The sequence below is a fragment of the Amphiprion ocellaris genome, chromosome 11 (genome assembly GCF_022539595.1).
Source record: "Amphiprion ocellaris isolate individual 3 ecotype Okinawa chromosome 11, ASM2253959v1, whole genome shotgun sequence".
NCBI lineage: Eukaryota > Metazoa > Chordata > Actinopteri > Pomacentridae > Amphiprion > Amphiprion ocellaris.
In genome coordinates, this window is record NC_072776.1 from 17,921,602 (window position 1) to 17,983,631 (window position 62,030).

Genomic DNA, 62,030 nt, shown 5'->3' on the forward strand with positions numbered 1-62,030 from the left:
TTGATTTAGATAGATTTGTGTCAAATAATATTGTAGAGTCTCACTTAAATATATCCAAATGAGTTCAGTGTATTTACATTTTATAGAATATTTGATTTCTTAGTCTCAATACTGTAGGGTCTGACCCTAAATATTATAATAATGATGTCAATTTAAATAATATTTTAGTGCAGAGTCATAAACTTTAATCAGCTAAACTTACATAATAAATATCACTGCACAATCTTAACCTGAACATTCATATTATTGAGGTAAATTTACATAAATCATGATATTCTAGAGTCTTAACTGGAATATTTCTAACATTAATCTTTTTGTATTGTGCTGATAAACAACAATAACCCGACTTTCAGATAATATTTGTTGTCTGTGACTGTGAGACTAAATTCCTCCACATTCTGGAACTGGACTGCATTTCCCAAAATGGAAACATGGACAGAATTTAACACTCATGTATCCATGGCAACGCTAACGTTTCTGCTTCTTACCAAAGTTCACAACACAAGTAAAGATTTTAATGTAAAACTTCAGGGATGACTGCTAACCATAAGTATTCTGATCAATACTTCATGATCAATATCAGGACAGATGTTACAACTCCAGCTGTTGCATTAGACTGCAGTTATTCACAGAGAAATTAAAACATCACATTCCTCATAAAAACTAGATGGGACTTTCATTAAATAAAGTGTTGGTGAATAAACAGTGTAAAAAGTGCGAAGCAGCTCCATTAAATCAGGAGATGTGAGACTTCCACAGCATGGATCACCATCTGCTGTGTTGATTCATAGCTGAATGTCAGAATGAACTGAGCTAGAAAAGCTGCTTTGAGCTGCAACATTACGGTCTGACAATCCAACACCATCACAGTTTTCATCTGGAAGGATTTACTTCTAAGTTCTAATTCAAGTTTCAGTTGGAGCACATTGCATTCACAAAGAAAAACAGTGAAACCTTCATAGCAACATTTAATAAACCTAAAGCTTCCCTGTTGGCACATTGGTGGAGTTTGTTCCTGAGCATCTGAACCTTAAATCCAGTGAGACGACCATCTTCAGTCAAGGCCAGTCAGAGAACTTCAAGACCTTCCATCAGCTGGACCAGATGTGGCATCATCTCCCTCTGAACATCTGGATGACAGGAGAAAAGACAGAAATACAATTTACTCACTTTCATCATTTTATAAAAGTAGCATGAACTCTATTAAAACTTGACAATATCAGTAATGGAAGTAAATGTTTTTATCTCGTGTTGAAGCTAAATTTAAAGTCAATTTTAATGACAGTTTATCCTGAGAGGAGTGAGAATGGAGCTTTTCTTTCCTTTTTAGAATATTCCCTCAAAATATTCTGTTTATTATTGGCTTTAGAAGCATTTTTCTTTATTTATTTTTAGATACCTCAGACTGATACACTTTGCTGGTTTGCAGATAATTTCATGTACAATGGCAATAAAGATCTTCTATTATAACATATTTTGCTAAAACAAGAACTGCAAACCTTCTCAACCATCTCTCAGGCTGCAAAATTCCAACTGTGACCAAGAATTATCTGATGTACTTCTTATAATCTTTACTGAACCATCCCTGGAATTAATAAAAATCTGTATATGGATATGATTTTCTCTGATGGGACCACTATGGAAGCCGTAGTAACAATTAACTATCCTTTGAAGGGAAAGATTGGGTCTTCTTCAGGGGGATAAAAAAAAAAGCTCTCCCTTAAAAAAAACTGCATACAATAAAGTAAATCTCTTCTGCACTGCACACATACTACACTTTTGTATAACTCTGGATGTCAGAGTAAAGGCAGACAGATCCATCGATCAGCCACAACATTCTGACCACTGACAGCTGAAGAGAACAACATCCATCATCTTGTTCTAATGCAACGTTCTGCTGGGAAACCTTGACATTCATGTGGACGTTTGACATGTACCACCACCTAAACACTGTAGGACAAACAACCCCCTAGTCTCCATGGCAACAGCAGTCCTTGATGCCAGCTGCCACCCTCAGCAGAACAAATTAAAACTGCTCAGGAGTGGTCCGAGGAACACGACAGAGCTAAGCTGTTCACCTGGGTTCCACACTCCCCACATCCAGATCTGATTGAGCATCTGTGGGATGGTCCAGGATCAGCCTGGTCTAGTAGGACCCACCCTGCAACCCACAGGATCCACAGAATCCACAGGACATCCCCAGAGGTCCTGATGAACCACTGGGTCAGAGGAGTTTTAGCAGCATAAAAGGACCAACACAGTATTAGTCAGGTGGTCAGAATGTTATACTGTTATATTGTCATGCTGATTATATGATCAGTAAATGTTACCATCAATTATAACGTCCACATTGATCAGGAAAAAAACAAAAACTATCAGTTCATTCAGAAACTGTGGGGTTAAACCTAAAAACACAGACCTCAACAGCAGTTTGTTTCAAAGCAGAACACCAGCCGGTTTTCACTAAAGAAGCTTTCAAAACAACAAAAAATGACAGTTTTGTTCTCATTAAGTTCAGAGTGAGCCAAAATAATGTACACACATCAGGAAAAGAAAAACTTTTATAAATATTTCATTTGTATAAGTACTTCTACACATATAGATACCTCTTTCTAAGTTTGATCAAATCACGATAACTCTGTGTCCTGTTCTACGATGTTTTCCCAACAGATGGCGCTACCCTCATGAATGGAGCATCAACAAGTGATGTCTACAACACAACAGAAATGTCTGGAAGCCAGTGGCCTCCACTTTGAGCACCTCTTGTAATTGTAGAGGCCAAAGATAACTTTTATTAATCTCGTGATGTCTGAATAAATTTGGTATTGAAATATTTATGCAAGTTTTTCTTTTCCTGATGTGTGTAAACATTATTTTGGCTGACTCTGTATAATGGGTTTCTGACAGGTCACCAGGCAACAACTTTTTATAATAATGACAAACATACCTGCATTCTACAGGAGTGATTTTCCTCATGTGCAGGTAAAGATGTGTGAGGAGCTTAGAGATGACAGGAGCAGGAGTCATCCTCACTAATTCAGCTTCCACCTAGAAACAGAAAGACCACAAACAAACACACTGATATGCTCTCAAACATTCAACCTCACAGCCTCAAAATATCTGTTTAGGAAGTGTTGTGTTTCTAAATTCTACTGAAAGCATTGACAGACATTCTCTTACAAGGTTGTGTAAAAAGCAGCCTGTCCTCTGAGCTACTGAGAAATTTTCCTGAACAAAGTTTCTACATGTAAATCAGCTCAACAGAAACTAAAGCCTCAGTCAGAGATAACAGATATAGCAAATTATAAACAACTTTCTTTGTTAACGCAGACTTTCTGCTTCAACCTCCCATAAAAAGGGGAGTTTAACTCGTCAGGTGACTGAAAATGAACGGCTTGTGCAGTTCTCGATCCAAAAGTAGGATGTTTCAACTCATGTTTTACTACAAATACAATTAATAAATACAATGGCTGGTTGTTAGTTTAGTCACTATTAATGTCATTTTATATACTGGATTGAACTTGAGAAGTGGAAGTGAGAAGGAATTTAATGAAATTATGGAGATTCAGAGAGGTAATGTTGCGCAATATTAAGCGTGGTTTAATTCAAAGCAGCTGAATGTTAAACTTCAGTGCAGCTGAACAGGTTTCAGTTAACCTTAAAGTAAAATAACTTTTTTAAAAGCTAAAAAACACAGCAGAGAAATACAGGTTGAGAAGGTCTTTCTAATAATGACGGACAACTGTGGCAGCAACTAACACAGGTGTTCAGCGGTAAGTTAGCCACCTGTGTTAATTAGCCCGCTAGCTAACTTAGCCGCTTAGCTAGCTAACGCGTCCGGACCAACTGCTCAAACACGACAAAACACAACTCTTCACAAGTCGCTGACTTAACGTACAACAAAACAACGCTACTGGTTAGAAGTATTTATCTTCTTACCGTGTTTTACTCCAAAAACAAGGTCAACAGCAGCCAGAGATGCTACCAGACGTGCCGACCATACATATACATAGACTAGATACGCTAGCGCGCTGTCTTCTATAGATCTATGGTCTGACCAATCACTGCTCTCTGGCTCCGAATGTTGTTGTCGTTTGGCTCCACACTTGCTGATGACCACTTCCGGTCTCAGAAAATGAAAAAACGGACTCTTTTTCGTTTCTGTCTCTTACTGATTTTACTTTCTTGTTATTCTAAATATGAAACGAAAATCAAAGCATTAAAAAAATCGTATATCCCTTTTTGATCATGAAAAGGAAAAACGCCTTATATTTCAATTTTAATTTTTGTATTTTAAAACGAAAATCAAATAACCACTCGTTTTTTGTTTTTCAGTTCCCGTTTCAGTACAGAAAATCCAATTACCAGATCCGTACGGACCCATCACACACACCTTTGACACACTTCCACACATTAGTTGAGGAGCCGCGAAAACCTGGTCGCGCCAAACTATTTTACATCTGGCGAAGCTCTCCAGCAAACTACAGCGTCGGATGAAGAGTCCAGGCACTCGTCTGGCCCGGATTCTGCCACCAGCGCGGATGAAGCCGATCTTATCGAAGGAATTGATCATTCCAGTGACATGTAAGTCTGTATTCATGAGAAGTTGTTTGTTTTGAGTTGGAGAAAAGTAAAGAAAGTATAATATACATGGAACGCCGCCGAAAGCATTCCGCGCAAAATACGCATCATTTTTACAAGTCATGTGCTGCGCACAGCTAACGTGCCACGTAACTTTTTCTGTGTGCAGCGTTTACAATGTTGGGAAGGAGGAGGAGGAGGAAGAGGAGAGAATGGAGGTCTCCTGCTGTCCTGGTACCCCAGCGAGAGGTAGAGGGACAGACCGTCCTCCAGCCAGGAGACGCTGCAGCAGCCGCTCCACCAGCGAGCGCTCCGGGCCAGAGGCGCTCCCTACAGCTGGCTGGAAAACTGAGAAGGAACCTGACAGCTTACCTTCTCTGCCATATTTCCTGCCGAAAAGGAGGCCAGGTGTCCAGCCACCTCTCAAAATTCCCCAGATCTCAATCCAGTTGCGCATCTGTGGGATGTGCTGAACAAACAAGTCCAATCCATGGAGGCCCCACCTCACAACTTGCAGGACCCAAAGGATCTGCTGCAAACATCTTGGTGCCAGATCTCACAGCACACCTTCAGGGGTCTAGTGGAGTCCATGCCTCTATGGGTCAGGGCAGCAAAAGGAGGACCAGTACAGTGTTAGGCAGGTGGTCATAATGTTATTCCTGATCGGTGTGTATGCCTCCATTGTATTTCATTGACTTGTCTTATCCCATCCATAATTTGTGCTTTTTTCTGCTTGTCATTTTTCCTATCATTATCACTCTGTTTGACAGAGCTCATTTACAATTTAGTATCCTGCTACTGGAGTCTCTACATCTTTTCTCTCTCTCAGAAAAATTGCCTACTGCGAGTTCTGCTGGAGTTTTCCCTTCCCAAGTTCTCTCTCAACGGGCAACTGTTGTGTCTCTCTATATAATACTGCAACATCTTGACTTTCCCATGTGTTCTAAACCGTGTTGAGATGATGGAAAGATGTTGTGCTCTGTAAATAACACTGAAGGTCGAATTGAATTGCTTGTGTACTCTGAGAACAAGAGCCTGAAAATTGTCCTGTGATGTGACCAGATTAGCACAGTGTGATTTTCAGGATATTGCTGGGATTTCGTGGTGATAAAAATCATTTAGCGGATTAATAAAGCTCAAGATGTCAACAACTAGCCCTGTTCATGTCGTAACTTTAATTTTCAAAATTTCCAACAGATTGATTCCATGTGTGTTTCTCTTTTGTTTGTCGTTCCAAAACGTCAGAAACTTTCATTACCTCTGCACTGTTCCCATGCCAACTGTTACACATTACCTCAGTGCAGATGCTATCCACTGAGCATCTAACATTCATGCAAGCACAGATGAAAAGATTGTGGTCCTGTAAAATATTCAAGCACAAGACACATAACCGAATTGTAATCAGGGCTTTAACTGGCTCAAAGTGCAACATGTGGAACACAACAGGACATGTGCCTTTAACTCATCACCTCTGTGTAGTTAAGGATTATCAAACACTCATGGAATCGAAAGAAAAGTTTCTGGTGAACATATATAGCACTTACAATGGCAAATCTTATTAATTGTTCATTAACGTGCATTATATGAGACAGGATTGTGTGAGAAACATGCAGCCACACAGAATAAAGCCTGTCTGCTTGCTCTCCTGTCTGTCCTGCTACATGTTGTGTGATTTTCCTTCGTAAGACATTTGCCATCATATGTTTTGCATTGAAAGAAAGTGTTCATGGGCATAGTTTGGAGGAATAAGAGGGAGAAAAGATGTCAAACGTGGACAAAGTGACAAAATAATCACCAGGAGTATTGTAAGCAGACAGCCTGTCCTCCTACAGTGTAGTATTGAACAGATGGTGTCCACTTAGTGCGCTGACAGCCTCATGCAGTCAATGTAAATTCTGGAGCTTTCATGTCATCAGAGCACTTTCACTGGCTGTCACGGTTTTTCCTCTCTGCTGAGCCACCACAATACATTCGAAAATGCCACAACAAGTCTCACAAATGTGACCTTTTATTTCTGTTAATCCTTTGGAAAATAGTTTAAAATTGCAGTGACTGCAGTCGCAACTAACCATTACATGCAGTTGACAGCTTCCGGCACGCCTCTCCTAGAACATGTGAGAAAAACATGAGAATCGGATTCTTCATAACTCCAGAAGTACGCGGGTGCCTGTTTTAATTTGTGAGGTTGGCTGCATACGATTATAAAATCACGCTTAACTTGACAGTGCTACCTGTGAGTGTTGCTGTGAGGTGAAGGTTTGCCTGAGAGCAGCAGACCACGGCAGCACCCAGAGTGCTGAAGTATGCATCATTAGCGCTATTCAGAAAAGGTTTGTTGGCAGCAGTGGGAACGTTATGCCTGTGCACTTTCACAACAATAACAATTTTTTCATATTGTTTGGATAGGAACAGAAATCTCCCAATAATATTATTTACCTCTTTGTATTCTACAGCATACACGTCTATTAGTGCTTCCAACACAAGTACCAGTTTGAGGAAAGCTATTTCCTGTTGCAGCATGATGGTGCCCTGGCAGAGAGCCATTAAAAATTAGTAGACTTGACCGGACAGCCCCAGGGTCCTGACCACAACCTCATCCAACATGTCTGGGATGAAGATAAAAGCTTATTTCCTGTGTCTGAGTGGAAGCAAACACCTGCAGCCAGGTTGTTCAAGCTTGTGGAAAGTGTTACCAGCAGAGACTCTTATAGCTGCAGATTAATATTCTTGATTCTGGAATGACACGTCTGTCTTCTCCCGATGAAGGCTGCATCTCTTTTCCTGTAATGATCAGCTGGGGAACAGTCTAAAAGTACAGTGTTGCACATTAAACATATGAGCTGTATCAAAAAAAGAGTTTTCTCAGTAAACTTCAGCTGCATTCACAGTATATTGTATATCTTAGACATATCAAAGTTGTGTCTATTTTGGGGATCTTACACGAACAAGAGTAGTTTTCAATAACATAAATACTGTATCTCTATACAGTCTCTATACAGTATAACGGTCGGTCTTGGTGATGACAGAGTCTGACATTCCTCTGCTGGATGGGTTACTGGTTTCACAGGAAAACAATGTCTTTGTCCAAAATCATCCTGTGTTCACAATGCAGTGCATTACAGTAACCGTCATGTTGTTTGTATGAATTCTCATTAATATTATCCATTATATAGTGCACCTAGGCAACAAGGTGAGGCTGCTCTAGCTTCTGCCCACAGTCCAGTGTCTAGAAAATGGATAGATAATGTGCCCAAAAAGTCAACAATGGCATGAAAACAGTAGCATCAAAAGACATCAAAAAGATGCCAACGAAGTACATCTCAACATTCTGCTTGCTACGGAGTGTGTTGAGTAAACAATGTGGTGATTTCCAAGGCAACCAATGTCTTATCTTGATACCAGTAGAGCACGTTGACCACAAGTTGCAAGGTTGGTGTTTCAACCCCCAGCCCCTCCATTTGCTCAAGTGTTCTTGAGCTAGCGTCTTGTATGGCAGCTGTACCACCACTGATGTGAGTGTATGAATGGACACATGAGAAACACATTGTAGAGTGCTTTGGAACCTAAAGTTTAAAAAGTGTTATGTAAATATGGATCTTTTGCTATTTACATAGATCATCCTCTTACCATAGCTCCATTTTTAGGTGTGAAGTGGGGAAACATAGCAGGCTATTATTTTTGTAAAGGAGCCATAAAAATCATAGTGTTTGTCCCAGTCATTTGTGCTGATAGCAGGTGTTTATCAAAAAATTCTATGTCATTTCAATTTTGGCACCGCTTCATGAATGGATCTTTTGTAATTTTTGCAGAGCTGTAATGAAGCAGGAACAATGACAGTAAGCTGTTAGATGAATGGCTGCAGGCAACAGGCAGCAAGCCAGAGATACTTAAAAAACAATCAAACTGGGTTCAAATCTACTAGTCAGATGGGGTCTTTCAGGGTGGAGTTAGTATGTTTGCTCTGTTTGGGTTTTGTCTGGGTGCTCTGGCTTCCTCCCACAGTCCATTTAAACCCTCTTCTTTTATATTACCTCTGGTGGTGTCGCACACCATTGGCCTTTAGGTCATGTGGGTTGTGGGGTTGGGAGGCCCTTAATTTGGACTTCTTCAGGTGTTTTCTAATGTGGCTTGATCAGATTGGGATCTGGAGGGTTTGGAGCCTTGTTCAGTGCTTTGGGCTTGTTCTCCAAGCCGCTCTTTAGCAGTTTTTGCGGTGTGCCAGGGGACATCGTTCTGCTGGAGGAGGCTGCTGGGGTTGAACACAGCTGCCGAGGAGGTATACTCGGTCGGTATACACTGTGTAGGTGTAAGTAACATCCACATTGCATTATAAAAAAAATATTGAATGTTGTACTCTTTAACTGAGTGGTTTTAATGTTGTGGCAGATCAGTGGATACATACAGTCAGCGCGTTTGGTCATAATGGAGAAGAAAGCAGATGATAATAATGCATCCAAACAAATCTGCAGGTATGTTTTTTAATGCTTTTATTTTACAAGAAAAATATGCTTTAAATTCATACAGCATTTGCTGCATCGGCTTTTACGTATAGCAAATAACGATTAATTATAGTGATTTAACTGAGTTTTGTACTGTGTTTAATGAGAATTTAAGTTAATTGTGTTCATTCATTAAAAAAGCTCCTTAATTTTTCTAGGTGGTTTCATGAGTTTATATTTACTCTAAATTATTTACATGTTGACTACTTAATTAATTAGCAATCATATCTTTGTTAACTGATGCAGCATCTATACTGGAGTGTGCAACAGAAGTGTGGACCAAAATATTGGATTTGCAATTAAACTAATGTCTAAATGAATATCCTCCAACAAACAACAGAGTAATCCTGTAGGTGACAATTATCTATCACAACATATTCACAGTGCAGCACAGCATGCTCTGATCTCCAAGCAGCAAACAATTAGAGAAAAATTAAAGAAGCATGAACAAATGAGCGTGGATAATATTGCTTGCAAAAACAATCACATTTGATGCGATGAAGCAGAACTAAATTAAACTGTGTCCCTCTGGATTTACTTTGTTGTCAGATGTCTGAAAAATGTTGACGTCAACTGAGGGAGTGTTGTGAATATTCCTGCTGTTGTTCAGGGTCGACCCACTGCTGCCATTCACATCAGGCCCCGGCGAGTCGTTCGTGTCTTCATATCTGATCCCAAAAAGACTGCAGATTTTCTTCAGCAACAGGTCGACACTCTCCTCCTCTTCCGAGGGCTGAGAAGGAAAGATAAGACTCAGAATCAATAAATTAAAAATAAATATTGGAGAGATGCTCTTGACACTACTCATTACTGAGGACAAATCATGTACGGACTGCTTTTGACTGCTGATCCTACTTAGTAAAAAAACAAATTCTTTTAGGCAGCGGGACATACAGACATCTCAAAATACTGAAGTGTATTCCAGGTATTGCAGTAACTGAGAAACACAACGCCCACACCAAGAATAACTACAAAGTAATTGTCTTTTCTCTGTGGCACTTGCTTTTGTGCTATGGCTCCTCAATAATAATGAGGGGAAATAGAGCCGGGTTGCTAAAATCCTGACACCTCTTTGTTTATGGATAACATTCAGAGCTTTCTAAAACCACTAAGCAAAATTTGGGATAAAAGCCACATTGTTTGAATGCAGATGATATTAATTAACACTGACAAATACGACTCGGGATGAAACCAAATTAACTGGAATTCCCTGCTGCTCTAGAGGCATTCCTTTGTTTTAACATTTTTCCAAATGGTTTTGCTCCGGGGTTTGATTCTGCTGATTGGTATTCTGCTGTGTTATTGAAGGCGATGTATTTCAGAGGAATCAGCACAATGTGTGTCAAACTTGTGATCGTCAGTGCAAGGCAAGAACTTTTTTAAAGCTGTCAAATGGTGGAGTCTGATTTGAGATTGCTGATGTGCTAACTGTTATGCTAACTGTTATGCTAACACATTTAGGTAATTAGCATGTGGCAGATTGATTGTCCATCTCACTCCCACAACTCACTTTTACTCCACTATGCTGGAATAGTGTTGCATGTGTGGATCAGTCTGAGCCACTTTGTTTTCCATTTTCATGGCTGGATATAAAAACTCTTTTAAAATTTTTTTTTACAGCACAAACACACAACAGAAATTCATCCATCCATTATCTATACACCGCTCAATCCTCATTAGGGTCGTGGGACACTGGAGTCTATCCTTGCTGACTTGGGGTGAAGGCAGAGATCTGGGGAATTTGGAGGTCAAGTTAACACCTTATAATCTTTGTGACATTTTTCCAACCACTCGTGAACTCTTTTTCGCAGTGTCGAAGGGCACACCATCCTGCCGAAAGACGCCATTGTTACTAGGGAATTTCAACAAAGGGGGGTTCTTTTTTTTTTTTTGCAACAATGTCTCTTTAAGACCTACCATTGTGCAAGTCCTCCAGGACATATTTCTACATTTTTACATATTATAGTTAAATTTTTTGGAATATTTTTATTTTCTTTAGATCAATATAACCCTCAGATCCTAAATTTTAATCATATGTATTGACTTGTGTCTTAACTGCTAGAATAAATTGCCTAAAAGTGCAATAAACCTAAAACAATGAAAATCGTTCTCATATATTTCAAAATACAGAAATTGTATAGCTGTATCTCTCAAATATGTAAATAAGTTGGACAATATCCTGTGGGCTCGTTTATGAGGATTTTTGTTATGTGCGCTTTATTGTGTATTTTTGTAAACCCTTCACTGCAATGAAAAAACGCTCTCAGACATGGTGAATGTGTGAAATGATAGTGTAACTCTCCAGATTTTATATGCAAAAAAAAGGATGTTCGATCTATCTTATCTGGTCTCAAATCTACCGCCATTCAAACATGAATTGCAATCGTAGCACGGGCACTACGCTGGGCTCTATTGGGGTAAGTATGTGGTATGTGTATAATGTGCATAAATGCCAGGACTCAAGGTTTTCCAGCGGAACATTTGCTAAATCGTCACACTGCTTCTGGTTTGCAATCTTCCCATAGTGCATCCGGCTGCCTTTCCCCCCCAGGTAGAGAACACACGTTTCCCGCCCATCCAACATGATTATAGATGTGGCCACTTTCTGCCATTGTTTCATGGATTATGTCTGATGCTCCTATGCATGACTCATAGACACTCTGAATGGTTTATGGCTACACAGCCTCACATGCAGAAAACTAAAAAAACACTGTATGTTCTGAAACGTTTCTATCACAGCAGCAATAAGGTTTTCAGCAATTTCTTCACAATTTCTTGCCTCTCTGCGTAGTCAGACCACACAGGGCGGCCTTCATGCCCCAAACTCTCATTAGTGAGCTTTGGTTGTTCGTGACCTTGTTGCTGGCTCACTGGTGGTGCTTCTGTGGATCACTTTGGAAAGTATTAACCACTGCACACTGGGAACGCCCAACGAGAAATGAGACCGACATTCTGCATGTTCAGAAAGATGAAAGAGCTAAAATGCTACATACATTCAGAGGTTCATATTCAGCAAAACAAAGGTATGACACCACTTTCTCTGTCTAAAGTAAGAAGAATTTCAGATTTAATCTGACAGCGGGCCTCCACCAAACAAAACTGCAGCTGTGCCTCCCACACAATAGAGAGAAAAATGTGAGAAAGACATACTGATGTCAACATCCAGTAGCTTTTGTGTTGGTCCTGTTACCTTCAGCAGCAAACCGCTACAGTAATCATGTTCAAAGCTGTGTTTTTGTCCAACTTCTATTTACTTTCCTCTTAAAAAGCATTCTAGAAGTGTAAACTGCAAGAACTGATTAAAGAAATACAAAGTGACTGAGCAATTGTTTTGGGGGAAAAAAGATCAGTGCAGGATCTTAAAACACACACAAAATCAAGAAATCTGGTCAACTGTGCTGTGAAACTAATTTTTTTTTTCTGAAACAATACCAGCCTTGGATTTTGGAGGTCATTATAAGGCAGCTTGATATTCAATTGGGGACACATTTGTGAAATTATTTGTTTGTAGTCAAGCACCCATACAGCTGTGTGTGATTTACAGTCATTCTGCAGATGAACTGGTGATTAGAATTTGTAGATGTTGACTTTTCTTGACAGCTGCACTCAGTAATGCCAGTTAATTCTCAAACAGTGCTCGCAATAGCAAATGCGTCAGCAAGCAGCTGTTTTAGTTACAAACACAGCAGATGCAGATAATCATTCACATTTATGTGAAGACCTAATGTAGATTCAGTATTATTTCTCATGTTTGCTTTGATTGGTGTCCACATGCACCTGATGGAAATATATCTCTTTGGCTGCTAATTTATCTTCTATTGTACAAAAAAGAACCTAAAGCTGAGTGGTGCTGCAGAAGTGTATGTATTTTCATATGTCAACCATTAGTCTGTTTTTGCATTTACTTCACACACAATGAAAACTTTATGGTTCCTTATATTCCATATTGCTTTTGCTTGTGCATGAGAGCAGATAACAAATAAATAAAAAATATATGCATTTCTACAGTGTATAAGTCTGGAACAGGCAGCTACTGATTATTTTCATTGTATTGTATTGTATTTAAAGCACATAAAAAGTCTGAGAAGACAAAGTTTCCTGTACAGAGTTGACACATTCTGTCACAGTCAACTGATCGGATTAGAAGACAGCTTCTAACAGCTTTACCTTTCAGGCATGTAAGTAAATATTTTTCTTACAACTAAATAAATGTTAATTTATGCATTAACTTGACATTCAGTCTCATTTGAAATACTCCAATAATAGTTAAAGACCTGCATGTATGAGTGAAATGTTATTAAATGTACTCAAAATATCAAAAATAAAAGCAGGATTTCTAACAGAAAATGGCACATGTGATGGATATATTATTAAATATGAAAATATTGGATATTATTTTGTGAAAACAGTATTGTTTTCTACTGTTAACAACATTATGACCATTGAACAAAGGCCTATACCCTTAAATAATTAGATCAACAAGGATCAGACAGATCATATGTAGTAAATGAAGTTTTTTTTTTTTTCTGCTGTTATGATTGTGGTCATTTTCTGTTCGTGGATGGTTGTCTGAGAGGGTTTCAACATGGTGTATACACCCTGCAGCCATAATTAATGTGTTTGTATCTGCACAGAGTACATCAAGCATGTCAGGTATTGAACAGTGGACAGTGGGAATGTATGCTTGACTGATTTCACCTCAGTGGTGGATTCTAGCTTTTGTCACGACCGCCCTCAACTGACCTGGAACTAGCCTCCAGCTGTTACTCAAGAAGTTTATTCAAATTCAGTTCTAATTAAATTGACTTATTGCCTTGAAAATTTCAAGAAACAATGTTACCAAAGGATCAATGCAACTTATTTTGTCACTCGCTGCCCCTTGGATTGTGACTGGGATCTGCTAAGTTTGTTTTCAAGTGTACAATCAACTCAACACTGATCTTGTAGACAGAATTCTTGGGCAGTGGGATATTTGTCAAACAGCTAAGTATGACTCAAATCAGTGCATAAACACACACAGTTTACGCACTGTGCAGTGTATGTTTGCTGTAAACCGTTTAGAATTTGTATTTACTGTAAATGACTTTCTTAAAAAGTAATGATTTGCCACAAATCTTACCTTGTGATATATTTGCTCCTGGTTGAATGCAACAAGGATCACTGAAACGAGGAGATTGAGCACCACAAACGACATGAACACAATACAGGAACCGATGAGGAATCCACCGAGCACAGGCGAGTAGTTCAAGACCTAGAAAACAGCACATCAGTGAGGCATTTGGAACTAAAAACCAACCACATCAGAAAAGAGGGAATGAAAAAACCTTGATGACACAGATCTTGGTTATCTTCTGTTACACCAGAAAATCTCGACTCTGAACATTATGTGTTAAACAATGTTCCATCTTTGAACAGTAGAACACATCACCCACCTCATTATAGTTGAAGATGCCGATCTGCAAACTGATGATGGTCAGAACAGCATCCATTAGAGTTTTATAGGATGATATCTCCCAACCATAAATCACGTTGCACTAGAAAGATAATACGAACACAAGTCATCACAGGAACCATTGCAATCATTTCTGTCCGTCGGAACATTCAATTTTGATTAAGTGGACAATTTTGTCGATAATGGTGACTTCAATACTATTTTATGCGCTTCATTCCTATATTGTCCTTTAAACCACAGAAAATATAGCTTAAATTACAAGAATAAAAGTCAGAAATACATTAAAGGTGGCCTCCTACAGCACCGCAAATATCAAAATATCTTGGAATGCCAAGGTCAATGGTCAGGATACTCACTGCTATGGAATATGCCGCTAGCATGATCACAATGACCACAAGAAAATCAGATATGTCACTCCAGGCTCGCTGCAGTGTAGCAGTGATCATGTTCATCTTGGGGTTCAGTCTGAGCAGATGCCACATTTTGACAGTGGCGAGCAGGACCAGGAAGGCGATCAGATACTGAAGCAGTGAGTCCACGGTGGCTGTCTGGAGGAAGCTGACAAACCTACACAGGCAGTAAAGATGTCAGTCATATGAAGTGGAGCAATAAAATAACAACAAACAAAACAGCGTAATGATTACAGAGGCACCGGTAAGACTTGTTTTCAGTGCAGTATTCTGTATATTGGTCTCACTGGTCTTTATGGTTTTGGTAGTAGGTTATATCACGGTCCCCGAGCACGTTCCTCACGATGAAGACAGCCAAAGCACTCCAACTCAGGAGAATGATAGTCAGCTCCAGAAGATTCCACTTGTTCTTGAAGTAAGAGCACCGCTGCTGCTTCATTAATTTGCCCTTTGGAGGAAAACAAACAAGCTAATTGCTGCACATGACGTCACAGGAGCTGGTTTGTGTGCATGAGCAGTACGTTGAAAATTACACATGAAAAGGTGCACAAAAAAAAAAAAAAAAAAGGATTTGCATCGTTGGCCTGAATGTGAAGGTGTGAATAAAGTCATCCAGTAAATATTCAGAAAAATAATATTGTATTAAACTAGATGCTTTTACTTATACTGCTGTTTGGGTATATTTAGTATTTATGTAACCATCATATCAAATAAATAAACCTTTTACTCATGATTATGTCAGTTCATACCTTGTCAAATGTTTGCATCTCTTAATAAAACTAATGTAACATTATTTAATATGCATGATTTATGTGCAGTCCCTTGAAACTTTATTCAGGGGTGAACTTCAGATAGATGCACACATGCTTCTTGTATCACATCCTGTCAAGTACAATTATATAACATGTTTATTTAAGTGCACCCATGTATATCACCAGAACAAAGGTCACAAGAAACAACAGCAGGATGTTATTATCTAAAACATTACAAATAATGGTGACTATGTACGACCATAAAAGGACTCCAGAGAAACTGGAAAAATATCAGTACAATACGACTGAGTGCTTCATGTTGAAGGAAATTACAGAGAGAGGATTAATATTGTTACATCCACAAATGACCTTCTATTATGATACAAAAGAATAAACCTGAATAGCGTCTGACAGCTGCTCTGAGTCAGCTCTAAATTGGTTTCAGATTTACAGAAAAATCAGTTTCTGAAGTTTGATTTGTTGACCGTATGCACAGTGGCTTCATCAGCTCTTCAACCTCCGTCAGTCTCTGAATCTTAATAATCCTCTTGTCCAGTTCCTGTCACAGCAGCGAACAACAAGGGTGTGTTCTGGGAAACATTTAGCCACGAAATCAAAAATTAATAAAGCAAGCCGTGCCACGCTTATTCTACGTTTGTTAAGGCTTCAGTAAATACAGAAACCGCTGCTCGTCGCACTGGAAAAAATAATTTGAAATGATGTGTGGATGACAAGAACCAAGCAATTAGTAGTCACGCTAGGATTTACCTGCAGGAACATGTAATGGAGGATGAAAAGCAAATAAATGATCTCAGCAACCATAACGAAGATGTAAAGACCACCAGTCGACTGGTAGAGACGAACACTCTGCATCTGACTTTGGAACTGAAATGCTCCTGTAAAGCCAGTAAAAAAGAACTCGTTTTAAAAACACACAGGGCAGCATGGTTGCATTCATAAAGTGTGAAGGCATGAAAAGTGAAAAAAAAAGCAACCAAGGGCATGAAATAACGCTGTTTTTGCCAAAGCCACGTGCTCCTGAGAGTTATTTGTATTGCTACCTGTGTCAGTATTCAATGCTAATAAATGTCAAGAGGTTTTTCCAGCTTTAAAGGGCCTCATAGGCTGGAGAGGTAGAGACTACAGTCTGTGTTGTTGCTGTTTCAAGTAATTTTTTTATTTTTACTCACTGTTTGGTTAAATTTAGCACCAAAAGTACTTGATTAAGTTTACAAAAAAGGTCAATGTATGATTAAAACACAGCATTTTATGATCTTAATCAAATGTTACAAGGCTACAGTGATGACAGCGGAGGAGAACATTTGGTTCTCCACTCATTGTGTCTATTTCTGACATTCATGAATCTCTGGCACTACTGTAGATGTTAAAAATGACACTAAAGGGTACCCAAGGAGTTCACACGAGACACCAAGGAGTTCTGACAAATTAGCAGTATATGCCAGTTTGGGCAAGACCAAGCTCAAATAAACTCAGACTGCAGTCTAAATTCTACTGTTATATATTCAGCATGCTCCAGAATAGCACTCCTTACCGACAGCTGTGGTCTCCAGTAAGAGTGTGGCAACACAGAAGAGGTTCACATTTGCATTATAAACGGTGAACTCGACAAAGACGGCCCTTGTGTACATATCCAGCCATTTATTCCTGAACAGGTACTCAAGGGTGCTGTAGATGAAGAACACAAAGAATATTTTACCTGTACACCTTTGCTATCTTTTTTATTTCAACAGAGACATCTATTCTCAAATGGAAAACCTTACATCAGCCTAAATATAGTTTTACATGTGTATATTTCCAACTTTAATATATTAGTTGCTTAACTCTCCTGTTAGGTTCGATTCTCAGGAACAGTAATGATGTTAGTGGGTCATGTTTAATTATCCAGAAATGTCAGAAACCAAAAAATCCCATTAAACATCAGTTTTATGTCATTATTAACTCCATTACTAATCTTCTCTGTCAATATTTGGTGCAGTGGTGTTCTTTATCTCTCACAGATCATGGTTCAATGGGGATACTTCACTTATTTTTTATTAAAAATGCAGCTTTAAAAAAAAAGTACATTGAAAAGACCTACATATAAAATATAATAGTTTTACATGACATTGTTTTTTTTAAAAAAGTTATTTTAAATTTGGATTTTTTTCTTTTCATGTAGTGGTGTTGATACATTAACACAAGACATCTCTTCTGTTCAGGGTGGGTTTGCAATTTCATTTTATATGTTGATTACACCTATTAAGCCAAGCAGAAGAAGTTTCATACCAAAAAAATATCTTTTTAGATTTTTTTTCTTTTACTTTAAAATAGGTCAATTTGACCAACAACATAGCAGGAGGATTAAATAAATCTAAGGTTAAATGAATGTGCTTAACCCCCTGAGAATAACACAAACCCCGACGTGACAGAGAATATCTTTGGTACTCATGTTGACACATTTATTCCAGTTTGCTCATGTACATACCTGCTAGCGTTTTGTAAATCTGGACCGAGCTCCACAGAAAAGCCTCCTCCCCTGTAGATCACAGTCTTCCCCCAGAAAGAGGAAGACCTGAGCTGCGCCTGTGTCTGGTACTTCCATGGACTGGAGGTGCTTGTGGACATATTATCGCTTACAGAGTGATTCCAGCCGAGTTCATAGGAGCCCATGTCCTCCACCTCCCATGAATATGGAGCATGACAGTCTGGTACAAGCTTCAGCATGGAGTCAGCAATCTGACATGAGCTCTTCTGCACTCGCAACTGACGGAGACGGGCGTTACCCACCAACTTGGAGTTCCCATCTGTGATAAAACCTGGAAGACAGCATTTTATAAAATCCTATATGTTCCACATAGTTAGTATGTAGATCAGACCGGCTAAGATGTAGCCACTTACACTGAATGCAAACATGGAACCTGACAATTCCAGTAAAGTTCATTCAAACAAGATGACAGTGAGGACGGAAAAAAAACATATGAAGATGCAGATGGTGGAAAGATGCCAACATGCTAGTCTGTCTTTTCTGTCTTAAAGTTTAGCTTTTGATATCACCGTGGGCTGAGTGAAGACTACAGCTTTGGATACAACATGTAAAATACTACTGCACCGATATCTGAACAAGTTCACTGCTGTTTATAACGGACCTAGCAGCTGCCATAAGTAATTCAGATTATGGAGCTGCTCAGACTACACGGCAGGGACTAAAGGTTCTTACATGTCAGAATTATCTATATCTGTACCTCTTCTGACTTTGTACCTCTCAACCCGGCCGACCAGCAGCAGATAGGTCCCCCTATATGAGCCAGGTTCTGCTCAAGGTTTCTTCCTGTTAAAAGGGAGATTTTTCTTGCCACTGTTGCCTTAGGGCTTGCTCTGGGGGTTCAGGCCATATGGGTTCTGTAATTGTTGTAATTTGTATTTAGCGCTATATAAATAAAATTTAATTGAATTATCCTCTTAAATTAGTGAGACATCTTATGGGGTGTTTTCACCTCCATCAAACTGTGACCAAATTAAGGGCGGAATTTGAACTTAATGTGTATTGTGTGGAGAAACATGACAAAAATGCAGTAGCAAATACATTTAAATAAAAAAATATGCTTAAGAAAAATTATAGTTGATTGTAATGGTTCACAACATGTTGCAAAAAACATTATTTTAAAAAAATGGCCATACTGCAGTATATGTAAACACATACAGGTATGCGGTGAGAATACGGGATTGATAGAGTAACCTATCACCTGCAAATCATTCTGTCTGGAGTGAACCCATCTGAAAGACTTTCTGAAACTCCACTGAGAGTGAAATAATAAGGTGAAACTAAAAAGATGAGGCAACAAGACATGAGATGCTAAAAGCTTTTTGCTCCCTAGCTGTGGACTTGATTGCTGTTTAATTCCACAGCGTGAGAGCGAGAAGTCTTTTGTGGACGGCATTCAGGATTTAAACAGCTTTCACACCAACAGACTTTTGACACATGAGGACTTTGGTTTCACAAAAAAGTAAAAACATCAAAGTTGCTTTGGCACAAAGCTGACATAAATCTCCTGAATTAATCTGCATCACGGAACTAGGCAGCTTATTACATTTTTATGAATTAACAACAGAGAGTAAAGAGATGTTGGCAATATGTTTCCATCTCTGTGACTAAAAAAGCACAGTTCTGACTTTGTAGTGACAGAAGCAAAGCTCTGAGACGCATGTTCCAACCACATGAGTATACTGGTTCATCATCTGTTTAAATGAGACTTATTAAGGTTTGTCACATTCATGAGGATAAAAAAGAGTAAACTATTTTTCTTGTTTTCCCCCCTAAAATATTAGATCAAAAGTAGCCTTGCATAGAAAGACTCATCTCCACAATGCTGTGCTAGCACCTTCCATTACCCTACTGGTATTGGGGAAATTGCTTGACTTGTATTTATTTCTATAAATCAATTACAATCATCCTTGACTGTGTGAAGCCCAGGATGCAGCAATGGTGCCCCTGAACAATAGTGTCCAAGGGGTGGAATTGTTTTGGTGGAACATTTGCATATGAGGAGGCAAACACCGTCATTAAATTTGCTAACTGCCCAAAAGAATCAATCAGACCTAGTTCTAAATGTTCAGCAGACTTGGCTTTTTCAGTGCATAGATTGCTGCTTGGAGGTTCTTTTCTTTTCAAAACAGTAACTCACACCTTAACAGAGCATAGGGGAGTCCTGCACAAAGTAAGTGGAAATGGCAGACTTATACTGGCAGTCAACATCTGCAGTGCACTTGTCCTATCCAGTAGAGCAGTTTCTTGGATTATCCTTTACCTGGATAAACTCCATAGAGGTTCCGGAGCAGAGATTTGTTTGCCCACGCGAACACGTCCCCGACACTCATGCTGCTTGAGATCCCTGCACTGAAGCTTTTTCGAATGTGCTTGTTCAGGAGGAAAGCGTTGGGATCTCTCTGGCCGTATGCCACCAGTAGCAACATCCACAGGAACCCCATGTAGACTGAAACACAACACAAGCATACACATTACAGCACTCATAAATATGCAAAGCAATAACAGTGCGACAAAATAACTCCACAGAAAAATTAAAGAAAAATCCACCATATGAAATATTACTCTCTGCTCTGCCTGCCATCGGATAATTCTACCTCTAATAACAGATGTTCCAGTGTGGCCTGCAGGAAAGCCATTACCAGAAAGTGATTAAGGACAGAAATGCCTGCAATGGACGATTAGATTGACATTATTTACCTTGTCAACAAGATAGAACGAATTACTTTTCCTCTCAGACTGTAACAGGACAAGTTTTTGAAAAAATGGGACAGATTGGTTGTGTACATTACAGCTGTAAGTCCATCATCTGTTTAATGCGATGTTTTTTCTTCCATTTGTAGGCTGATATGAGCATTAGGAACATTACCATTTCACAGCCCAATCTTTAAGTTCTATTAAGTTTGGTGGTCTGCTGGGTAATATATTTTTAAAATAATCTTTTAATGGTCTTTGTATGCTTCTAGGTTTACATCAAGTTTCATTTCTGCCTTTTGTTGAAATTGTACGTTGCAGAGATCCCAATAAGTCCATGTCTTACACAACAATTTTAAAATAAAACCGTTTCAACATAAAACAGTCAGGCTTTCAGGGAAACATGTATTGACTTAAATAAATAAGCAGAATCAGATTCTCTTCTGCGAACCTCGTCCTTCCTGTGGATTTCCTGTTATTTTTCTGGTTAACTATGAAATTCTTTCAACTCCACTGATAATAAAAAAAAGAACATCTACTCACTCAGAATCTCCCTGAGGAGAGCAAAAGCTTTCTGTTCCAAAATCCTGTTCCTCCTCATCTTCTCAATGTCTGCAGGAGGAGGTGGTACATACAGTCCAGCATCCCGTCTGGTCATCTGTTGGTCTTTGCAGTCGCCTGTGGGTGAAGTTATTTGTTTGTCTGAACATTTTTTTTTCGAGAGTATATTTGGGGAGTATTTATTTTCTCCTGTATTTCTCTTACTTTTCACAAATGCCACATTTTGAAAATCTTCCTCATCAACTTTTTTTATTACAAGTGCAAAGAAGATGGCAATGCACAGCACCTGCAGTAAGAAGCATCAGCAGAAGTGAAGTCAAACATTTAGGAGGGTCATTGGTAAGGTTATTTAAGTCAGAGACAAATGTACATTGTCCCACCTTCAATGGCTGAATAAGGAGGAGACTCTGAAAAAAGGAGACAATCATGGAAACCAGCCAGCTAATGGAGCGTTCCTTCCCAAAATTCAACCCATAAAGCATCGTAAAATATCCTGACACAACACTGGTTCCAATCACTAGCAGCCAGCCGACAAAAATAAACCACCAGGGCAGCATTCCCTGACAGCAAACCCTTTTGTTCTGAATGCCATCATCATCAGAGATGTCTGCTGGACTGAGCCTGAAAGTGAAGAGTAACATAAATACACATTAGTTTAAAGTACATTTTAGCAATTCAGATTGAACTCTAAGGAGTGATGTCCATCTGTAAGTACAAATATTAGCCCTATATCTCCAGACTGTGTATTTTTAATGAACTGTTCAACATTTTGGTAATTTCTTTTTCAAAGCAGTACCTCTAACTTTTGTGCAGTATGAAGCTGCAGTCTAGATTCACTTAATGTCAAGACTGAAAGTGGATAAAGAGCTATCCTGGATCAGTAAAAAGTTAGCCAAATGCACCTTTCATTACCTCTACCTGTCAGAAATGTAATTGTAATTGTAATGTAATTTTTTACTTTTTTTTCCTCTTTTTTGTAAATTGCTAAAAGGACAAATTGTGGTCTTACAGAGGCGTACACTATTAATTTCACTAATAGCACAGTAATCATTTCTTGATAAACAGCTGCCAAGGGCAGGAATCTGTCATTCTGAGGTTTCCAAGAGGTCACTGCACCAAGTCAAGGAAGAGTTAAAGCACCACGGATCACCAAGACGTTGGGTGTGTTGATATTAAATAAAGAAATTTTAACTTCTGACCTAGAAAAATTCAGAAATGCTGGCACCCCTGTAGTTGAGCAGGTTGAGCAGGCGACCCATAAACAGGGGCTATAGTCCCCCGACACATGACCATTTCCTGCATGTCTTTCCCTCACTCATCTCCCTATGATCCCTGTCTCTCTCTTCACTTTGAGCTATAATAAAGGCTAAAATCATAACTGAAAAAAAAAACATCTCAGAAATGCTGTCAGGAAAATTTTTAAAACCTCATAAAGACTCAGGCAAACTGCTTTCCCTTGCTTCTAGTCTTTGTGCTATTCATTCCTTGACTGTGGAGAAATATGCCTTTTTCTGAAAATTCAAAAATATTCTTAAATTACTGCCCATTATTTCCCAAATCTATTGCCCAACCAGCAAGCAGATGTCAGTCATTTTGGCACTCAGAGGAAACCAGTTTGTACTGACTTGAAACTTATGCGACACAGGAAATCTATCCAATTTGAAAACTCATTTTTAAAGTTACAGTAGTGTTGATTATAGCTGTGGCCAGGGAAAATTTAATTGTAGCTCATAAACTGTGACTAGAAAACATTTTCTTAAAGGTTTAATCAAAAACTGGCAAAAAAAAAAAAAAATACAAAAACAAAATAAACACAGTCAATGCATTTTTCATTTTGTAGTACCATCAAATGATTTGGTGCTCTGGCATACATGCTAGTTAAATATACACAATTTGTAGATAACCCATGCATATCCAACAGTGTGGTGCTTTAAAATGAAGGATTTTGCTACTTGTTGTTGATAAGGTCATCCTGGACGACAGAGTTGGATGTGAAAAGTTGCTCTTCAAGGACGCCCTTCAGGGCCTGGACCTGCTGCAGCGCCTGGCTGTAGCTGTGTGGGCTGGGAAAGCTGGAGAGACTCTGCAGACTCAGCTCAATGTGACACAGTTGCCTGTACAGATACTGGATTTTGTTGCTCTTCTTTTGAATCCCCTTCTCGGTTTGTGCAGGGTGCACAGACGCGCTGCTTTCTGAAAATGTACATAGGTTTTCAGTATACAATTGATTAGTGACTGTTTTAAAGAAGTAAGGTAAATGCTGTGGTGCGTTCAGGCTTGGAGTAAAGTGGATTTTGACATTTGGGACCATTACGCAGTCTGTTTTATTTTTCCCTAACAGCAGATGAACCACCTGAGTCAGTTATATGATGAGTAGCTACAGATGCAGCAGGTTTGTCTGTGGGAATGCACAGATGCATCTTTGCATTAATTAAAGAAGCGCTGAGTGAATCCACATCCGACTGCCTGTTTCCGGCAAACTTTTATACAATAGCCCGCCACTGAAACTTTGCATTTTGCCTAAACACACAGTGAATTATATCAAACTGTATGTGATACAGAAACCCTCTGCATTGAGTATTAGCTTCATTAAAAAACACTACCCTGCTCAGTTGAGTGAAGCAGAAAAAGGAATTACTCCCATCAAAGCTCTACTATAAGACTGCTGTTCCCAACACAGGCAACTGTATCCACTATCCACAGCAGAACACACCTGGTAGTTGAGGCTGTGTCTTTGCCTGGACGTTGTCACTGCTTTTGTTATTCTGTTTGATGAAGTCTTCCATCACAGGAAGGATAGCATTGATGTCAATCTGTTGTTCAGGCTTGAAGTCGGACTCTGTGCACGGGATGTTGCTTTTTACATTCTTAGAGAGTGTATGGGCAATCCTTGTGATATCCTAGGAAATAAAAGTGTTTTTTCTAAATACAAATATGAAATTGCATACAATGTAACATGGTGCAATAACCATGACTGAGTTTAGCAGCCCTTTAATATTCAGCACAACATGTAACTAGGCATCGAGCACACAGCAGCCTCCAGCACTGACCTTAATGATGGTGTCTAAAGTGTCATTGGCATTCATGTTGGGGGTAGCAGCATGTGAGGATAACTTCTGCGTACTGCTGTCCTGCTCAAGGGCTTTTGGTTTCTTCGTTTGGCGGCGGCAACAAGACATCTCCCGTGGACGAGTGTTTCTGAAGATACTGACTATGAGGATGTTCACTGGAAACATAATGAGGGAACTCTGAACTCCAATCATGAACTGCTGCCAGGTAAATTCAAAGTGACCTGAAACACAGTGAGGTGAATTAGATAAGGGGCCTTGTTCGTAAGAGTAAATTGAACTGTAATGAAAATGTGGCGTACCAAGGTCCATAGTCTGCTCCGATGGGTCTGTTGGGATCCCATAAAACATGATGCTGGTCAGCATCGTACAGAGCAGCAAGGAGAAGCAGCAGGACACTCTCTGTACACGTGTGAAGGTGCTGCTTACTGGTCGATTGACCACAGAGAACCAGAGGTGTCCGTCACTGAAATCCTTTGTTGTCTTCATGAAGAACAAATTACTGGAAGACAAAAGCCAAACTGTGAAATGAATACATTTTAAACCTACATAAACTGCCAGTTAGTGATGGATTACCATCTCATTTTAATCTCTTTTCTGTTGCAATAAAACCTTGGTGTACCTGTAGGTATTTAACATTTGAGGAATAAAAGAAAAAGCCATAAATCCTCAGTAAATCACCAGCTCAGTGTGTAGGATGAACATCCAGGGACTTAACTGGGATGAGAGGACAGTGACAGTTTTTATTGTACTTAATTGTTTTTCTGAAATCCTGTTGACTTAAATTCTTAATTGGTCTGCAGCCCAATATAAAACCTTGAAAAACCAAACAAACAAACAAAAACATGTACACAGTGTAGTTGTCATACCTCTGGGAGTGTATTACAGTGCATGTATTTAACAACTGGTTAGCACTTTTGCTTTGCAGCTAGAAGATCTCCTGTTCGCGTCTTTCTGCATGGAGTTTGCATATTGTCCCTTTGCATGCGTGGGTTTTCTCCAGCTTCCTCCCACAGTCCAAAGACATGCTGAGGTTAATTGGTAACTTTCAACTGTCCATAGTTGTGAATGTGAGTGTAACTGTTTGTCTGTACATGTAGCCCTGTGATAGACTGGTGACCTGTCCAGGGTGTCCTCTGCCTTCACCCTAAGTCAACCTAATGAGGACTAAGCGGTGTTTAGATAATGGGTGGAGGGATATCTCTACCAGAATGTGAACAGCAGGAAATGAGCTCTACTGAAAATATAATCTATGAAATTTTGACAAATTATCTGAAAATATTGACAATATGATGTTTTGCAATGCATTTCTTTTCTTCTCTATCCTCATCATGAATCATGTGTAAAGGGAGGCCATTATTGTGTGCTGTCTTTGCCAGTATCAATAAAACATAGTAGTGCAATATCATAAACTTTTCCCACTTAAGCATGAAAATCTGAAAAGAAAACTCTTGATAGCAACCACTGTAACACACTCCGGAAGAACAAACCTAACCCTGGCTATGGGAGCATTCATCTTTCATCTCTTTTCTTGTTTTTCTTGTTGATGTGATTAGAAATGATGATAAATAAAAGCTAAATCAAGCACTTTATAAATGTTGTGTCTGTCGTTTCTGACAATGAAAAAATAGGATTCTCCTGAAAGCCTTGGGAACTTTGCAAAGTGGTCATCACACATGAAGAAAAAGGAAAGACATCTTTTGAGATGAGGAAAAACCTGCTGGGGAATAAAACACACACTACTAATGATGTGTTGCTTATTATTTTGCGCAGGATTGACACCACAGACAACTACTTTGCATGGATGTTTATATTTTTTTCCATTTATCTCACAGGAAATCTTTTGCATTGCCACATTCACTTATCACTATGTAACTGTACAGCTGCTATACTCATGAAACAGGATGCATATGTGTCGGGACATTTTTGAGATGCTGATAGCCTCATGCACCTGTGAGTGGGGGTCATTTGAGAACCACTTCCCACCTGCTGGGGAGACTTCCAGCTTGCTTTACTTTTTACAGCCAGCCTGAAATCCAAACCAGTTATTACATCTCATTTGCATTTGATCGGTGTTCTCATTATTCAAATTCAAATAAAAAAAACTGAGTCTGGGTTTCACATTTGGCTTTTAGATTTCAACAGTGCGTCTGTGTGCGTAATTTTGCCAGCCAAAGTGCCTCCATGTTTCTACCTTACCTGAACCTCTTTAGATCCTCCTCTGTAGAAGCGGGAAAAACTTTATCAAGGCAACAATCCTCCATGTCTATTGCCAGCCACGAATTGCAAAGAAAATGCCATTTCTGTTCTGTCTGGAAATCCTGCACGATGACATTTCCCACATACCTGAGAAAAACCAAACAGCTTGTGAGCATTAAAAATGACCTTTACTCCTGTTAGCAAGTGTCAAAGCTAATATTAACACTGCAGCTGACATTCAAAGAAGTCACACTAAAATGACAACTAAATAGTATTTGATTATGTTCTCCTAAAAAGAACCGTAATCATACTTACACTGACCTCTGCAGTGGCAGTGTAAGTCCTAAATACAGCATGTTTCAAATGAGGTGGAAAGTATATGCTTCAAAGCCCTACCAGGAAGGATGGCTCCCTGAGTTGTTGTGCCACAGTCTGAGGCTCTGCAGGTCTCCCAGGCAGAAAGGTGTAGTTATCAGGAACATGTCCACCCCACCTCTTTCAAACACAGGTTTCTTTGGATCTGTCAGGTGGTGGGGCTCACTGTTTCCCTCTGCACCCAGCAGAGTCACCGTTACCTGGAACAGTTCAATACTCAGCATGTTAACATCTACTTTACTTCTAAGTATAAGATGAATGGTAGGCTGGGGTGGGCACTGGTTTAACCCTCTGAGACTTCAAGTGGTTACTGAGCGTTCTTTGCTCCCATCACATTTTTATGTGCTGTGGGCTTGTTTTATGCAATATAACGTCCTGTTCCTCTATGGAAACAGCATAACCATGGCTAGATGCAAAGAGCAGTATAACAACATTATAATGCCTTAAATCCATAAAAAAGTTGAATTTCTTTGATTATTTATTTTGCAAATAATAAAAAATAACATGTGTAGCATGTTTCCAAGTTCTACATACTATAGATACTTTACTATATACTATAGATACAAACAATAAATATCTTATTTTACTACATAATATTTTACTTACTATCTATATTTTACTATTTACACTTTTAATGGGTTTTAATACTTGTCTCCAACTTGCTCTGCATAAACACACCTTGCAGCTCAACCGCTTGCAGAATTTTTGTCACGTGACTGTTGGCTGCAACTGAGTCACTAATGGCTTCTTGGTTGCAAGAAGAGGCACACAATTTTTAGATTTTTACAGAATCTGGTAAGTATACACTACTGTCCAAAAGTTTGGGGTCACTTACAAATATCTTTGTTTTTGAAAACCAAACTTTTTTTTAAATGAAGATAACATTAAATGAATCAGAAATACAGTCTAGACATTGTTAATGTGGTAAATGACTATTCCAGCTGGAAACAGCTGATTTTTAATGGAATATCTCCATAGAGGTACAGAGGAACATTTCCAGCAACCATCACTCCTGTGTTCTAATGCTACATTGTGTTAGCTAATGGTGTTGAAAGGCTAACTGATGATTAGAAAACCCTTGTGCAATTATGTTAACACATGAATACAAGTGTGAGTTTTCATGGAAAACATGAAATTGCCTGGGCGACCCCAAACTTTTGAATGGTAGTGTGTATGCTTTATTTTCTTTGGTCAGGAGTGCCCAGAGAAAACCCACTCATGCACAGGGAGAACATGCACATTCCACGCAGAAAGATCGCGAAAAGGCTGAGATGCGAACCAGGAATCTTCTAGCTGCAAGGCAGCAGTGCTAACCACTGAGACACTGTGCAGCCCTCTGATGCAAAATGAATCACGAAATGCCACATTTAAAGCTTTAATGCTTGAAGCTTTAGCTGATTAAAAAAAAAGACCGAAACGTAAATGTGTCTATTTATAACTAAAGCTTTAGCAGCAGATTTTGTTTTTGCCACATAATTAGAAGCATAATAAGCAGAATACACAGCAGTGGCATAGAGTATTATGATATAATTCTTTGTTTTAAGCCCTCTTTTTCACCACCTTACATGAGTTCAACATTTACTGTCCTTTGAGTCCTGCTTTTACTCTCTACCAACCATTTCTGTCTCTCTGGTTGTTAAATGCTTCATCGTGATTACCAGCTGCTGACATATAAGTTAAACAGCTGTTGAAAACCAGAGTGGACAGATAATTTATTTAACAAAAGCTATGCAGAGCTGAAGAACTGAAGCAATGAGCCAAACCAATAAGTAGCTGATAATTAGCCATCTGTTTGTCAGTGAAAGATTTTAGTGAAAAAGATAAATGAAGCAGTCTGTCAGTTCAGAATGACTGACATTAGTGGATTGATACACTTAACATTTCACAATTGCTGCATTATTTACAGCTGTGTCCAGTAACATCATTTCATACTAATGCATTTGCACAGCATGGACATTATAAACACTTCTATTACTGTTATGTGCTGATTCACAGTTTCATTGACCACACTGACCTCCTACTCATGTAGCACATTTAATATTGTTGATTTGTATTCATCAGATGCTTATTGAGGAGGGATGAACCCTCTCAGAATCCTGAACGCTGGTGGCTGATGATTTTAGAGCTTCAGTAAAGACTTTCATGCCAAATCTAACATTTAACTATTTGTTATGCGTGACTCTGACGAAATATATTTACCTGAGAGGAAGTGGAAGCTCCAACGCGATGCCCAGTGCAGACACTCAGCAGGTAGCGGTACTCGTCCATGGGGTCATTGTCGGCCAGCACTGTTACCTTCACCTGTAAACAACCACAAAATATGATATAAAGTTGAAAAAAAATAGAGGCACATTTGCTTCAAATGGAACAACAAAGAAAATGTATTTGTTTAGGGAATCTTGAAGAGTTCAATGGACATAAAAAAAAAGAAAATAATCTTCCTAATCAAAACTTGGTGTGTAAATTGTTACTCCGCCAAAAATGCAGAGCCTCAGTGGAGTTATGTGACGATCGGCGTTGGTTTGTCTGTCTGTCTGTCTGTCTGTCTGTTTGTCTGTCTGTTAGCAACATTACTCAAAAACGGACAAACGGATTTGGATGAAATTTTCAGGGAAGGTCAGAAATGACACAAGGACCAATTAATTAGATTTTGGCAATGATGTGGCTAATAGTCTGGATCCACAGATTTGTTAAAGATTTCAGTATCATTACCAGATAGCGGCACAGCATCACTGTAACTGACTACAAGTGAACACTACGTCAACTGCATGCTGAAGATCACATATATACAATCCTAATAAAAATCAGCCATTGCAGACTTATCAGGACTTATCCGTTGGAAATGATGCAAGGAACGACTGATTAAATTGTGGGGGTGTTTCTGAGTCCCATCAATTCCCGCTGCCTGCTACATATTTAGGTCACACAATTCAGTATCCATACATAACGTACACATGCATAACACATGCCTGTGCTCAGAGCAAGATCATTTTGTTTGTGGGTACATCTACATTAAATGGCCACATTCTATGGTGCTGCCATTTGTGCCAGGACTTTTTTCAAGATTTCAGCAGTAGAAAATCATACGACTGAGCAGCCTTGGTGGAGAACTGCGCTCTCTGAGTGCTTTTCTTGTTCACAATGCACACAAAGATGAGAAATAAGTTACAAGAGCCTGTTATTGCTGTTGCTATTGCTTTTTTACTATTTTTTTTTTCATTTTCAAACTTGTCCTGAATCCAGAAAAGGCTTTATCCAACACATGTGCAGTAGACTTGTAAACAGATGTTCATGTGTAAAGTCGGAGCTCCCCTGCTTCTCTTAAGATGTTTATTGTCACTTCCCTTTGTGCTGTACCTTGGCTGTGTCTTGGATGTCTTTTCGTCGTGCCCAAACAACCACTAAGAGATAAGTCACAAAGAGTGCCCCCACAAAGCACACAACCACAGGATTCTCAGCGAAGGTTGCAAAGAGCTCAGCAGTGCGTGATGGGTCGACGAGGTTGGGAGTGACGAAGAATGAGCTCCCAAAGAAGGTGAGGTGGTTGCAGAGGCACTGGGTGGCTGAATGTGTGGTGTTGACCCCAACCTTGAAAGACAACAACCTTTATTGTCATTAAGGATTAGACAACATGTTCTGCATGAAAGGTAGAATAAATGACTGTACTTACTCTACACCCGTGATCGTACCACGCAGATAGTGACTCATTCCAGTATTTACATGAGGCCGTGATGGAGGTAATCGATAAACTGGCATTGATCGATTTAATACCTGGACCCACAATTGGCCTCACCACAAGATAGTGTGTTCCAGTGTGTCCCTTTAAACTCTCAGGGCTGAGTAGCCACGTGTACCTCTCCTCTGTGTCAGACACACAAATACTCAAGCTATGAATTGAAAACTGACTTTGAAACGCATTAGAGAAAATATCCTGACTCCACTGCTAAGCAATGACACTCATTACCTTTTGTAGTTCCCTCCTGGGGCATCTGTGTCATCGCTACATGGTTCGCCTCAGTGGGGTACTCCATATAACCAAGAAACACTTTGAAAGGCAAAGGCTCCATTGAAGGTACCATCTTGAAAAGGCATAGACGTAGTTACAGCAAAAGTCCCAGCAGTGCATATGCAGAAACATGTAAATATATATAACCTTATGTTCCACATTCATGTCCTGTATGTTCTGATCATTTTATAAATTCTTTACCTCTGTGACAAGATCAAATATGAAATATGAAATAATATAACATAATTAATTTAAACGATATAATTATTTTTGCAGTAACAAATAGGAGATATTTTATAACATTTGCAATATTAGAGGTTGTACTAATAGTATTATTAATTTTCCCCATAGGAAGACTTTTCTTTTATTGGGTAAGCAGTCATAGCATTCCCATCACCCTTAGCTGTTGTTTCTGCTAACGTCACACTTGCAAACCCAGAACAGAATTTTATCAAAAGCATGTTTACATGCTAAAGTGACCTTGTTGCTCAAGTACAGCCTCACAGATCTGCTGTTTAGCTGTAGATGTTTTGTTCAACTATTTATCACACATTCACTCTCAGCAGCCGACATAACAACCTGCCACCGCACCTTCAACACCAGAGTGGTGTTCCCTGAAGGGACGTCTATGACCGTTGTGCTGTAGTTCCCCAGGTACAGAACTGAAGTGTTCACCTGCTCTCCTGCAGGCCTTGGCAGCAAAATCTGTGTGTCAGGAAAATGCCAGAAAACAGATCCAGATATTGATTTACACAGAGCATACAAATGGAGAAAGATTCTTGATAATTTAGCACTTTCTGATTAGTGAAATATTTAAAATGCAGGGAGACTATTAATCAGTGTGCTTTCTACTGTCCCCAGTTAGAAATTTTACTATGATTTAGTCTTTAATAATTATTATATTGAAGTATTTTTTTCATGAATCTTGTTTTTTATGGTGGGAATTATTATCATAGATATAGACAATTATGATTCCTCTGTTTTAATGTATGCAGATAGTTGCAACAAAACATGTACTGATGAATAATAGTATAATGGATTGATCTTTATTATACAGTCTTTTTTTTTTTTTGGAAGAGCAGGTAGCACAAGTGGTGCACATGAATGTAGGATGAGTAAATATTTCTTTTTATGCATTACATTCTGTTGTGATGTGGACTCAACATTATCTCCTTCAGTCCTCTTTAAAGTCAGAGCTCTCCTCATTGTGGAGTGAAAAACATGGTGTTTCGTTTTCCAAAGTATTTCAAAGAGAAAGGTGTGCATACCTGTTGCTATGGTACCAGAACAAATTGATTGATGTAAAAACTATAAAAGAATGTGTGAACTATTTCCCATTCTTATCAATGTTTCATCAATATTTGCACTGCATCAGATTAGAAGTTGTATAAATATTTTAAAGATTAACACTTTAACATGCCTGAGTTTTGGGTGTGAATCACTTGTGTTTAATCACACTTTGACAGTGTGACTCTACTCCAGTTAGAAAAGGCAGATCAAGTGCCACTGGCTGCAGTATTAATGCTAATTAAACATAAATGTAGCCTTAAACCAAATTTGTTGTACTTACTATATTTTTAATATCAAAAGATGGTAAAAAGTTCAGATTACTACACTATCAGTCCACTTTACTTGGTCGTATCTTGTTTGCATTTCACAGAATGATCCTTCTTGTTTGTCAACTGGTTGAAAATGAAATCTGCTGTCGGTAAAATAAAGCATGTGCCCCCACATTAAATATGTTCCTTCCAGAATAAAACAAACTTCGGGTGTAGCAGTCATATGGCACGTACCTCAATATCCTCACTTAAGTTCTCCACATGGATACCAGACCCATTTTTTGTTGTGAGTGAAAGATCGCCAACTACGCCACTGACGTTTCCGCCTTCATTTAAAGGAAACGGGACTTTGTCTAAACTCAGCATCTGTAAGTGCAGATAGAGACCAAAGTATCTTCAAACCCTATAGTGAGCCTGACACTTCAGACTACTTAGAAATACCTAGATCTAACACCCATACCACCTACGGTTGTGCGCATATACAGAACAGACAGACACACAGACTCACATTAACACCCTAACTGACTTACTCGCACATCCACTGGTTCTTCTGAAACAAATGTTTCTGATGGTAGTGCAGGGAGAGAAAATGCTGAGCAGATAGAGTTGGGAATATTTATAGGTTGTGTGTGCAATTCTTTTGGTGTCCGTCTGCGGGAAAAGATAAACACATATATTAAACCTGTGCTTCTGTTAAATTTTAATTTGTGCACTCAGTTCAGTTGTTATGAGGCCATTAAATGGCCATTATCACCGTACATCATTCACATGAACTTCATCTGCCTTCTAGTAGGCTCAGTAGGAGTGCTTTTAGTTGTCGTGGAGGAACATTTACAGCAGGAAGGTGTACATTGTTATTAAAATGGATAATCCACTGAAAAAACCAAGCAGGACTGCCTTATTGCATGATAAAAATCCTTGGCAAAACTTAATATTTTCAGTGTGGTAGGTTGCTGCCTGGATGTTGTTGTTGTTGTAAATCATTTAAAAGAGCTTGTTTAATCTATAAGGCCATGAATGGGATGGCCCCACTGCCCCTGGGGGATTTTATCAAAAAGAAAAATGCTACTACTAGTACAAGGTCAGTCACCAGGGGTGAATGAAATAAGTTTTAGAAAGTCCTCCTTTGCACAGAATGCCTTGTCTATTAAAGGTTGTACAAACTGGAATATTGTACCTATAGCTACCAGAGAAAGCTTCGCCTTTGTCAGTTTTAAGAGACAGTATAAGGCATGACTGATTCACAATCAAACATGTAAACACTAAGAAAATCAGGCACTTTATAATCAGGCACTTTTACTATAAGCATTTTACGGCAGGCTCTGCCAAGAAATCGCTTTGCTAAACGATAGCATTTTAGAGCATGTTTAACCCAGTCAGAATTAATTTATCATCATTGTATTTGTTTTGCTATATTGTTTTTGTACGTCTGTAACCCTGTATGCTTTCCTTTTATGTACCCTTTGGACAACGGATGGAAATAAGCCTCGTGTCCAATCCAGCTTATTTACTACAACCTTATGCAAACTACTCTGAGACTGTATGTTCATTAATATGCACTGTCCCATTCAAATAAATAAAGAAAATAAAATCAAATGAAATCCAGTTGTGAAGAAAACTGCAAAAGGCAGATAGCAGGGTGCCCCAGTAGCTCAACTGGTAAGCTGGATACCCATAACCAGGGGCTGCAGGTCCTTCCCACACTCTTCTCCCAACATTTCCTGTCTCTCTCTCCACTGTCCTATATAATAAAGGCCAAAAAAAAGACAGCAGGAGAGTGGAACCCTAACCCTATAACTGCAGCCTCCATCCAGTGAGTCCAACAAGAGTGTTAACATCTATTCTGATCAGAGGCAAACAGAAAGTAACCCCAAAAAATAAGATGCTGTGTGAAGAAGTGCATATACAAACTCAGGTGGAGTTGTCATTCTGGAAAAGTACAAAAAAGAACTTGATTAAATGACGGGGTGTATTTTAATCCAAACCCTGATCCTTCTCTAACCCTAACCAAGTAGTTTCGGTGGCTAACCTTAACCAAACACCAACTGAAGATCCAAATGAAAGGTAAAGTTAAAAAAAAATAAATAAATGAAAAAGACTTAAGCTGTAAAAATTAACTACAATTATAGTCTGTGATGTAACTCTGCCCCAAGTTTCTTAGATGAAAGGCTGCCCTTCCTTCATCCAACCTCCAAGTGTAGACTTTTTTACCTCTATGAGTACAAAGTTGTAGCTCCATCGTGTTTAATGAGAGGATAACGAAATTTCATTAAATACAGTAACAATGTCTGGTAAATATAATGCTGCAGCCATAAGGTTAATATAGCACAGCATAAATACATGAGACAGAAACTTACTTGCCTAGCTTTACCAAAAGGTAAAACAATCTATGAGGTTGCCAAGACTTCAGTGGGGCTTCCAAGAGGTCACTGCTGCTATCGTAAAGAAATAGTTTGCCACATATGATCATGTTTTTAGATATAATGTGTTAATAAGGGAACTTTAGTAGCGCTGATGGCTGCTTTTGTCAACAACTGCTAAACTCATTTCATTTTGCATAATCTATGCTAAGTCATCAAACTCATTGCCAGAATGCAGTCAAGTATAACTCCTAAGATTTTAAATTATTGTTTTAAGCTTTGGAGTGGATCTTACCTGTTGACAAACACACTGATATGGCCTTGCTGGATTATACCTGGCTCCCGATTGGCTTCCTGAAATGCCAACAGTATGCTCTGTACCTTGTCCAGAGCACTGAAAAGGGCATCAGAAACAGCTCTCTACAAAAAACAGAGGAGACGCCAGTTCAGACGGATATTCAGACAAGATAAATATCCTAATGAGGTGAAGGATCCTTTGAAGAATGACTGGCCAAGCACCTGGTCACTGAAATGATCTTTTTGCATAAAGGTTCAACATAGGTCGTAGATGACAAACACGTTCAACTGACAAATAAATCACACTAGTCACGGAGAAAATACATTGTACACAGAGTTGAAGAAACTTATCAACAAGAAACAGCTCTTACAAAAAATGCAGCCACAATGAGTGTTAAACTCTGCAAATGTAACTAGAACAAGTGAAATTGCTCTTGAAGGGTTTCAGTCATTGTTCTTCACATGAAATATTAAAACAACCCAACTTTCCAGAGACAAGTAAATCGCATTAGCATGATGTTTAAAGTTTACTCACAGTGGAAGAATAGTCCATCATACAGCTGATTCCCACCACAATGGCGCTGGCGGCACTGTGTACTTCTCTCTTGTTTTTTTCACTTTTGTCCGCAACCATGAGGAGGAGAGACGAGCTGAGGTCTACAAACGACGAAGAAGCCTCCTCCTAGAGGTCAGAAGCAACTCTTAGCAACACAAACATATTTTCTGGGAGGCATTATGACAGTAATAGGTATTTTTTTCATTTTTGAGAACACGCTACTGACTTCTCACCTCTAATATCCTGCCTCAAATACATATACAAATTGCAGAGCAGAGCTAAGGCATTGAAGAGTGTGGTGAACCACAGTGAGACCAACACCTAATAGTTGCATATGCTAATTCTATATGCCGCTGACAAATTTTTTAAATTGCCCTTCCTTTTACATAAGACATAACAACCTGTGCTTCATATCAAATAAGACCAAAAATAGATATGCTTCTTATTAGACAATAAACACACATTTATACTCGTATTAGATGCAATTCATCAAAATTAAGCTACAATTACAAATTGCATGTAATGATGTACTAGATACAAGATATACAATGCTTAGGAACCTTAGGCTCATATCTGCTTTTTTGCAGATGACACACCTCTGTTTACTTCATCAAGCCATGACCTTGAGTACACTAATGCAGCTGGGATGTGCTTCAACCCTCACCTATGATCATGAACTCTAAAAAGGGACCAAAAGAAAGACATTTAAGTGGCTGGAATTAGTCTCTTCTGTAGGGTGGCAGGGCTCAGCTTTAGAGACTGGGTTAGGAACTCAAACATATGGATTAAGCTCAGAGTAGATTCACCTATCTTTGGTGTTGGATAGAGCCAGTTTAGGTGGTTCAGGCATCCGATTAGAATGCTTCCTGTGCACCTTCCTTTGGAGCTTTTATGAGCACAGCCAACTGGGAGATTACAGGATTGATTCAGAACTTGATGGAACTTTCAATGCATTTCTCATGGAAATGCACTGGAATTCCCCAGAAAGACCAGAAAAACATTGCTGGGGAGAAGGACGTCTAAAATGACTTGCCAGCCGCAACAAACAACCTGACCCTGGATAAGTAGAAGATACTTCCCCGATGCTCTATTGAACTATTGAAGATGTGTAATCTAGTAATATTGGGGTATCGAAGCTGCCAGGTTACTATTACTTATAGTTTTTGTCTATTTTAATAAAAGCAGGACTTGCTACACCTTGTTAGTGTAGAATAAAATAAAGTGGCCATAAATGTCTCTGTCCTATATTCTGTGTACAGTACCTGTGAAGACAAACTGAGCTCAGTGCCTTCCTTGATGAGAGCATTTAGTGCTCTGGCCATCACCTCAATGTCCAATGGAGTTAAGCCAGAAGTTTTTACTGTGTCAACCAGCATGTCCAGCATCGTCTTCCGGAGCTTCAAATGACAAAAGCCTTTATGATACATATATTTTTCAACTTGTTTAGTATTAAGGTGAATTTATCCATATGAAGAAAATCACAGGTCCTCACAAATGATTTTATTTCAAATGTCCAACTATAAATCTCAAGTTTTCTCAGGTTGGTCCAAGCCACATGGGCACTATGAGTCCTACTAGTTAACCAGACATTTTTATCCACCCTCCACATATATTTTAACATAATAGAGAGTGCATTTACCTGTTGCCTTTCTTCTTTTTGGGATTCATCAGACTGACCGTTCAGTGTATTTGCCACAGAACTGAACATTTGTCCAATGATTTCTCCAGACAGTAGATCTTGATTCTTTAGCTGGTCCACAGTATTAATGACTGCATTCTTGAGATCATCTACTGAAAAGCCCGAGTTGTCTTTGGAATCCCGAACCTGAAGAGAAATAACCATTTTCTTAACGTAGAGGAGAGGCAAGTACACTTCCATAGGTTTTCTCTTGTCAGTACACCTATTCTCTTTTTGACAAACCTGTGTAGTTATTGTGGTTTTCACTGCAAAGCTGCCAGTTTCTGCAGTTGCTGTTATAACTAGGTTGTAGCTGGCACTGCTGTCTCCAAGAGGAAGGAAGACAGCCTTAACTTCACTAGTCTCACTGCAGCGCAGATGCTTACCTGACAGTGTTCAAACAAGGAAATATGTTTAGGATATTACACAAGACTTATAAACTTGAATAGTACAAAGAGTAAGATGACTGAGATAGCTACAGCTAAATACATTTCTATCTTATTAAAATACATATTTTTTTCAACCGGAACGTACTTACCCATAGCCGTAAGACAATACTGACAGTTAGGGCAGGGCTTTTCAGTGTTGCAAGTTATGGTGAAAGGATCAAGGACTGTTCCACTTGATGGTGATATATTACATGAGAGGCCGTCAGAGTTGTTGGTAGTTTGGTCTTGAGTGTTTCCAGCTCCTGCTGATGTATCTGTAGTGGCCGGCTTTTTGGTTGTAGTAGTATCATCTCCAGAGGTCTTTAAAGTATATTTTTTGTAAACTGGTGTAGTATCCTCTTTGGAAAAAAGAAAAGGACAGAGGTACATTATGCAAATGAATTAAGGCACTTTTACCAACACAAAACAAAACAAAAAAAATGTTTTGCTATCCACAATTCATAATTAGAAAACATTAATTTACCAACATTACCAATCATCAGCTGCAGCATTTATTTAACAAGGACAAACTACTCCCACTATTATTCCTTTATGACTTCAGAATTTTTGCAACATTACCACAATTGTATGGATGCCAAAAATATATTAACAGGCTTTGACAGCTTGAAGACTGTTCACAGAGACATTTTAATGTAGTATTATTTAAAAATGAATACGTACTAGTTGCTACCACCACAATGACATCATCACCATTGGCCTTTTTAATGTCACTGGATTTCACAGTGTAATCAATCCCACCATCCTGTCGCCTGATAAGGGGCCTTTGGTTGGCCTCTTTGTAGCATTCCCTTGTTTCTTTCTGTAAATCAGTCAGCGTGAAAATGTAATAAACTGATGCCTTTTTAAAACATTATCCAACAGTATGTGATCTTTTGGTTGCAAACAATTCAGAATTCAGTTATCAGACTCACTTCCCAATCCTTGTCATCGCGTGGGTCCTCAATGTTCCATAAGACTTCTGGACACTGTCCATCACATTCCATTTTAATTTTTGCATCCTTGCTTTTTTCTGCTTGGTTACAGCCTTCAAAGCAAGTGAGGCTGCGACATAAAAAAAATATTTAGAATCTTTGGTTAACACGCAGCTACCATGAAGGGTATAATGTAAAGCACCAAAATATCTAAACTGTGATCCAAGACTCATCATCACTTTAGGTTCATTTGTTTTCTGCTTGGACTCACAATTCACAAAAAGTGATAGGAAGAAAATTGAAACCCTTCTAAAAAATGTTTTTTGCTCTAAATTGAGTGAGACATGAGCTCCTTTACAAAGTACTTTAGTGAAAAACTTTCTAGGGTCAGAAATATTATTTTCCATTTGTCTTCTTCACACACACAAATCAAGCTTTTGCTTCAAAAAGGAAGAGAAATACACAAGAAAACAGACATAGACAGGGATAAGCAAAGAAAATGAGAAACAGTGTAAAAGGAGTATAATATAATCATTATAAAGTGAAATATGTTACAGCAGGTGTGTCTATATTTTATTTTCATCCTAATAATAACAATAAAAATAATTGCATTCCAATTGGGTTCTTGCACCATTGGTCGCTGGATCCTCTAATAATAAGAGTAAGATTAATAAAAAATCATTAAGTAGAAAATAATTAAACAAGATTTAAGATTTTGATTCCAAAGATTTATATTGCTGTTTGTTATTTCTGCATGTCCAGCATGTTTTGGAGAATCTTTTTCTCTTTGCCACAATGAGTTAAGGTTGATTGATCAATAGGGGTAGCTGTAGAGTGCTATTTAATGCAGAATGTTAATTATTGTTTCAGTTGTGATTTTTGCAGCAAGCTGTTACCACCGAGTGAGTTGTTATGAAGAGCTCTAAATGTGTATTTACTACTATGATTTTTTTTCATGAATTGAAAGATAGCTGTTTCTTTTTGCTCCCAAAGCACAATTTTGATTGCCATGGTGGCAAATAAAGGCTAAGTCACTGATTGCAGAATATGAATAATTCTGAATAGCAACAACACAGTAACAGTCTAAATGTATGATGTCTAACACAATGTCTTTCATGTCTTTTATCACCTTTTTATGCATATTTTGACAAGAGGAAACCTACTGGTCAAATAAGAATCCCTATTAATCGAAATGTGGCATGATTATTCATAATTTAGAGCATAATTGTATATATTAAAGTTGATTTGTTTGGTGGTAGAATGTGAAATTTGACTAAGCCTCAACATTCTGCAAGATTTCTGCAGAATAATTTGATTGATGGTTTCTTATATTTAGTGAGATGAGCAGACTGTTGTTACTGGCAAAATGTTTTTGTTTTTAAAGCAAATAATAATACTATGGTTTTAATAGTTTACATTAATGCTATAGGATGAATACTTTACATTAACCTCCTAGGACCTGGCATCTACATATGTGAACATTTTTTCAAAAAGAGCATATTGTTCATAATAATGATAATAATAAAAATAATAATTTGAATAATAAAATAACAACAACAATACTAATAACAATATAAATCGATTATTATGTTTATTTGTTACTCCTTATCCCAAATAACTAGAAGAAATCTAAAATGCAAGCCCAACCAAAGCTTGGGTCTTAAGAGGTTAACACCATTTCATTAATGTTTCTACCATGCTGTCAGAACTATTACCTTCAAATCACTCATCGACATTTTTATTCTAATAAAATAAGATTACAGGTACACACAGTCAGATTAGGTGTCAAGAACACAGATTAGAATATCAGAGAAAAAAATAAGAGAACCTCAGTTTCAAAAAGACCAATTACCTCCAAGGTGCTATTTCAGCCGGTGTAAGGGTGATGCAAATGCTTTGAGAATCATCCTTGCCTTTAGAGTTGTCATCATCTCTACGTCTACGTTTACGTTTATTACTATCACTATCACTATCACTATCCCTCTTACTATCACTATCACTATCCTTATCCCTCTTACTATCACTATCACTATCCCTCTTACTATCACTATCCTTATCCCTATTACTATCACTATCCTTATCCCTCTTACTATCACTATCACTATCCCTCTTACTATCACTATCCTTATCCCTATTACTATCACTATCCCTATCCTTATCATTATCACTATTACCATTATTCTTCTTCAGTTTAAAGTGATACTTATTAAAATGAAATGGTTCTGGCAGGCAGCTGTCTTTAATGACGTAAATCTCCCCTTTGAGTTTCTTTTTGCATTGACAAGGTTTTTCTGTGAATAAACCAGAAACATAAAACACTGATAACTCATATTCAGCTTGTAAAACATTTTGAAATGCATTCCTACTAAATTTTTAGCATGGATGAATTAATTTTCCATCAGAATTAGATTACATATATGTCATAGTTTTCGGGGAAGGGATATGAACTCTACTAGTTATTTAACAAACTCACAATGTCTAAATGTGTGTCCAGACAGAACAATTGTATTTGTGAATGGACTTGTTACTTAAAAGAGATACGTAATTGAAAGAAAACAACAAAAAAACCTTTATCCTCATCAGAGCTGCAGTGTTTCTAAAATTAGCAGGAATTTTCAGCTATAAATCTGTCGCCATTACCACTGCATATGCTTTATGAGAATGGAACGCTTGATGAGCAAAGTGACTCAAAAATAACTCACATGGGAATGACTTAGCAACCTCTTGAACTTGATGTGTTTGAAAAAGAAAAAAAAAGTTAAGAATTAAGATTCTTACTGCATTCCCACTCGTAACGATAGTTGTCGTTGTCAAGTTTATCGGAACTTCCAGTTGCTGAAAGTGTGACCTTGGCTCTCGTGCTCATCGAAGCAGAAGGTGTTGCTTTGATTTCCAATAAAGCTCTGGCAACTCTAACATGTTGCTCTTTCTGAAAATGAATACAAGGACACAGAAATACTCCAGTATATACTTCAAGGTGGCACCAACATTAGGAGGGCTACAATAAAAGGATAATTCTATCTTTAATATCACTTTGCACCCAATAATTAAATATCTGAGGGCCTTTACAGAAGTTACCGTTCTCTTGCTGAATCTCAGCAAATCAGCATGAAGAGCATTTATCTCAACGGCTGACTCCTCGCTACAGGAAGTAAACATATCCACATCCACTTCCAGTGAGGAGAAGACATTCTGTGCTCGGAGTTTCACTTTTATGGGTCCTGTAGCAAACGACACAGTAAACCACTGAGGTATCAGTAAAATGTACTCACATCCATTATATTTCAGGTACTTTGCTTCATTTCTCAGATGCCTCACATACCTTGAATTGGGTGTTCAATAAGAAAAATGCCCTTCCTTGTGTTCATTTCTCTGGTTTCAGAAAATGAGCTATTGTCTCCAGTCAGAGAGAAGAGGAGCAGGACAGGCGTTCCGCGTTCAAGTGAAACACCAAGAGTAATATCTGGAGAGTCAGAACAGTCATCCCTCTCTGTCAAGATGGAGGCATGAAGCCTGGCGACTTTCTCCAAAATACACACCTGCAGTATGGGTAGGAATATATATTAATAACAGAAAAATGCATGGCTTTCAATGTTATATTACCTTGTCAGTAAAATGTTACACATATATTTGGTTATTAAGTATTGCATTACACGCCTCATACCAGATGAATCAGTGGATTGTTTTTGAAGAATAAGTACACAGCAATTAGTTGTTATTGACATGAAATATTCTATTCAAGGTAGTTTCATTTTCATTTGTTTGGAAAGGGCAAGACTGTGTTAAGGAAGAATTTCTGTGACTGTGAAACTGAGGCAGAGAAAATGAGTTAGAACAAAGCAGAAGAGCATTAAGTTTTATTATTTTCCCCGCTCAAAAGTAATAACTTGCTTGTAAGATATTTTCAGTGCTTCAGTGTATATAAAAGTTAAAAACCTCCTCTGGGCCTTGGCTGAGCATTTCCACCTACAAATTTAATATCAGTCCCAAAACATTCAGACAATAAAGGATTTACACATAAGAAACCCAAGGAACCAAACCCGCTATCTTTCTGTGTTGTTATTCAGAATCAATGTATGATTCGGTTATGTCTGTCTAAATGTAAAAAACTTCAAAACTCAAGTGTAGAGCTTTACATCATTTGGCCAGAGTGTAGGTAAGCTGGTGTGCAGGGATGTGTGGAGAAAGAGGCAGGGTGTGCATAGATCTCCATTTTCTAAAGGAGGCGATGGTGTAGAGTCACATCTAAGATATTTTAAGCCATTATAGAATCATATTCTAGAGAAAAAATATTAATATGTAACTTTGCCATACAGAGATGAGATGTGGTGGTAACTACAGGTTTCTGAGGCATTAAATTGTGCTGGGCTTTAAGTGTTACCAGTGGAAATACTGGAACACAGCCTGTCAACTTCTCTTGCAACAAGCTCAGAATCATCTTCTCAGTACAAATCAGCCGTTTTACTGTCCACAGCAACTTAGTGTTACATCTGCTTCAGCTCAGTAAGACTAAGACAACTACAGCAACAATGCTGGTATTCTTTGCACCATTCACCCTCCTTAATTTAGGATGATAGAGCCATATCCACAAAAATGGAGTTTCTACACCAATCTACCACTTCAACACAATTTACACACATACAACAGAAGCCAGTGTATATTACCAGTTGAGTAAAGCAGATGCAATCTCTTTCCATTGAGATGTCTATCTAGATCCAGAACCTGACTATAAACCTGAGATTTTGTAGTTGTGTGGCAAAAGCATTTATATTCTATCATCAATAAACAAACTGTTTAAAATTCAGGACACAGTTCCAGTTTAATTTGAATTAAATATAGATCAGTAATGCATCCTCACACTGTGCTGCAGTGTTTAAAAGTTTTACACTGATTAGATTAATGAGAGTACCAGGATTAAAGCTCAACATTTTAAACCCTGATGTGACATCATATATTAATACATTAAAATTTAGAGAAGTGATGTATCCCCTGGTATTTGCAGATACGCCACTATTTAGCTGATGGGATTTTACAAGCAAAGGTTAAATTTAATTTCTCATTTAGAAACACCTACTCAATCAGTCTTTCAATCAAATGATCATAATGTTAATTTTGAGCTTTATATCTTATATCGCAGTCACACAATGAACAAAAACATGAAGAGAAGATGCATCCTGTTATTTGTGAAAGTGTTTTTGGCAGACGATGACCTTGGGTGTGTTTTTGTTCACCAGCGATTTACCTGCAGGTCTCTGGACACATGAGGGAATGTGACCATGTTAGATGCATAAAGTGTCAGGCGGTGGCAGCCAGGCCCAAGGTGCTGCATCATTCCTGGAGTCACTGTGATGTTCTGAGGCACCTTTCCTCTGACCACAGATAAACCAGACAACAACTTCTCGCCATTTTGGATTCTGTAGACCACATTTGTACCTAAAGAAAAGGAAAAGAAAAGGCAAGTGCATAAAGACAATTTAGATTCAAATACACATTTGAGAAAAACAGAAACATCAAAACCTTGTGCTTTCAAGTAGTGGTATCAAATTGTGCAATGTGATTTATTTTATATTATGGTCACTTTGGCACCTACCGGCATTTACTTCCATTTGAATTTGAAATGCTTCTCCATCCTGGGCTTTGCAGTTGCTTTCATAAAAAGACCAGTTTCCAGCATAGCACCTGATGACACCAATCTCTGTGACAGGCTCTTGAATAGTAATTATTTCCTGGTAGCGTATTTCACTGCCTCTGCATTCAACTGCCACAACAAATGTACCTGGATGAGTATATTTGTGCACCACGCTGCTCTCCAACCTGAGAAAATGCACATATAGAAACAAGTAGGAGTGAGTACACAATGTACCTCCTGCTTTTTAGGGAAAAACCTAATTCAGATTTAATATGCCGCTGACAAAGTAGTAACCTCTAGTTTTATTGTCATTTCGATGGATGATATGAGCTGAGCCAATATAATCTAACATTCTGCATGCATTTCATTATGATGACACCAGGGAGTTAATGGAAAATAAGACTGACAGCTGTCAGCATAAATCTCAGAAGAAACATTCATCTCGTCATCAGTTACCACCAAATATGGCCACTACGCCAGCTAAATGGCATTTTAAAACAGCTTCATAAAAGATAATGAGCTTCAAGTAGAAATGTATTTTGTTGATTATGCCTATTATCTTCAATGAAAGGAGCTGTAATGAAAGCAGTTAGATCTGTCTAATTCAGTGGAGCTGCGTTAAATAGCACTATCAAGTTACTGGAAAAAGACTGAAATTAGAAACAAAGCTCGTGTATTGTTAAGTTTCTAATAAGATTTAGCACTTTACAATTAGTCACCATAGTATTCCAGGATGAAATCGTACTTTTATTACAAAGTGTGGAACTTTTGCTGATGCTGTTGGTATCTGAAAATGGTTTACAGCATTCTAAGTGTGAGGCTTTTTGCTTTGCATTATTTTATTTGAAATGTTGAGATGCAGTCAAGGGCGTATACTGGCTGTTAACATGCAGCCCGTCATCAGACTGTACACTAATTTGAAAGAAAACAAAATCTGTTGATGCACAAAGAAAAAGGTCAGGTCAGCTGATGTGGGTTTGCATACAGATCAACTGCCTGTCAGTTGATGTGCTGTAGGTTGACCTTGACTTTGTTTGCCTGGTCAAACTCTATGATACCACAAGTATCATCCTTCAACATCTGCAAGACTATGCTCAGGATCCTGTATGAGTCTGCGGTAGCCACTGCCATCTTTTATGCTGCTGTGTGTTGGGGCAGTAGGCAGGGGGTAGCAGACGTCAGCAGATTGAACAAACTGATCCATAAGGCCAGTGACGTTGTGGGAGCGGAGCTGGACTCCCTGACAATGATGTCTGGGCGGAGGATGCTGTCTAAGTTGCAAGTCGTCTTGGACCATGATTCCATGACGTGCTGTCCAGCCACAGGAGCTTATTCAGTCAGAGACTCATCTTACCAAGATGCACTATGGCGCGCCACAGGAAATAATTCCCGCTCACCATCAAACCGTATAACCCCACATAGGGAGGGTCAGACTCTGTGAGCCAATAGACTGGACTCATTATGTTTACAGTGCAAACAGTTAACTAATTTCTCAGGTCATTTCATTTCGTGACTTAACACAATAATGTGCAGTAACTTGGTTCAATAACTACAAGTCTCTGTGCAGTAATGCATTACTAAACTGTATACTTAAACTCTACTCTAAAAGCATATTTTACTTCTATGCTTATACTGTTACTACTTATGTTTACATTTTTAGGACATATTTTTACATTATTTTTATCTATATATTTTGTACTGCTTATGTTTCTGACTTTGAATGGGACTGAGAATGAAACTGTAACATAAGGAATTTCCCCTTGGGGATCAATAAAGTGTATTTGACTCTGATTCTGATATCTTATCATGGTGTGCTGTGTGTATGAAAAAAAATCCATTTCTCATACAACTTTGGCAACATTCACTTCCCTTCTTTTTAGAAATATTTGTTTAAGTGATGTTTCAAGCAGTTTTGCCTGATTCAGCAGGTTATTAATAAAGTAACTTTAATTTTTCTTGTTGGATCCCCATCTCCTGCTTTGTAGTATCATGAACCTGGTCACCTCCCTTGTTGTTGGTATTTGTCAGAGGTGAAAGAAATTCCTTGAGTGAAATTCCCAGGTGGCGTCAGCAACCACCTCAGTCACTAAGTGGGTTTATACCTACTCTTGCTCCGAGCTCCAGCGCACCTTTTTCCCCCTACGCTTGCCACATCTGCAAAATCCATGAAGGGAATGGACTTTATGAAGGACACCTGCTGTTCAAACATGACAGATTGCTTATGCTACCGACCCAAGGGTTGACAGGGTGCTTAGCCATGGTTATTAACAGCAACTATACTTGAGCAAGGAGTTGAAAGAGCAAATGACAGACACATTACACAACGGAAGCCCCCGGGAACTTTGAACACTTATGCACCTACGGCATTCAGTGCATCAGTACCATTTTTTTTAGCAGTGCCTTACATTTTTAACACATAACATAAATTCTGTAAAACTGGTTACTCAACATGTCTCTCTTGGAATGGAAGAACATGTCTGTGAAGTGTTTCAGAGTTAAGGATTTCTTTGGTTTGTTCCCTTAGGTTTACGTTTGCTCCTTTTGTTCTGTTCAGCTATCGTTATGCAGATAGGGTAGTGTATTTTCATATACTTATCAATCAGTTTCAATGTGGGCTTGTACTTGTATGTATCCTTTATGTTACTCTGATCATGCATGTATCCCAATGTCTGTTATATGTTTCCTTGATCATTTTATGTCTAACATTTTCTCAAATTATGACACATTTCATTCTGTACAAAACTTGTCAAATTAGCTGTCATGGCTTATTAAAGCCCTGCTTTGCAGTGCAATTTTGGTTAATAACAAATTTTTTTTAGTTTCAGTTCGTTTCCCCAAAGTTCATCTGAAGTCAGAATTTAAGGGCTTGTTTTCAAAATGTTACCCTCCTTGCTTCCTTGCCTTTACATTTTTTGCCTTATTTTTCTGTTTTAAGCACCAGCCCCCACTGGATCCAGCATATTTATGTGAAGTTCTTCATATGTTGGCTAAAATCTAGTCTAGTAACAAGGTCCGTAAATTCCACGGCTCTCGAATCTGAAGATTTACATGCAGGTTGCAAACAATCAACAATAATTTTAAAAATCTCAGATAGAAATTTATGATTGTGCTTGAGGGGCTTATAAATAGTTAATCCACAGCCCTTTTGTTGAGTTTTATAGCCATGGCATAATATTCAAAAGCTGAGAAAGCTCCAAAAATGCACTGGAAGCAGGTCAGCAGGTTAGAAAAGATTACTATTCCACTCCCTTCCTTGCCCTGTCTAACAGAAAATAAGAAGCTAGAGTCTGGGCGAGAAGCTTCAGTAAGTGTCACTGAAGCTGTAGACGAGAACAAACAACAAAAAATAGAGAATGTAGATCATATTGGGAAATACTAATATAAAAATATTTATTGCTATTGATCATAGGTGGGATGATAAAGAGGCTCTCTGGATAGTTCAGGCTGTTGCAGGAGCTGATGACTCATACAGGAGGTGAAGAGGTCATTGAGGGCATAGAAGAGCAATCAATTACTGATGTGTAGTTCAGAGCTGTTGTTCAATAAGTAGCAGTAGATCAAGGACTGAAGGGTACAGTACCTGCTTGAAAAATATTTGCCAAAAGTGGACATGATCGATTGGAGATGGAGTGGACACTATCTCTGCTGAAAAAGCTTGTTCCCAGGAAACGAAAAACACATTGTCTGATTGCTAAAAACAAACCAGTGCTTGTTGGCAGCAAACGTGGCAGCAGAAATCCATTATTAAGTACAGGAGACTGCAATATGTCATTAGGTATGTAACACAAAATTCCATTTGTGAGTTCAACATTAGTGACTTCATCATTACAATTAAAAATTTAAACAAGCCACAAAGGCTGGGACCTTACTAGTGGCACTTTTGGCATAGTCTGCCTGTGCCTTAGAAGTATATCCTTGGTTTCTCAAGGACAGACACCGGAGAGGTAATTAGTCCAGGGAGAGAGAGGAGTAAAATACCCTATAAAGTTATATAAACTTAAAATCCTCAATATAGCCTGACCACCAGACTAAAACAAAGTTTTAGACTAAGTTCAGCTTTAGTCCACAAATGTTTGACTTCCTCCATATCCAGATGTTTAATCGCTAAAACCTTTCACCCAGAATTAAGAGCTTAAACCTAGACAAAATGTCCATTTCTGACAAAGTTTCTAGTAGCCAAAAACAATGCTAATTTATGTGTAATGCATTTAGATGTTTTTCCCCAGAATCAGTCAAAAAGCACTGCCTGCAAAGAGGTTCAGTGGTAACAAATTGAACTAAGGACACAATGGAGCTTTATTAAGCTTTATCTGAACACTTTGTAACACGTTCTGTTAGAAAATTTGAGGTCTCAAGCCAAATCAGCACCTCATTAGCCTCAAAAGCACAACACAAAAAACAGCATATTGAATTTGCTTGAGCAAACAAATCAGACAGAGCAGGCATAGAAACATAAAGACAAACATGGGGATGTAAGGGCATAAATCTCAAAGACAATCTGGCAAGTTTGGAATGGGGACACTGTGGTATATGTAATTGCAGAGATACATGAGGAAATGAATGCAGGTGAAGTGATCGGAAGAACTGTGACACCTACAAAAGATGTTTTCAGGGGCTGAACAGTAATGCTTATGAAGAGTAACTAGATTGCCTTGTGGAATATCAGTGCAAATTTAAATTTTTGACTGTTGTTTCAAATCTTCATATGAATTGAAATGAAAGAGAAAGTGTGTTCAAACTTTTGACCGGTAGTGTATCATTTTGTAAATGTGGCTACTCACCCTTCTGGACTGTGCAGATGAACAACTTGGCCATCTCCAGTATTCAGCCTGCAGCTCAGGTTTTCCTGGGGCAAATGTATGAACCACTTCACTGTGATGGTGACGTCGTCAAAAACAGCAGCCACGGTGTTCATTGTCAGTGTGAGGCCTGCATGGTGGTGGAGCAAGATGGCCAGAAATGTTGCAAAGTGCTTGTAAACAACTTAGTTTCCAAAAAGCAGACAAGCACATCAGCTCAGCAGGCAGCAGAGGGGCACTGATATTATAGGGATATTACATGCAGCAGGCTTATTTTTTTTTTTTTTTGCTTTTTTTCTTCTGTCCGTCTGTTTGCTGCATGTCAGATAATGACAAATGTAGTAGAAAGTAATAGTTTGGACCACTGAAAAACTGAGCAAATATTGTCAGGTCATGTCAAGTGGTAGGTCATATAATAGGACTTCATCTTGTCTGCTGAACATCTAGGAAAGGTAAAGTGTCTGTAGGGTATGCAGAGTTCCAAGAAGGGCATTTTCATAACCTTGCTTTTGTGGACAATTTCCTATTGCTTTTGTCCAAATATTACAAAAAACAGTTTTTATGCTTGGCAGATGTGGAAATGTATTACATAGAATAAATGTGATAAGTGCCATTGCATATGATTTTTATGTAACTTGAATTTCTGCTCCTGTAAAGAGACAAAACATAGATAGAAACATAAGACCAGCACGTAGCAATAAAGTGACTGGGATCTTCCTTAGACTAATGCATGAAACTATGCCATAATTCCAGGCTTTTTTGTCTTCTTTATGGCTTGATAGCAAGTTGCTGCAGAATAAAGATGTTTAGTCAAACTTGACCAAAACATTCAGTGCTAATCCTGGATTTATACAGCAAGGATATGATGACTGTGTTTTGCTGTATGGGGCATTTTGCTGTCATGGCTTAGTTTCACTTGTCCCTTTATAGGGGAAGCAATCAGTACAAAGTTGTTCTAAGTGATCACTTTTATCACATGATCAAACATTTGTATCTTAATGGAAGTGGTCTCTTTCAGGATGGCAATACTCTTGTCCACAGGACACAGAGCTCACTGAGTGGTTTAATGAAAATTATGTGAATCATATGTTATGGCCTTCACGGACACCAAATCAAATACTATGGGAGATTTTGCATTGATTTATTACAATGAATTACAATTGACAATGGCACCCATCACCACCACCAAACACCCCTCGGAAAAAAGGTGTCCGCCCCTGTCAACTGCGTCCCACAGACCCGGAAATTCGGTGCTTAAGCAGCATTGAAGCTGTTCTGGTTGCACATATTAGCACAATACTTCACTATCACTGTACACGATAGGTGAAATTAGCTATAGGAATCATAATATCTAGTGAGAGAAATTAATTGACAATGTTTTGATCACGGGCTGCACAGTGGCGTAGTGGTTAGCACTTTCGCCTTGCAGCAAGAAGGTCCCTGGTTCGCGTCCCGGCTTTCCCGGGATCTTTCTGCATGGAGTTTGCATGTTCTCCCTGTGCATGCGTGGGTTTTCTCCGGGTACTCCGGCTTCCTCCCACAGTCCAAAAATATGCTGAGGTTAATTGATTACTCTAAATTGCCCGTAGGTGTGAATGTGTGAGTGCTTGTTTGTCTATATATCTAGCCCTGCGACAGACTGGCGACCTGTCTAGGGTGTCCCCTGCCTTCGCCCGAGTCAGCTGGGATAGACTCCAGCCCCCCCACGACCCTAGTGAGGATTAAGCGGTGTATAGATAATGGATGGATGGATGGATGGATGTTTTGATCACCAGGAGTTTTTTTTTTTTGTGAGATTTAAAACCAGCATGTATTTCCGTCAGTGGCTCTTTATCTCAGTTCAGACCTTTAATTTTCTCCTCTAATTGCTGCATCTGTTGACCATGGATATGCCTACTTGAAAAAAGTGGATCAAATGAATGTAACAGATGGGAAGCAATAAGACCTGCATGTCCTCTACTGATTTTAGATAGTGTGATTTGGAAAAGCTCTGAATTAAGCTGAGGTTAGAACTATGACCTACCATCTCTGCAGTGGTAGTCTACAGACAGGTAGCTCTTCCGCTGAGGACACACTTCATCAAAGCAATTGATAACTTCAGCAATCTGGCAGATCTGTCGGCCTTGGCAGTGAGCTGGAAAACAGAGGACATAATAGAAAACACCAATGATTATGTCATTGTGGGATTTCTTTGTATAGTACTGCTTCGTATTGTGCAGTTAGCAGTTTGTGCTTTGACAGTATACACAATACTACAATACAGTAACCCACTTGATAAGGACTATTGTGATGAACATGACTGTATAGAGGAAAGACTAGTTCAGAAAACAAAGAGCACAGCCCTGGATTCTGCTCCCTTTAGTGTTCTCTGACATCAGAAGAGACAAAGTGGTTGTATGTGTTCAGAGCATATTATCTGTGCTTTTTCATAGACTCTATATAGTCCATGACTATTGTCAGCACATTATGTTTAGCTATATCAGCACACATTAGTTTTAGGTATGACAGCCTAGCTTATAGCCAAGAACAAAGCAGAGCTATGCTGTGCTCATCTCATATTGTTCAGTAGCAAATAAAACATATGCATGTCTTCCACCTTTAATTCAGGCACTGACAATATCTCCATTTTGTAAAAAAAAAGCTACAAAAACTACAGAAAACTGCATAATAACTGCTGAAAATACTCTGATTTACAAGAACACAATTAATTCAGCTCATTATTTGAAGCTATATACTCATTGTTTGTCTGTATCTCACCTGGCAAAAACTTCTACAAACTGGCTATTTATCTTGCATGACTGGAAACACTATGGTGAAATGAACACTGCTGATAACCACTGTCATTATAAAATTTTGCAAATGAAGAAGCACTTTATTTCAACTTTTTATTAGCTGCAAAATACGCTGAACACATTTGATTTTGTGGCTCTGCATATATATATATATATATATATATATATATATATATATATATATATATATATATATATATATATATATATATATATATATATATATATATATATATTAGTGGCGGGACGCGATTAAAATGTTTTTATCTAATTAATTACAGGCTTTGTAATTAATTAATCGCAATTAATTGCAGTTTTGTCAAATAGCAATATTTGACACAATAAGTGAAGTTTTTCAATTAAAATAAAATTGTTGTTGTCAGCTGAATCAATGAATAGACATATACGTGTTTATAATTTAAAATTTATTTTAAAAAAGGAAAATGGGACATGATGACTTAAAGCGTGAATTGTTGTTTTTTTCCACTGTATGGCACATAAAATCAGCATAAGAAGTCAAGAAGCTTCAGAAAGTTGAATATCCAGAGATTCATTCTGTTTTCATCTTTTCTGGGTCTGATAAATGGTGTAATTTTGATGGTTCTTTTTATAGGAATGTCATTTTTTATTGATGTAATTTTTTTATATTGTTTATAATATAAACAAATAGTTTATAAGTTATTAAAAGAGGAGGCAGAGCCTCGATGGAGTAAAAAAACCACAAAAATGTTTCATTTCTATTTATCTGCATTTTTCATCTGTCTGCTAGATTCACAGATTACTGCAAATCTAAGTGCAGTTATAGCGATTTTATTCAACATTTTAAGACTTTCTGTAAACTCAAGCATTGTTTAGAAAAGTGGTCTATCATGGGATGGCTACACCGTTAGCCGTTAGCATGAGTCGTAGCTAACATTAGCTCTGGTGCTAACAGCAACATGTTTTACATTGAGGTGATACCGTCGGCTTGAAGTGACGCAGTGATCAGAAAACTCTTTGTTGTACAATTTGCACACAACCAGGCTTTATCCAAGCTGCGATCAGGATGGTTTTTAAAAGGAAACTTTCTGTCCAACAAGCTCAATCTCATCTTCCTTCACTGTTCACCAGTACCTGACTTCAGTCAGTGCTTCCTGTGCTTCTATCTATCTATCTATCTATCTATATATATATATATATATATATATATATATATATATATATATATATATATATATATATATATATATATATATATATATATATATATATATATATGTGTGTGTGTGTGTACACAAAATATTATCATAGCTTACATCAATTTTACAATTCCCCAATCTACATTTAAGAATTATACAAAAAGGCCTTTTCAAGGGAACAAGAAATGGGTTAACAACTTTAAGCTGTTCTGCAGCAATGAAGGATCATCAAGTGTTGAAAGTTGGGGCTGCCAAATCTTACAGGTCTCCCAATTTTTCTTGATTACTTACAACCCCCTCTGTCTGCATAACAGCAGTATTAGAATGCACTGTGGAACCACACCCTCAAGAGTGTTATTTGAACTGTATTGTACTGCAGAAAGTAGTGAGTAGCTATAAAAATGGTGAGGAAAAGGCAGTTAATGATGGAAGAGAGACAGGCCATCATAACACTTAAAAATGTAGGTCTTTCCTACTAAGAAACTGTGAAGAAAGTCAAGGTGTCAGGGAGTACAGTCTTCTTCACCATCAAAAGGCTCTCAGAAACTGGGGGAAACTCTGACAGGAAGAGGTCTGGAAGACCCAAAGGCAGAACAGAATCAGAAGACAAGTTTCTGAGAGTCAACAGCTTGATGATAGGCAGCTCACAGAACAACAGCTTCAAGCACAGCTTAATAGTGGTCGTAGTAAGAAGTCTCAGTTTCAACTGTGAAGAGAAGACTTGGAGCTGCAAGTTTGACAGGTGGAGATGCAGCAAGAATGACATTGCTAAGACATCAGAATAAGAAAAAAGGGGTTGCCTGAGCCATGAAACACTGCCAATTGACTACTGAAGACTGGAAAAATGTGTTGTGGACTGAATCAAAATTTGAAATCTTTGGTTCATCACAGGATTTTTGTATGTATTGAGTAGGAGAAACGATTGTTCCTCAGTGTGTGATATCAACTGTCAAACATGGAGAAGGAAGCGTGATGTTCTGGGGCTGTTTTGCTGGATCCAGGGTTGATGACTTGTACAGAATGAGAGGAACCCTAAACCAAAACAGCTACCACAGCATTCTGCAGCTCAATGCAGTACCCTCTGGTATGTTCCTAGTTAGTCAGGGCTTCATCCTACAGCACGATAATGACCCAAGCTATGCCAGAATTACCTTAGGAAAAAGAACAAGATGCTAAGCTTGAAATCATGGAGTGTCCAGCGCAGTGTCCAGACTTAAACCCCATGGAGCTGGTTTGAGATGAACTGGACAGAAGAGTGAAAGCAAAGCAACCTACAAGTGCCACACATATATGGGAACTTCTGCAACAGAGTTGGGAGGAATTCTCTTGAAGAATATTTGATTTCCATTGTGGAAAGAATGCCATGAGTGTGTTCAACTGTTATATCTGCCAAAGCAATACTTTGATGAGTCAAAAGTTTAGAATGCATTTTGGTTTCTAAATAGACTTGTTTTTAAACTTCATTTGTTTATTTGTGTTATGCTTTCATTTCAGAGTACAATGAGACATTAACATGCATAATTTCCAATAAAAAACCAGGAATGACTGTGGTGTTCTCACATTTTTGATGTCCAATGTATTTTTTATTGACCTGAGGTGCAGTGGACACAAATGTTTTCTGCTTGTGTGTACTTAGTCTTTATTCCCCACTACAGGCAGGAAAGAACTGCACTTAACAGCATGAATGCATTTGAAAAATGAAAGGTTGGACAATCTGCTTCTGTTGTCAGTTAAAAGCATGAGTCAATATTTACCCTGAATAGATGGACACCATTCATGTATCTTTGAGGCAGTTCAGCTTGTAACCCATTATTGTGTGGCTTGTCCCGTATAAATGTCCTCATGGGCAATTATTCTTTTCAAACACAGATCTGCAGTGAGACAATGTGTTCTTTGTGATATCTGGCAAACACTTCTGCCAAATTGGATTGAATATTATCACCACTTCCATTCATGCAGAAGCTTGTATGAGGCATAATAGTTTGTTCTCCTATTTATTTCTGAGTTATACAAATTAAGTGAGAGGAAACATGATAAAGCTATGGCTGTGCACATCAAACCACTTACAAGCCTACATGAGGAATTAAACATAAATTAGATGAACAAGACTGACAACTAAATAATAATGAAGTTATTTCAGTTTTAATGGCACCGTGTTTTACCTGTAACTGATTCTACAACATCCACCCAGCCACACTCCTGGTCTGTGGATGTTGTTGGAGAGAACCTGGACCGACAGTAATGAATGTTGTTGCGTCCGTAGAAGCCGCCGTCTATCATTAACACTTGACCAGAACCGCACTGCAGAGCGGTGCTGCGACCCGCACACACAATAGACCTCCCAGACTCTGAGGAGAATACAAAAGCAATGCAAAGAGGTAATTCATCATAGAATGGTTCAGTTTGCGTCTTTGCTCAGAGCTTGAGTCAGAATACATACCAAACTGGCAGATGAAATGCAGTTTTTTGTTGCAGTCTCTTGTGGCCTCCCACTGAAAGCCTGAGTTTCTCCGTATGTGTCCACAAGCTGCGCCCTGCTGTGGGCTGCTCACCCACTTTGAATAGGTCATAGGTGAGCCATCCAGCCAAGAGAGGGGGCCTGAGAATAGAGCAAACCACTGCTGAGCAAACCAACATTATTTTTATGTTTATAGTAGAATGCACCAAGTTTTATTTCAGTTTCCTGGATAACACAAATCTGTTTATATTTACAGAAAAGTTTAGTTTTGTTATTCCAACCTGTAAATATAGTGCAAACAGTAAAATAGTAGTACAATATACCCTCATTCCAAATGATCTTGTGCATGCCTTTTTTTCAGAATACACTTTGAGATTGAGATTTTTCTCATGGACTGGATTAGTGGGTAATTCTCTATGCCAGAGGACACTGTACATTTGATGTGAGTAGAGACTGAAAGAAAACCCTGCAGGTTACAAGCAGTTTTCTTAGATACTGGAGTGCAGATTTTTCCCTTCTCACTAAAAAATATCAGTCAGTGTGGTATGTGAGGTCATTTTTCATTGTGCTGCTGGAAAGTAAAAGGCAATGAATTAAACAGAGAACATTCATCTCACTTTGGACAAATCACCATAATTTATCAGATTTCCTGTCTCTTTGTAAAGTGTTGCATTTATTGTGAGCTTTCATGCCCATTTCAGATATTGAATAGATTTTCTGAAGTCACTTAACATGAAAGGAAAGAACATTATCAATGAACTATAAAACATATCCTTGGTATCATATTCATTTTTGAAACTAATATATAGTGTATACTTGAATTGCTGATGAAACATATTAGCCTCTTCCAGAGATTTGCTCTTTTGTTGTGGGTGTTTTTTGATTTAAAGTCATCTGTTCAAGATACATATAAATATTTGACCATCCATCCATCCATCCATCCATCCATCCATCCATTATCTATACACAGCTTAACCTTCATTAGGGTTGCAGGGGGCTGGAGTCTATCCCAGCTGACTGAGGGTGAAGGCAGGGGACACCCTGGCCAGGCCACCAGTCTGTCGCAGGGCTACGTATAGAGACAAACAATCACACTCTCATTCACACCAACAAACAATTTAGAGTAACCGATAACCTGAGCATGTTTCTGGACTGTGGGAGGAAGCCGAAGTACCCGGAGAAAACCCACACATGCACAGGGAAAGCATGCAAACTCCATGCAGAAGGATCCCAGGCCCAGGCCAGGACATGAACCAGGGTATCTTCTAGCTAACGTTGGACCTACTACTTGAAATGATAATTTTAGAGTTAATGAGTTATTTGTTGGCCACATTTTTGACCACTTACCTTCATCAGTGACAGAATATTGCTGGTTAGTGGAGCTAGACGGTGCCACTCCGAGCCACATGTCCTTCTCAGAATCCAAGTGTGTCTGAAGGAAGTCCTGAGTGTCTTCATCAGGGATAAATGCTAGGTGTCCTCCACTCACCTCACACCAAGCTTGGGCACTGAAAAAAGAGCACTGGAGACCCACAAACTCAAAGCAAGAACCTCTGAAGGCTGCCTGGTGTTTTGGACACAGAACTGGAACCCCTGTGTCATTTTCAGCACTGGACCGACAGCTGAGTGTCATCAGCATCAGCAGGTGCAGAATCACCCAGCACATCCTTCCGTTTGTCATGTCAGAAACCGAAAGGTAGTCGTACTGTCGGTCACTTCAGCTCCTTGGACGTTTTAGAGCATGTTCTCATGAACACGCCCGAGTTACATCCTGCTTTTGAATGGATCTGAAATCTCTCGCAGAGCTTCGCAGACCTGGTGTCTGTAAATCATTGTTTGTCAAACATACAGCCTCACTCAGAAACCAATGAATGCAATGCCTCTGTACACAGACAGCAACAAAAGGGAACACAGGAGAGTAGTGTCATCCACAAGGCCAGGTACTTGAGGTTGGGTTTCACCAGTGATCGGAAAAAGCAACATCAGTCACAATTATAGTTTTCTTTGGGCAGATGCTAAATGATGGCCCCTTTTATGTGGAAAAAATAATCCGCATTTAAGAAAAAAAACCTCACAGCCACTCCTACATCGTTTAAAAGTACGTGACATTTTACTTAATTCTTTTTTAGAGTTGATAGAGACCAAAACTGTGTTAAAAGAAAAGTGAATATTGGACAACCTCCAGGTTTAAAAGATGGTGTTTGTCCTGTTGGAGCAAGTACTGAAGTCCTCCTCTGTTCATCTGTCAAATCACTAAAAAGCCATCTGTATATTAAAAGCTTTTTTTCTCTGAAGATAACCTCTTCAAACCTGAAAAAGGCATAGATGTAATCCTACACTGTTACATTTTTTAGAATATGCAGATCTATGTGGGACCTCTATCTCCACCCTCCCCTGCTCGCTGCAGCTCGAGCACACCAGCTCACCTCTGATGCGAACATCCCACCCTGCAAGTATATGGGACTAGGTTTGTTACATATGACACTCCAGAAGTCTGAATACATCCTTTTGAGACTGTCATTGGTACACTGCAGTTTCAAGTCGTTGGTACACTGCAGTTTCAAGGTGGAAATGCTCTGCTGCCACATTCGCTGCACATTTCATTCACGTGTCTTCTTGCATATACAACACACCATATGGACCCGTCGATCCTTGCCAGAGGGGGTCTTTATTAGTTCTTTTCCTTTCCTTTCTTCTTTCTCTTTTTCAACACAAACATGATATTTTAAATCCCACAGTCTTTGCAATCCATGTCTCCTAGCCAGCAGTTGTCAGTTGTCAAACAGCATGAAACTCCAGCAGTAAAACATTTTTTGTAAAAAAACAAAAACAAAAACAAAAACAAAAACAAACAAAAAAAAGATCTCTATAGTGGTTGAAAAATCCCCCCCCCCCCCTTTTTTTTGTTTGTTTTAATTTTTCATGCTTATGGCAGTGAAATTTTTGCATCTTTTGGTGCATGTACGCACCAAAAAGATGTGAAAATCTCAGGACCTGCAAGCCTCCTCAGCACATATAAACGACACTGGCCCTTCTTATAAAGAGAGTTAGTGTTATCTGTCCACTCTAGTGTGTTATTTAGGTGAACACAGAGGTACATGTAGGTCCTCACTCTTGATGTCAAGTCCCTGGATGGTCAGTGGTGGAGTGTTTGAGGGTTTCCTGTGGAAATCGATCACCATCTCATTTGTCTTGCTGGCGTTAGGTAACAAGAATGACCTTTACTTGTCAAGTCATCTTTAAAGTAGTCATTAAGTGCAGCAAAACTAGATCTGCCTATCATAATGCCCTAATGATTTATTGTTTAAATGGAACTTCACCTTATACAGATTGATCAAAATGCTAAAGCTTGAGTATGCAATGTATTCCAGAGGATTTTGTGTTACATTTATTGAGTTTCTTTACATCCAGACAGCAATCAAAACATCCAGTCATTATCTATACACCGCTTAATCCTCATTTGGGTCACAGGGGACAAGTAAATTCCATGCAGAAAGGAAGGCGGGGATACAAACCAGGGATCTTCTAGCTGCGAGGCAAAAGTGCTAACCACCAAGCCACTGTGCTGCCACAATCAATACACGAAAAGATTAAAATCTATTATGTGTGTAGAAGACAGATGGTGTTGCAAATGGAACTGATTTTCTTCAAACACATGATCCCTACCAGTACTTGTTGCATTTTATGATTGAACAAATGATAAAATTAGACAAATGGGATGTGTGAATCAAATTTAAGAGCTAGGAAAGGTAAGATTGGCTGACCTAGTGTCACTGTCTCAACTGAAGTTATGAGTACACTAAGTAATCCTGTGGAAAACAGCAACCCAGCATAAGCCTGTGGAGCCCATGTAAGGCATAAGACAGGAAGTTCATGCCCCCTCTTCATCTACTCTTGTGAGTTGAAACCCAGGGCACACTGAGCCAAGCAGAAATAATGCCAACCTAGCAGAAATAAAAAAAGAGGAGGTTGTCTAACTTTTGATAAGATTACTTCATGTGTATCCTGATTGGGTCTTAAGACGATGGGTTGTGGTCTTCCAGAGTGGAAGAGGAGTGTTTAATTGAAGGTATATAAGACGATGTAACGCTTTGTTTAGTTAGTTGAAATCTCAAGATTTTGCTCATGTTTGTTCTAACAGCCTCTGCATTGAATAAACATTACTCGCATCAGACTCTGAAGACTGCTTGAAGACTTTTTCTTGAAAACTTTCTGAAGACTCCTACTTTTGATCCACAATTGATTTTTGACTATGTGTGTGACAAAGCTGCCTGATCATCACTGACCCTTAGCACCACCCTAAGGATAAAACACCCACACACAAGCTAAACAACAGAAGTACACAGACGTATATAGAGGGGAGGCTAAACAACCTCTCCACAAGTGCCTGGAACAACACAGAATAGCCAGCACCAAATAGGTTAGATAAGAAAAGTCAGAAAGCCATCAGAGGTCAGAAGCAGAAAGGTTTAACAGGTGTATCTGCTGTGCAAATTCAGACATGTTGGAACATGTTGTAATATGTGCAAACCTGCTGTGTATCTGTAGAGAAGAGAGGAATTTTAAAATTTTGGCATCACCTATGTGATTGGCTGCCAGTGGTTCACATATGCTGAAAAGTAGTAGAGATTATCAGAAATTAAAGAGACAGCTAAAGAATGCATTTGATTATGAGTGACAGAAAACTGAGAGATTTTGTTCTGCAATATGAGCACCCATCAAACCCAGTATAATAGCTATTGTGCTTACTTAAACTTTCATGTAAATTTGTTCTATGTCACAAAGAGATAAATACATTAATTTAATGTGCAATTGAAGAACCGATTCGAGTAAGACAGCAGTAGTTTAAACAGAGATCAGTCCCAACATTAAAATCACCTGTTTAACATCATATAGATCCCTCTCTGACCGATCAAATACCAAGCTGTTAGTAGCAGATTCTTTAAGTCCTGGAAACTGGTGGTGAGGTGGGACTTGTATAGATCTGGCTTATTTTTCCAGTACAACCTACAGAATGGTGTTGTGTCAGTCACAAATGAAACGATTTCAATTACATCAATAATCCAAAGTCAGAGTGTAGAGTATGCAAGGTTAAAATCTCATACCGAGCATCCATCAGTGCAGTTGGAAGAGAAAAGACAAATAAGTGGACCTGCTATGAATGAAAGTGCTTTGTCTACTGCAACTGTTGCTGCTGCTGCTGTGTCTACAGCACATCCACTAACCACCACAATCACCTGGACCTAGAAGTCTATGGGACAGTTGGTGCAAAAGGCTGTGATTTCCTGTTTAAAGGGATGGCGTAAAGCGTGTTAAGACAATTTGAATTGTAATCACCATTATATAAATACAACTGAACTGAATTGAATTGATTATGAGCGATTCTATAAGCTTGTCTATGTTGTTTCACTGTAAATAGTGAAAAGTTTATAAATATTATACAATCAGAGAGTGGATCTTTTTATCAAATTGAGATAGGTATTTGTTTTTGTACATTAAAATTTATGTTTTGTAGGAGTATAATAAGCCATATAAATAATAAACATTTGATATAATGTATGTTTTGTACATTAGGAATTCATTTTACATGTAATTTTAACATTATTTTTGGAAATAACTTCATGCAAGCAACAGAAAATCTGAGGAACCACTTGGGAGCCGAAAGAGCCTGTTGTTTTTAGTGAGCTGAGCCATAAGAACCGGCTCTCTTAAAAGAGCCAGAATTCCCATTATTAGCCAGCACCTCAGGACAGGACTCAGCAGTTTACCTGCATCTAAAAGATAAGAGACACTCCTCTGAGGATAACAATGTTTGTATTCTCAACAGAGGAGACAAACGGTTTGAGGGAGGAAGCTGACTGTTAAACTGTAACAGCCATCTCTACAGAGAAGATGGGGTCTATGACACTACTTGACACACTTATAACACAGTACTGAGATTTTTTCCCAGAAAATTTCACCTTCATTAACACCTTGAGTGATCCCACACCTGGCAGTTTCACAATCATTTACACCATGAGACTCACAAGTCGTCAGCCATTAACGGGCCAGTACCTGTGTGATTTGGGGATAAATTTAAATTCCCATGAGTCCACATAAGTCAGAACAGAAGAAGCATCTTGGATGAGGGGAGAAATGTTTCAAAGAACCAATAAAAGAGAAGGCATGTTACCTCCTACTGAACCATGACCTGGATCACTGAGAATCTACACAGACATACACCCA

General features: G+C 38.6%; 1 protein-coding gene and 1 long non-coding RNA gene across 3 annotated transcripts in view; both read right to left on the minus strand.

Moving 5' to 3' along the window:
• The window catches only part of LOC129349984 (uncharacterized), a 5,056-nt gene extending 1,017 nt beyond the window's left edge, over positions 1-4,039 (minus strand). For both annotated transcript variants that reach the window (XR_008603167.1, XR_008603166.1), the window contains exons 1-3: positions 3,940-4,039; positions 2,948-3,048; positions 1,030-1,130 (exon numbers count right to left, since the gene is read on the minus strand). This is a non-coding gene — a long non-coding RNA (uncharacterized LOC129349984). The remainder of the gene's footprint in view (positions 1-1,029; positions 1,131-2,947; positions 3,049-3,939) is intronic.
• Positions 4,040-9,033: 4,994 nt separating this feature from the next.
• On the minus strand, positions 9,034-57,568 carry LOC111582950 (polycystic kidney disease protein 1-like 2). The gene is made up of 44 exons (XM_035957974.2): positions 57,153-57,568; positions 55,788-55,946; positions 55,510-55,695; positions 51,401-51,511; positions 49,360-49,507; positions 44,540-44,763; positions 44,192-44,382; positions 42,272-42,488; positions 42,028-42,170; positions 41,728-41,878; positions 40,802-41,240; positions 38,950-39,079; positions 38,699-38,837; positions 38,128-38,376; positions 37,833-37,975; positions 37,551-37,736; positions 37,174-37,308; positions 35,891-36,037; positions 35,354-35,478; positions 33,229-33,349; positions 32,933-33,064; positions 31,731-31,844; positions 31,098-31,212; positions 30,804-30,994; positions 30,491-30,721; positions 29,333-29,434; positions 27,155-27,333; positions 26,759-26,905; positions 24,862-25,061; positions 24,542-24,783; positions 24,205-24,391; positions 23,444-23,684; positions 21,872-22,112; positions 21,696-21,777; positions 21,474-21,608; positions 20,500-20,685; positions 18,180-18,510; positions 17,247-17,380; positions 16,463-16,590; positions 15,230-15,390; positions 14,889-15,099; positions 14,513-14,614; positions 14,200-14,331; positions 9,034-9,813 (listed from the first exon to the last, which is right to left on the minus strand). Exons 1-44 carry the CDS (start codon positions 57,484-57,486, stop codon positions 9,589-9,591), a joined length of 7,827 nt encoding a protein of 2,608 aa, XP_035813867.2. The 5' UTR covers positions 57,487-57,568; the 3' UTR covers positions 9,034-9,588.
• Positions 57,569-62,030: the final 4,462 nt, after the last annotated feature.

What these genes read in the sequence shown, in the direction of transcription:
- LOC111582950 (XM_035957974.2), bottom strand. Translation starts at nt 57,486, where the DNA reads ATGACAAACGGAAGGATGTGCTGGGTGATTCTGCACCTGCTGATGCTG. An exon ending in TCGTTACGAGTGGGAATGCA is followed by an intron (nt 41,241 to 41,727) that starts GTAAGAATCTTA and finishes GTTTATTCACAG; the next exon opens with AAAAACCTTGTCAATGCAAA. An exon ending in GCGATGACAAGGATTGGGAA is followed by an intron (nt 38,838 to 38,949) that starts GTGAGTCTGATA and finishes ACTGATTTACAG; the next exon opens with AAAGAAACAAGGGAATGCTA.